At 43.4% G+C, this 69985-nt stretch overlaps 4 protein-coding genes across 11 annotated transcripts; 1 reads left to right on the forward strand and 3 right to left on the reverse strand.

Moving 5' to 3' along the window:
* Positions 1-7481: 7481 nt before the first annotated feature.
* Positions 7482-31154, reverse strand: NFKBIL1 (NFKB inhibitor like 1). Of its 5 annotated transcripts, XM_060239100.1 has the most exons (7): positions 31097-31154; positions 30183-30243; positions 26530-26595; positions 25018-25334; positions 22711-22823; positions 20942-21059; positions 7482-8323 (listed from the first exon to the last, which is right to left on the reverse strand). In XM_060239100.1, exons 4-7 carry the CDS (start codon positions 25304-25306, stop codon positions 7779-7781), a joined length of 1065 nt encoding a protein of 354 aa, XP_060095083.1. In that variant the 5' UTR covers positions 25307-25334; positions 26530-26595; positions 30183-30243; positions 31097-31154; the 3' UTR covers positions 7482-7778. The 5 variants fall into 5 exon arrangements, with proteins under 5 accessions (XP_060095083.1, XP_060095086.1, XP_060095085.1 ...); XM_060239103.1 differs by lacking the exon at positions 26530-26595; XM_060239102.1 differs by lacking the exons at positions 26530-26595; positions 31097-31154 and adding an exon at positions 30972-31043.
* Positions 31155-32150: 996 nt separating this feature from the next.
* On the reverse strand, positions 32151-35777 carry LOC132571429 (uncharacterized). The gene is made up of 2 exons (XM_060238220.1): positions 35628-35777; positions 32151-33664 (listed from the first exon to the last, which is right to left on the reverse strand). Exons 1-2 carry the CDS (start codon positions 35641-35643, stop codon positions 32739-32741), a joined length of 942 nt encoding a protein of 313 aa, XP_060094203.1. The 5' UTR covers positions 35644-35777; the 3' UTR covers positions 32151-32738.
* Positions 35778-40073: 4296 nt separating this feature from the next.
* On the reverse strand, positions 40074-45092 carry GPANK1 (G-patch domain and ankyrin repeats 1). Of its 2 annotated transcripts, none has more exons than XM_060239105.1 (3): positions 45033-45092; positions 42207-42843; positions 40074-41896 (listed from the first exon to the last, which is right to left on the reverse strand). In XM_060239105.1, exons 2-3 carry the CDS (start codon positions 42791-42793, stop codon positions 41434-41436), a joined length of 1050 nt encoding a protein of 349 aa, XP_060095088.1. In that variant the 5' UTR covers positions 42794-42843; positions 45033-45092; the 3' UTR covers positions 40074-41433. The 2 variants fall into 2 exon arrangements, with proteins under 2 accessions (XP_060095088.1, XP_060095087.1); XM_060239104.1 differs by having other exon boundaries at positions 44723-45092.
* A 99-nt stretch (positions 45093-45191) lies between these two features.
* Positions 45192-58580, forward strand: CSNK2B (casein kinase 2 beta). Of its 3 annotated transcripts, none has more exons than XM_060239106.1 (8): positions 45192-45288; positions 46238-46332; positions 50942-51024; positions 51299-51401; positions 55088-55203; positions 56093-56168; positions 56524-56713; positions 58199-58580. In XM_060239106.1, exons 2-8 carry the CDS (start codon positions 46263-46265, stop codon positions 58287-58289), a joined length of 729 nt encoding a protein of 242 aa, XP_060095089.1. In that variant the 5' UTR covers positions 45192-45288; positions 46238-46262; the 3' UTR covers positions 58290-58580. The 3 variants fall into 3 exon arrangements, with proteins under 3 accessions (XP_060095089.1, XP_060095090.1, XP_060095091.1); XM_060239107.1 differs by having other exon boundaries at positions 45234-45584; XM_060239108.1 differs by lacking the exons at positions 45192-45288; positions 46238-46332 and adding an exon at positions 50338-50478.
* The last annotated feature ends 11405 nt before the right edge of the window (positions 58581-69985 follow it).

The raw sequence follows: 69985 nt of genomic DNA on the forward strand, positions 1-69985 counted from the left end.
GGTAACCCTACTCCCTGGTGACTCTAGGCCAGTCAATTTCTGTCAGCCACACTTACCTCACAGGAAAAATGGCGGGCACATATATCACTCTAAGTTCTTTGGAAGAAGGGTGGAATCCACGATACGTAAGGGGTTTTTCACACAGGGCTAGCCATGTGCCATTTCCCTGTTGTTGTGGTTGCCAATGCAGTGCAGAAGCAATGGGGCTTCTACATGGCAAGTTTCTTCATTGTTTCCCTGCCACAGTCCCCTAGCAGTGCCGGTTGCCCTCTCCCCATCAGGACCTTTTTAGTTTTTTTTTTAAAAAAACTGGCAACTGAATATGATTATATTGACATAACATTATAAGAAACTGTGTACAAGGCTCTTTGAATTTTAAAAAGCACTGCCCTGAACTGGATAGCCCAGGCAAGCCTGGTCTCCTCAGATCTCGGAAGCTAAGCAGGGTTGACTCTGGCAAGTACTTGGATGGGAGATCTCCTCGGAATACCAGCAGTCGGGAGGGCAGGGGCAGATTTATTCAGCCACCTCCCTGAATATCTTCCAGGCCCCCAGTAGGAGTCAGTCACCAGAGGTCAACATGACTTCCAGGTGCTTGCACACACACACACACACACACACAGAGAATACAACCCCCCCTCTACCATTATGCAGAAAGTATATCTTTGCAATGAAAGGGGCCAGAGACATAACCTCACCCCCTTGAAAAAACCTGCCATTTCAGATAGATTGCATATTATATTGATATAACAGCATTCCATTTCTAATTAAAAAGAGTCTCCCAGTAGCAGAAGGGAAGGAAATGGCCGGCGAGGGGAAAACAGATATGCTGTGTTGTGTTCTGAGGAAATTGGAAATTTCCCCCCCACACAGCAGTCATCTGGGGCTTTGCTGCGATCTTGTCTTAAACTTTGCAGGAAAGCAGGCTTGGGAAAAATCGGGGAGAAAGGCAGGAATGCCACCCCCCCGGGGGGGTACATAAATGTACCATGAAGCTGTGGGGAAGCAGGGGGAGAAACACTTTTGAACAGCACTGAATCTGTGGTAAACCTGTGTGGAAATTGTCAAAATCTTCCCCCAATGTTGATACTTACGTTGTTAGATGGCTAAGGCCATAACCCATTGTTATGTTTAAAGAACCATATCATATAACATGATCCTATACTATCACTGTGTTTCCTCTGTGATCCCCCTCCAATCAGAATGAAAATAAGATCAAAATGTGGTTGTACAGATGCCTAGCCGTATCCTAGCACACTTTAAAAGTTGTGTAAACCAGGCTTTCTGCATACGTTTTAGCAAACAGACTTAGAGTATGAATGACTTTGGGCCAGTCACACACTCTCGGCCTAGCCTACCTCACAGGGTTGTTGTGGAGATAAAATAGAGGAGAGGAGAATGATCTAAGCTGCTTTGGGTTCCTATTGGGGTGACATGTGGGATATAAATAAAGTTTTTTAAAAATATTTTATTTGCTACTTCCTGCGCTTCTCAGTCCTCAACCTGACCCTAGGACCTGTGTGAGTATTTAGACCATGGGTGTCAAACTCACTTGCTATGAGGGCTCGATCTTGAACTTGTTGGGCCGGGCCATGTGTGTTATAAAATGTAATGCTATGTCAGGGATATATAAATTTTATAAAGGACAGAGGCAAACACACATACTCAGCCTAATCCACCTCACTGGCTTCCTAAGCCTCAGTCAACAGAAGGAAGACGCTTGGCTCCGTAGCTCTGCTGTGCAACTGAGAGAACCTGGCAAAACTAGCTCTCCTTCCCTCACTTCCTCCCTAAGGAGGAGCTTTGCTTTGTTGCTCCTGTGCAATTGAGCAAGCCTGGCAAAGCAAGTTGTGATGCAGAAGGAAGCAAGAGAGGGAGAAAGAAGCAGATGGCAGTGAGTTGCTCGTGGGCCTGATAGGAGCCCTCTGGGGGCCTGATTTGGCTCCCAGGCAGCATGTTTGACACCCCTAATTTAGACCCAGACTGAAAATCCCAAGTCCCCACGCCCAGAAACTGCAGATAGATGCAGGGCTTTTTGGTAGAAAAAGCCCAGCAGGAATTCATTTGCATCTTAGGCCACACCCCATGATGCCACCATTGTTTCACATAGGAATTCATTTGCATATTCCCAGCAGGAATTCATTTGCATATTAGGCCACACCCCCTGGTGCCTAGCCAGCCGGAACTGCATTGCATTCCTGCTCAAAAAAAAAAAAAAGCTCTGGATAGATGACAAATGCTCCAATAGCTTTGTTTCTTGAGCAGGTAGAATTAGGGTTGCCAAGTCCAGGTTGGGGAATTCCCAGAGATTGGGAGATGGAGCCTGGGAAGGATGGGGCTTAGAGAGGACTCCTCATCAGGATATAATGCCATAGAGTCTGCCCTCCAAAGCAGCCCTTTTCTTCTGGGGAAGTGAACTCGATACTGTGGAGATCAAGAGATTTCGAAGCCCCATCTGGATGCTGGCAACTCTAGCTGGAATGTTCACAAGCATTCTTGGGCAATCATACCATCTCAGCCAATTGTCACCAGCAGTGCCATAAAATATACAGTGTAGAACAGGGGTGTTGAACTCATTTGTTAAGAGGGCCGGATCTGACATAAGTGAGACCTTGTTGGGCCGGGCCGTGTTGGGTTGGGTCAAGCCATGCTGGGCTGGGCCATGTGTGTACCTATTTAAGATTAGGCAGCAGAGATATAAAGGACACAGACAAACACAAATATATATATATATTAAAAAAAACTTAAAACATGCTTAAAACATTAGCACTCATTGGTTTTAAAGATGCTTTCTTTATATTTCTCCCATAGGATCCAGGGAACCAGGCAAAGGAAGCTCTGGCTCTTTCCTTCCTTCCCCAGGCGCCGGGGGGCGGGGTAGCCTTAGCCAGTAGAAGGAAGAGAAGCTTGACTCCGTATCTCTGCTGTGCAACTCAAAGAGCCTGGAAAAGCAAGCTATTCCTCCACAAGGGAGGAGCCTCAGCCAATGGAGAAAATAGGTTTTGCACTTTAGCTCCTGTGCCATTGAGGAAGCCTGGCAAAGCAAGTTGTTATGCAGAAGGAACCAAGAGAGAGGGAGAAGAAAGTAGAAGACAGCCAGTTGCTCGGGGGCCTGATTCGGCCCCTGAACTGCATGTTTGACACCCCTGGTGTAGAAGAAAGATGTGCTAGATCAGGGGTGGCCAAACTTGCTTAACATAAGAGTCACACAGAATAAACGTCATGTTTTTGAGCTGCAAAACATGAATGCCAGATTTTTGAGAGCTGCAGGAAGGAAGGAAGGAAGGAAGGAAGGAAGGAAGGAAGGAAGGAAGGAAGGAAGGAAGGAAGGAAGGAAGGAAGGAAGGAAGGAAGGAAGGAAGGAAGGAATGAATAGATGGGGGAGAGAGAAAGGAGAGAGAGGTGGAAAGAAAGCCAGCTGCCTTAACTTGAAGGAGAGATTTAAAGAGAGAAATGCATTCTCCAAACCAGTTGTCAGGGCAGTGGGGGCTTTGAGGCCCACACAATGTGTGTAAAACAGGCTCGCAAGCAACTCACTGTTGTCTGTTCCCTTCTCCCTCTCTTTCTTCCTTTGGCATCACAGCTTGCTTTGCCAGGCTTGCTCAATCAAGCTACAGAGCAAAGTCTCTGTTTTCCCCATTGGCTGACCACCACATGAAGCAACTTATGTACAAAAGCTTGCAATGCCCAGCCATTTCATGTTTCCCCCTGGGTCTTAGGCACAAAGCATTGACTATGAGATTTCTGTAATGAATGTCAGTACATCAAAAGTAGGTTTGGTGTAGTGGTTAAGTGCGCGGACTCTTATCTGGGAGAACCGGGTTTGATTCCCCATTTCTCCACTTGAATCTGCTGGAATGGCCTTGGGTCAGCCATAGCTCTGGCAGAGTTGTCCTTGAAAGAGCCCTCTCAGCACCACTCACCTCAGTGAGTGGGGCTGTCTGTTGTGAGGGAGGAAGATAAAGGAGATTGAGAGCCGCTCTGAGACTCTGAGATTCGGAGTGGAGGGCGGGATATAAATCCAATATCCTTCTTCTTTACATCTGAACAGCATACTCAAGATTGCTACAGCACAGACATTGTCTCCAGATTTTGATGCAAAAGGTATCAGTTATCAGAGACTGTTAAATAAACAAAATATTGCAAGAATGCTAGTCTTTTATGCATGTTTTAAGTTTAAAAAAATCTTTGTGTTTGTCTGTGTCCTTTATAAAGTTTATATATCTACCTGGCATTACATTTTATGACACACTTAGCCCAGCCCTCTTGAGTTCAACACCCCTGCACTAGGTGGATCAATCTGTTGAATTAATAGTCTTAATGAGTAAGGTTGCCAATTTACATGCAGGGCCTGGGGTTCTCCCTGAATTACAACTGATCCCCAACTACAGGGATCAGCTGCTCTAGAGAAAATGGCAGCTTTGGAGGCTGGACTCTGTGACATCAAACCCCTGCTGAGCTCCCTCCTCCAAACTCTGCTCTCCCCCGGCCTTAAATATCCAGGAATTTTAGGGCTGCCAGGTCCCTGCTGTACACCAGAGGGGAGATGGCGGGGTAGGGTTGCCAGATCCAGGTTGGGAAACTCCTGGAGATTTGGGGATGGAACCTCTTAAGGACCTCAGTGGGGTATAACGCCATGGAGCAGCGGTGGCCAAAGTTGCTTGACATAAGAGTCACACAGAATAAATGTCAGATGTTTGTGACCCGCAAGACATGAACGTCAGATGCTTGAAAGTGGAAGGAAGGAAGGAAAATAGATGAGAGGTGGAGAGAAAGCCAGCTGGCTTGGCTTGGAGACGTGATTTAAAGAGAGAAATGCTTTCTCCAAGCTGGCTGACAGGGCAGAGGGGGCTTTGAGAGCCACACAATGTGTGTGAAAGAGCCACATGCGACTCCCGAGACGCAGTTTGGACACCCCTGCCATAGAATGCACCCTCCAAAGCACCCATTTTATCCAGAGGAAATGGAGTTGCTCAGCAGTGGAATCAGCTCCCTAGGGAGTTGGTGAGCTCCCCCTCACTGGCAGTCTTTAAGCAGCAGCTAGACAAACACTTGTCGGAGAGCCAGTTTGGGGTAGTGTTTAAGTGTGTGGACTCTTATCTGGGAGAACCGGGTTTGATTCCCCACTCCTCCACTTGCACCTGCTGGCATGGCCTTGGGTTAGCCATAGCTCTGGCAGAGGTTGTCCTTGAAAGGGCAGCTGCTGTGAGAGCCCTCTCAGCCCCACCCACCTCACAGGGTGTCTGTTGTGGGGGAGGAAGATAAAGGAGATTGCGAGCCCCTCTGAGATGCTGAGATTCGGAGTGGAGGGCAGGATATAAACCCAACATCTTCACCATCTTCTTGTCAGGGATGCTCTAGGCTGATCCTGCACTGAGCAGGGGGTTGGACTCAATGGCCTGGATGGCCCCTGCCAAGTCTATGATCTCTGTAGTCTGGAAATGAGCTGTAATTCTGAGGAATCCCCAGGTCCCAACCAGAGGCTGGCATCCATAGAATTTCCCAACGCAAAGCTGGCAACTCTTATCTCTGCAGCCACCAGGAACAATGCCCCATATCCTCCTTCCGTGGTTTTATGTGACCTCGCGGTTAGCAAAATTGAGACCTCATTAAGGAAGGCCGTGCAAAGAAACAACAGACCCCACCCAAAGGCACAATCCACCAGGAAACCTTCCTACACAGACTTCAGAGGAATGTGCAGCTGTGCAAGAGCACTTCTGGGAAAAGGGATGTGGGTGGGGAGCAGAAACAGAGGTTGGGTGACCACACCTGACAACTTATTTGCAAGGCCACTGGAAAAGCACAACCCAAAAGGTTCACGAAGACAACCATCCCATTCTGTCTTTGAACATCTGCAATCTGAGGGCTCTGTGGCACATGGGAGAGGGCCTCCTCGGTTAGGAAGCCTACAGAAGCCCCCCTGCACATCTGGCGCTTCAAGAATTCTTGAAGGGACTTCTGTTATGCCGGGTTGCTCTGGCTTGCCACCTAGTGGGCCAGAGAGGAAGTACATGCTGACCACTATTTTCATTTAAGCACCCTCTTGCTCCGAAGTGCCGATAAGGTGGGCACTGGCTTTTAGAAAGAACCCTAAATAGAAACTTACATGAACATTGTTTATCAGATGATGTCATTTAGCTTCAGGCAATGAGCACCTTTAACAGCCCATTTCCACAGAGCAAAACTCTATTAAAAAGAAAGGATTCCCCTTCCAGGAAATCCTCAACAGGGTGAGGAGCCATGTTCCCTCTAAGCTGTGGAGACTTGTGAGCAAAAATTCTACTTCATGAGCTATTGGCATTAAAGTTGTAAGTGAGCAATTTGGCTATTGCATAAATTTGTTTGCTCCGGGGCCATCCTTCCTGAGCTGAGACAAAAATGTGTGCGCCAGAGGCTAAAAAAACTGTGAGCTAGCTCACGCTAACTCAGCTTAGAGGGAACACGGATGGGGAGCCATGTTGGTGTGAAGCAGCAAAACAAGGTTTGAGTCCAGTGGCACCTTGAAGAGTTTAATTCCGGGTCTAAGCTTTCCATTGCATGCACACTTCTGCAGAGGCAGATAAACAGTTCTGCCATAAGTCTTTCCATGATAATGCCTCCGTCCCTTTAGGAGTTCTGAAGGAATAATATCCACCTATCTAAAAGAATTTTATCCCATAAGCAGCTCAAGGCAATGTGTATAACCCTCTCCTCCTAAGGAGATCCAGAGAGCTGGCATGACTGAGGAGAGATATGAACCCAGGTCCCACTCTGGTGCTCTTTCACAAAGAGGTGTTAGCAAAATTAGAAATGCAGTGATACAAGTGAGCCGCAAGACATGAGCGTCAGATGCTTGAAAGTGGCAGGAAGGAAGGAAAATAGATGAGGGAGAGGTGGAAAGAAAGCCAGCTGGCTTGGCTTGGAGTGCCACTTGTCAGAGAACCAGTTTGGTGTAGTGGTTAAGTGTGTGGACTCTTATCTGGGAGAACTGGGTTTGATTCCCCATCTCTTTATTATTCCTTATTTTTATATCTTGGGTGTGTATAACAGTTTTTTTTTTTTTAAATCCAACATGTTTCCATATGTTGTCTCTTTTTTTTAAACTTGTTTCTTTCTTGCTAACAACTTGTAAGTATGCTCAGGGCTCTTTTTGTAGAAAAAGAGGTTTTCCTGCAGTTTTAATGTCAAACTGCAGGGGGATTCTCCAAGATCCCAAAGTGCTTTGTTTCCATTTGCTGTCTTTCCATGGTTCCCTCATGCTTTCTCCAACCGCGTGATCCAATTCAAGAGTGCAGGAACAATGGAACAACCACGGAAGAGCAACAAATGGAAAGCCACGTGTGGCAGCCTGAACAAAAACTTCAGTAGTGATCTTGAATGTGGTACATTTGCCTTCTTTTGCTTACGTTGTTTAAATTCTACTGTGTTTGTGTTAAGCGCTGTCAAGCTGCTTCTGACTTATGGCAACCCTAGAAATTAATGACCTCCAAAACGTCCTATTGTTAACGTTATTTAAATACTATCTTTATTTCAAGTTCAGCCAGAACTTCCCCCGGAAAACCCACATGACTGTTTCCTCTTCTTAGCACTGGCTGTCACAGAAGAGATCCTCTTGTGAACCCCTAATCCTGTCAAGTTGTTGCTATTTCCTCTTTCAGTGCTTCTTCGGCAATCCAAAAGCAGCCCCCAGAAAAAGCCATTTTTAACAGCAAACATCAGAAAGTTCTTCCTGCCCCAACAATCCATTTCTCCCTACATTTTTCAGAGACAAAACATTATTAACCCACAACAAAGGGACATCATTTGGCTGCTTCAGCTAGCCTGTTGAAAGCTTGGGATAACGCGGTGACCATGTCCAAGATTCGGCGGCGATCCCGCTCAGCTAAGCGTGCACTGCAGCGCTGAGCAAACTTGTCCGGATGCCACAGAGCTTGCTGGCGCCGTAGGAAGCGCCGGTAAGCCGCTCTGTCTGAGGGATCTGTGCCGTGGAGGGCCACCATGGCCATTTCCTCAGCAGTCCCTCTTGGGCACGGCCAGGGAATGTCTGCATAACTCAGAAGACGGGAACTGTCGGTGGTGAAGACCTGGCTGCAGCCTTCTTCATAACGTGCTCTTTTAGCTGCCTTCAGTTCCTCTTCTTTGGCCCGGGCACGCTTCTCATAGAGCAGACGCTCCTCTTCTATAAGTTGCTGCAGCTTCAGGGCAGACTTCTGGGGCTCAGCTTTTGGCTTACGTTGGTGGCGGTCATCCTCCGCTCGCCTCCGTTTCTGGCTGTATTCGTGGGCTATGCGATCAGCCCAGTCCTCATAGGTCTCTGGGCCTGGACATGTAGTGTAAAAATCCTCTAGAGAATGGTGAAAAGGAAGGGGATCATTAAAAGGGAGCACAGTGTATCACACATAAACTCACGTGCACAAACATGAAACTGCCATACTTGGTCCACCAGGGTCAGTACCGTCTACTCCAGAGGTTCCCAAACTTTTTGAGCCTGTGGGCACATTTGGAATTCTGACACCGCAGTCACAAAATGGCGGCCGCAGGAGGCAGTCGGCCACAAAATGGCCACCGCAGCTTCCCTTCTGTTACAAACTGACAATCACTTTTTAAAAACTGCGCATCCAATCAGGTCTCCAGTGGCCAATCAGATGGACAAAAGACCCACCTGACCCTGCCTACTTTTTTAAAACACTTGGCAGGTGCCAGTAAAGGTGTCAGCGGACCCCTGGCCTAGTCAGATTGGCAGTTGTCCTCCAAGATCTCAGAGAGGTCTTTCCTATCACCTACTGCCTGATCCTTTTTAACTGGAGATGCTGGAGACTGAATGTGAGACCTTCTGCATGCAAAGCAGAAGTTCTTCTACTGAGCTACAGTCCATCCTCATGAGTTTTGATATGACCTATCTTATCCTAGTATCAATACTACATGGCTTCTTTCACTCAAGGGCAGAGAGCCCTGCAGGCAGAAAGATGGCGCTTGAAAGCCAGAAGACTCACAGAGATGGAACCAACTCAAAGGCCTTCCAAGGTCACTACCAAATATGACTGGGGGTGGGAAAAATTCTTCCCTTATTTCGAGGTCACTAACCAATGTGATCGTGGGTGGGGAAAATTCTTCTGCCAAACCTTAAACAAAACTCCATCTGCCAAAACTTAAACAAAACCCACCTTCAGAGTCATCCCTCAGCTGTGTAAAAAAACCCAAAAAAAGACAGTGCGAACTTCACTAGAAGTGAGCGCAACACGGCAAGCTGAGGTATTGACCTTTGAACCAGGAAGTCCTCACTTTGAATCACTCCTAAGAACTCACTAGGCCTCAGGCAAGCTTCACCCTTTATTGCCGTATGAGAACATGAAGTATGTGAAGCGTCAGAAAAAAACTCCATTGTTGCCGCCTGTCAGATCTGATTGGTTAAGCCTCTGGGGGCCGACTCAGTGGACACCTGCCCACCCTCGAGGTCCTTACAATAGGACCAAGCCCTGTTGCCCAACTCCTCTGCCTCTCAACCAGAATCAGATGGGACTGGCCTTTGTTCTGACCAGCTTTAAATAGACCAGCATAAGCTAAACATTTACCGGCCACCACCACATCTCCTCCTTGTTGGGTCCCATTCCTCTGACTCAGAGGCTCTGCTCCAGTGCCTGCACCATTTGTGTACCCCATGCCAAGGGTGGATGAGTTGGTTGAGGCTATTGGGGCAGCAAATTTTATTTCTACCCTAGATCTGACCAAAGGTTATTGGCAAGTGGCCATGGACCCCAGAGATCAACCAAAAACTGCATTTGTGACCAGGGAAGGACTGCTTGAGTTTACAGTCCTTAGTTTTGGTTTAAGAAATGTACCATCAACCTTCCAGAGGTTGATAGACAGGATGTTAGTGGGTTTGTCAAAATTCGCACTTGCTTACATTGATGACATTGCCATCTTTAGCAGCACCTGGAGAGACCACCTGCAACACCTGGCAATTGTGTTCCAGCGGATCAAAGAGAGTGGTTTGACTGTAAAAGCATCAAAGTGTCAGCTAGCCATGACCCAGGTGAAAATTTAGGGCATGTGCTGGGTGGTGGGAAAATAAAGGTGGATTGGAGCAAGGTGCAAACCATCCAGGAGTGGCCCAGACCCACCACCAAGAAGCAGATCAGGGCATTCATATGAGTGGCGGGCTGTTGCAGAAGGTTTATACCAGAGTTCAGTGCCATAGCAGCCCCACTATGTGAGTACACAAAGAAAAAGAACCCTGATCCAGTGAACTGGAATGCAAAGTGTCAGAAAGTTTTTGAGCATCTGAAAGTGGTTCTGATCACTGAACCAGTGTTGAGAGAATCTGACTTTACCAAGGAATTCATTTTGTACACCGATGCATCGAACATTGGTATAGGTGCAATGCTAAGTCAGTGTGGGGAGGATGGTCATCAACATTCCATCCTGTATATAAGTAGAAAACTGGTAGAAAGGGAACAGTACCTCTCTGATTGAAAAGGAGTGCTTGGAGGAAGCCTGAAAGGAGAAGAAAAGGGGCTAAATTTGAACTTTGTAAATTTAAAAGACAGTGCTAAAAGGAGAAAGGAATTTATTGTTTTGTCTATCTGCAGTTGAGGAAGTAGCCCCATCGTCATAGATCTGCAGCACTTACAGTTAACACAGGAAGTACATCAGACATTGCGAGATCTCTCTACCAGCGAAACGAGACTTGGTGGCAAGAAAAGCAGGAAGTACCAGAGGAAGAAGAAGGAAGCAAGAGATAGCGGCTAAATGTAAAAACTGTGTCGTAATAGGTGATTTTAACTACCCGCAGATTGATTGGGTCAATATGTGTTCTGGTCGAGAGAAAGAGATTGAGTTTCTTGATGCTCTCAATGACTGTGCTATGGAGCAGATGGTCTCAGAACCTACCAGGGGTGGGGCGATCCTGGATCTGGTCCTAAGTAATGCCCAAGACTTGGTGAGAGACGTAAAAGTGATTGCGCCGCTTGGGAACAGTGACCATAATGTTATTGATTTCACCATTTGTATAAATAGGGAGTTGCCCAAAAAGACCGCCACAACCACATTTAACTTTAAAAGGGGTAAATTCTCTGAGATGAGGAGGCATGTGAGGAGGAAACTGAAAGGAAATGTAAATACGGTCAAAACCCTTGGGGAAGCTTGGAGACTATTTAAAACTATAATCCTAGAAGCTCAGATAAAATACATACCACAAGTTAGGAAAGGCACAAACAGGTATAAGAAGAGGCCAGCATGGTTAACAAACAAAGTAATGGAAGCTGTAAAAGGTAAGAAGGACTCCTTTAAGCGGTGGAAAACCAGTCCAAGTGAGATTAATAAAAGGGAACACAGGCAGTGGCAAATCAAATGCAAGACTGTGATCAGGCAGGCAAAAAGGGACTATGAGGAGCATATTGCAAAAAACATAAAGACCAACAATAAAAATTTCTTCAAATATATTAGAAGTAGGAAACCAGCCAGGGAAGCAGTGGGGCCCTTGGATGACCATGGGGTAAAAGGATTACTGAAGGAGGATGGGGAAATGGCTGAGAAGCCGAACGCATTTTTTGCCTCCGTCTTCACCATGGAAGATGAGAAGTGTTTGCCCGCCCCAGAACCACTAATATTGGAAGGGGTGTTGAAAGACCTGAGTCAGATTGAGGTGACAAAAGAGGAGGTCCTACAACTGATAGACAAATTAAAAACTAATAAGTCACCGGGTCCGGATGGCATACATCCGAGAGTTCTGAAAGAACTCAAAGTTGAACTTGTGGATCTTCTAACAAAAATCTGTAATCTTTCATTGAAATCTGCCTCCGTTCCTGAGGACTGGAAGGTAGCAAATGTCACCCCCATCTTTAAAAAGGGTTCCAGAGGAGATCCGGGAAATTACAGGCCAGTCAGTCTGACTTCAATACCGGGAAAGTTGGTAGAAACCATTATCAAGGACAGAATGAGTAGGTACATTGATGAACACGGGTTATTGAGGAAGACTCAGCATGGGTTCTGCAAGGGAAGATCTTGCCTCACTAACCTGTTACATTTCTTTGAGGGGGTGAACAAACATGTGGACAAAGGAGACCCGATAGATGTTGTTTACCTTGACTTCCAGAAAGCTTTTGATAAAGTTCCTCATCAAAGGCTCCTTAGAAAGCTTGAGAGTCATGGAGTAAAAGGACAGGTCCTCTTGTGGATCAAAAACTGGCTGAGTAATAGGAAGCAGAGAGTGAGTATAAATGGGCAGTCTTCGCAGTGGAGGACGGTAAGCAGTGGGGTGCCGCAGGGCTCGGTACTGGGTCCCATCCTCTTTAACTTGTTCATAAATGATTTAGAGTTGGGAGTGAGCAGTGAAGTGGCCAAATTTGCGGATGACACTAAATTGTTCAGGGTGGTGAGAACCAGAGAGGATTGTGAGGAACTCCAAAGGGATCTGTTGAGGCTGGGTGAGTGGGCGTCAACGTGGCAGATGCGGTTCAATGTGGCCAAGTGCAAAGTAATGCACATTGGGGCCAAGAATCCCAGCTACAAATACAAGTTGATGGGGTGTGAACTGGCAGAGACAGACCAAGAGAGAGATCTTGGGGTCATGGTAGATAATTCACTGAAAATGTCAAGACAGTGTGCGTTTGCAATAAAAAAGGCCAACGCCATGCTGGGAATTATTAGGAAGGGAATTGAAAACAAATCAGCCAGTATCATAATGCCTCTGTATAAATCGATGGTGCGGTCTCATTTGGAGTACTGTGTGCAGTTCTGGTCGCCGCACCTCAAAAAGGATATTATAGCATTGGAGAAAGTTCAGAAAAGGGCAACTAAAATGATTAAAGGGCTGGAACACCTTCCCTATGAAGAAAGGTTGAAACGCTTAGGGCTCTTTAGCTTGGAGAAACGTCGACTGAGGGGTGACATGATAGAAGTTTACAAGATAATGCATGGGATGGAGAAAGTAGAGAAAGAAGTACTTTTCTCCCTTTCTCACAATACAAGAACTCGTGGGCATTCGATGAAATTGCTGAGCAGACAGGTTAAAACGGATAAAAGGAAGTACTTCTTCACCCAAAGGGTGATTAACATGTGGAATTCACTGCCACAGGAGGTGGTGGCGTCCACAAGCATAGCCACCTTCAAGAAGGGGTTAGATAAAAATATGGTGCAGAGGTCCATCAGTGGCTATTAGCCACAGTGTGTGTGTGTGTGTGTGTGTGTGTGTGTGTGTGTGTGTGTATATATATATATATATATATATATATATATATATATATATATATATTTGGCCGCTGTGTGACACAGAATGTTGGACTGGATGGGCCATTGGCCTGATCTAACATGGCTTCTCTTATGTTCTCTTATGTTAAGTAAACAGCCTACTCTAGGGTTATAATATCAGAGAAACATCGGCGGCCATTGTTGGGAGGACAAAGTTTTAACAACGTTTTTAAAGTGACTGGGACGTTAAAAATTGGTGGAGTTAATTGAGTCGGTAATTTTAAAATAAGAACTGTTGGACAGTGTTGAAGAAGATCTGAATTGGATTAAGGGAAAAGAAGGAAAATTTTTAAAGTGAAGCAAAAGTCGCGTCCGTCATTTTGGGGAAAATAAAATCTTTAAACATTAATATCTGAGCTTGGGAGGCTCAGAGGACGGCGAAATTGGGTTCATTGGAAAGGGCAAGCTTCACTTTATTAAACCTGATGATCCAAATTTAATTTGGTGAGATAAAAAATCTCAATCTTTTTTACATGTCAGATCTGAAACAAATTCGTACTAGGTCTGCAAGCCCAATTAGATGCAATGGAAGCCAGGATAATGAAGGGGTGAAAGAAACTGCCTCTAAAAAAGAAATAAGAAAAGATATTGAGGACTCAAAAAAAGAATTAAAAAAAGAGATAGAGAATCTCAGAAATGAGACTGTAGAAATAACAAAAAAAGTACAGGAGGTGGAAGAGAGAGTGAAAACACATGATTCCACCTTATTAAAATTACAAGAAAAGGTGATAATACATGACTGCAAGTTGATGGAGATACAGATTCGTCTGAGAGGTGTACCAGAAGATGAAGAATCTGACTTGAAAGAATACATAATAAAAATAATTGCAGAATTTTTGGAGGAAGATCCTGAAGAGAATAGAAATATGTATGATTATATGTATGGAGTGAATTCACTCTATGCAAAAAAGAACAATCTGCCAAGAGATGTGGTCATAAGATTTATGACAAAAGAAATGGTGGGAAAAATTTTGAAAAAACATTGATAGTGGGAGGTAGTAGGATAAGAATTATGAAAGAGTTACCAAGACAAGTGTTAAATGACAGGAATGCATATAAAAAACTGACAGAAAAACTACGTGACAACGGAATGAGATACAGATGAATAATACCTGAAGGTCTGAGCTTTGAACTTCAAGGGAAAAAGATTACAATTACCAACACACAGGAACTGCGTAGACTTTATAGAGAAAATAAAGAATTTGCACCATGATGGATTACAAATTAATACCTTGGAATGTAAATGGACCACAAAAAAGAAGGGCAACATTTCATTGGATAAAAAAACAAAATTGTAATATAGTTTGTTTACAAGAAGTGCATATTAGACAAAAGAATTATAAATGTTTATGGAATAAGCAATTGGGACTAGAATTTTATACATTGGCTGAACAGAAGAAGAGAGGAGTAATTTTTTATATTAAAAAAGAATTAGATCCGAAATTGGTTTTTAATGATAAAGATGGAAGGTACATCGCAGTGGAAATTTTATTGAATGCTAAAAAAACTTTGTTGGTGGGACTTTATGCTCCAAATAGTGCAAAGGACTTTTTAAAAAAAATATATTACGCAACATCTTGATGAAGTGACTTATGAGCAAAGTTTGTTGATGGGGGACTTTAATGGAACAATCCAGAACACAATAGATAGATCTGGGGAAAAAAAAACTGATAAAAAAGGGAAATTGCCAAAATCTTTTTTTGAACTGGTTAAACAAAAGAGTTTGGAGGATATATGGAGGCAGTTCAATCATGAAGTACGAGACTACACCTTTTTTTCAGCCAGACATAATTCTTTTTCTAGAATTGACATGTTGTGGGGTACCAAAGATCTGGGACTTATAACAAAGAAGATAGAGATCTTACCCAAAATAGGAGCTGATCATAACCCAATAATGTGGATTACAAAATTGTCTAAAAAGTCGAGGAGATGGAGAATAAATGAAGATTTACTACAGAATAAAAAAATAGTGACATCTCTAGAAAATGAACTAAAGCTTACTTCCAAGTTAATGATAGAGAAGATATAGAATTTCAGATGGTATGGGATGCCTATAAGGCAGTAATGAGAGGAATATTAATAACTTTGAATAATAAAGATAAGAGAGCAAAAGATAAACAGATCTTGGACATTCAAAATGAAATTAAGAAAAAAGGTGAATTAAGAAAAAGGCCAGGGAAAAAGAAAATTATAATGGAGATTACAATATTGCAAACACAAATGAGACATTTGTTAAATAAGGAAATGGAATGGAATTTGAAAAAATTACAACAGAAATCTTTTGAGGGAACAAACAAGCCTGGGAAGTACTTGGCTTGGCAACTGAAGAAAAAGAGAGAAAGTAAAATTATTAACAAAATTGTGGCTGATGGGAAAGAAACGGTGGACCAAGAAGGAATAAAGAGAGAATTTTTTAAGTATTATGCTAATTTATTTAAGGGTGTTAAAGTAAAGAAAGAAAGGATTGAAACGTATTTGCAAAAAATTAAAATAGCACCCTTAACTGAATATATGGAAAAAATTTTGAATGATCCAATTGAAAAAATAGAAATTGAAGCAGCAATTAATGCAATGAAATCTGGAAAGGCACCTGGACCAGATGGCTATACGGCAAATTTTTTTAAAATGCTTTAAGAAAAATTAGTACCGAAACTTCAAAAATTGATGAATGCGATAAGATCAAATGGGAAAATACCTAATACATGCAAAGAAGCTGTAATTTTGCTGATTCCAAAGGAAGATAGAGCTGTCACGAATGTAAAGAATTATAGACCAATTTCATTGTTAAATAATGACTATAAAATATACACAAGAACGGCTTAAACAATATTTAATAAATTTTATAAAGGAAGATCAGGCGGGTTTTCTTCCCAAAAGGCAAATAAGAGACAATATTAAAACTGTTGTAAATATTGTAGAATATTATGAAAGACATCCAGAGAAAGTTGCGTTATTTTTTGTGGATGCAGAGAAAGCTTCTGATAATCTGAACTGGGACTTTATGTTTGCAGTAATGGAGAAAATAAAGTTGGGGGAAAACTTTATAAGAATGATAAAGGCAATATATACTGAACAACATGCAAGGTTATGTATAAATGCAGATCTCACAGATGAAATGAAAATTAGCAAAGGTACAAGACAAGGTTGTCCGCTTTTGCCATTGTTGTTTATAATGACTCTTGAAATTTTAATGATGCAAATACAAGATGATGAAGAAATAGAAGGAATGAGAATTAAAGGTTTTGCCTATAAATATAGAGCATTTACAGATGATATAATGTTTATAAATGAAAATCCTACATAAGTAACTCCTTTGTTGTTAGGTAAAATACAAAATTTTGGAGAATTGGCGGGACTTTATGTTAAGGAAAAAAATCAAATTTTTTATGTAAAAATATGCAAGTAAATAAACAAAAGGAATTGTTTATTGTAAATAAAAGGAATTGCTAACGGGAAGTTAGGTTACCTCTAAAGTAAAATATGTGGGTGTGAAAATAACAATGAAGAACATTGATTTGTTTAAAAATGATTATGAAAAGTTATGATGTAAAATGGATGAAGATATGATAAAATGGAACAAGTTTAATTTGTCATTGCTTGGGAGAATAGCTGCAATTAAGATGAACATTTTGCCGAGAATATTGTATTTATTCCAAACTATCCCGATTGTGAAAGACAGCAAACAATTTAATAAATGGTAAAGAAAGATTTCAGAATTTGTATGGGCTGGAAAGAAACCAAGGATTAAAATGAAAGTTTTAACAGACGCTAAAGAAAGAGGAGGATTCCAATTACCAGATTTAAGACTATATCATGAAGCAGTTTGTTTGGTGTGGATAAAAGATTGGGTTATTGAATAAAAAACTTTTAACGCTAGAAGGTCATGGAAATAAATTCGGCTGGCATGCTTATATGGCAGATGGATGGTTTTTTCTCTCACCATTACATAAGAAGTAATTTGCTAAATATCTGGATGAAGTATAAGAAATGTGGCGATGAGAGAAAACCACTATGGATAGTGCCTGCAGAAGTAATTAAAATAACAGCTGAGCTAGGAGAAAGAAAATGGATGTCATGCAATCAATTATTAAAAATACAAAGCGGTAAAATAGAGTTGAAAACTGCTGAGGAGCTGAATTATAAGTATGATTGGTTCCAAATGCAACAAATAAAGAGTTTGGTGGAAAGTGATATTAAAACTGAAGGAATAAGACGAGAACAAACGGAAATGGAAAAAGTTCTGCTTGGAGATAATGAAAAATTAATTTCGAAAATCTATAAGTTACTCTTAAAATGGTCTATGGAAGATGAAGTAGTGAAATCTCAAATGATTAAGTGGGCAATTAATGTAAATAAAGAAATACAGATGGATACATGGGAATATTTGTGGAAGAACACTATGAAACTCTCAACATGTCAGAGTATTAAAGAAAAATGTTTTAAGATGATGTATAGATGCTATATGACTCCTAAAAAGTTGGCAAAGATGAATAACAAGATGCCGGACAGGTGTTGGAAATATAGAAAACATGAAGGTTCTTTCTACCATATGTGGTGGACTTGGGAAACAGCGAAAATGTATTGGCAGATGATTCAACAACAGATTTCTAAGATCTTGGGTTACGAATTTAACAAAGTTGTAGAGACTTTTCTGTTGGGATTACAAATGGAAAAATTTCCAAAGGAAGATACGACTTTAATCTGGTACTTGCCCTCAGCTGCTAGGACATTGTATGCGCAGTTGTGGAAGCAAGAAAGAATACCAGAGAATGGGATTGGATTGTAAAAGTTATGACATGGAGTGAAATGGACAAGTTAACAAGAACCTTAACAGACTATGATTTAGAAGTATTTAAGATGGAGTGGAAGAAGTTCAGAAGATACGTAGAAAAAAAGTGGAAAATAAAAGGACATTGGACAATTTTTGACAATGACTAAGTATAAGAGGGAGAAGGATATGAATTTTGGTTCTTATTAATTAAGGGTACCTTTAATAATAATGTTTTAAGTATAGTACACCGGTGGGGGTCAAGTAACGGGGGGAGGGGTGGGTAGAAAGTAATATATGGGATAGAGGAAAAAAGTAGTTATTAATGATGTAAGAAATTGAATATATTACCATATGTTACTAATAAAATTGTTTGAAAAGGGGAAAAAAAAGAGTGCTTGGCAATTGTGTGGACCATAGGTAAATTAAAACCGTACCTATGGGGAAGGAATTTCACACTGTGCACAGATCATTCACCATTCAAGTGGTTGAATCAGATAAAGAGCACAAACAGCAAGCTAGTGAGGTGAAATTTGCAACTCCAGGACTACAACTTTGATATACAGCACATTCAAGGTAAAGAAAACGTAATAGCTGATGCATTATCCAGAATGCAATAGTAACCATATGCTTGCATGAGAAAGCCTGAAAACTTTGTATATAGTGTTTGGTAAGTCTGATTTTTATGAGGTTTTAATGCAATGTGTTTATATGGTGTTATGGATATTTTTGGAGTGTTTGAAATCCTGAAAAAGAATTTGGTTTATTGCAATGAATGTACTCATTGTTTTGGGAAAAGTCTGTTTACTTTACCCATGCACAATGTCCTTAAAGGGTGGGACATGTGACGGACTCAGGAACTTAGCCTGAGAGCTGGGGAACAGGCTTGCATTGACTGGCTGGAACGTTGCCCGAGCAACGAAAAAGTATCCATATGAGGCTTGCTTAGCAGCAAAAACACCTCAGTTGGCGAGTCTTAGCCAGGGAGTCTTGGAGAGAAGTCTTCAGAGAGGGAATCTGAAGTGAAGACAGTAGGCTTAGATCAGTCAGTTGTAAAGACAACTGGATGAGGGGCCGAGAGCAGCCAGAGAGGCTGGGCTCCGTATGGGAGACAGAGCCGTGGAGTCTCTGTCTGGAAGAGAGAGTTTTAAGGCAGTTTGAAACTCTGAGGGAGATTTTGCCAGCACATCAGGCAATCTCCGTGTACAAACTAGATCACACAAATACACACTGAAGGGAGAAATGGATTCTGGTAGTCAGCAGGGTTACCCAAGACTCAGACCAGAAGACTAGCTGTGGGGCTGAGACGCATCACTATTGAGGGGTGCGAGTCCTGGAAGTTAGCTAGTGTGAGGGTCTGTGAGGAAGAATATACTGGCACCAGTCAGGAGTTCTCTATGTGTGTGTGGCAAGAGTGATTGTAGTTTGTTATTTTTATGATTTGGCATTGCCGAAGCTAGGGCTAAACATCTGAAGTAACAGCATTCTGAGTGCCCAGAAGGCACAGCCTGCCTGAAGTAGACTCTAGTAGGGTTCTGAAACCTGCCTGGGTTATTGTTATTTTAAAGATCTTTTGCCAAAGTATTTGTTATAATTTACCTCAGCCTGATAAATCTCTACTCTCAGTAACTGATTCATTCTGCCAACCATCTGCCAACTGATTTGCCTTCTGAATACTGAACAGTTATAATCAATATTATTTTATCCCTCTTCCTTGCCTTTTGTTATCTAATAAATATTTTTGTGGTTTTTGACTTTAAAACCGTCTGGTGCCAATTTTTGAGAAGTCTGACAGGATTTCTGTGAGTGTGACTGAGGGAAGGTGACAGGGAAGAAATGTAAAGTAAGCTCTGATTTGATCCTTCACACAGGCAATTGCAAATGTCTCGTCTTAAAAAAAACACATCTAGCTTACCATCTAGTGGTGTGTAACACTAAAAGAGCTACAACTTCCGGCTGCCAGGCAATCTTAGGATCTCCTGGCTATTCGCCACAATATGATAATTAATTAGGATTGGCCCTGGTCAGTATTTGGATAGGAGACCACCATGGAAGTCCAGGGTCACTAGGGAGAGGGAGGCAACGGCAAACCTCTGAACATCTCTATAAAGTCATCCTCAGTCAGCTGCGACTTGGCAGTACTTTCCATCACCATCTTAAAATGGGAGGCCACTAAGAAGTCCAAGGTCATTATGCAGAGGCAGGCAATGGTGACCCACCTCTGAGTGCCTCTTGGCTTCAAAACCCAAAGGGGCTGCCATAAGTCAGCTGCGACTTGACGAGAAAGACTTGGTCTGGAAAGAAATGAAAGCAAAAGCTTCTTCTGGTGAATCTTTGTGTGTCGGACTGCTGTTGGCTTAGGAAAACACACACACACTGGTAATTCTACATATTTGCACATCCCATGGTGACCAGCTGTACCTCCTCCAGGAAGCCCAGACTACCCTGTGGCTCTGTTAAGACATTAATGTCAAACCGGAAGTGTTGTTATGAGAATGAGCCCTGGAGTTGCTTAGAACGCTCATTCTTCTGATCATCCAGGCTGGTGAGTGGAAGACTTCCAGGTTTGCCACAAACTGTGGTTTGCTGTTACATCTGAACCACTAACTACAGTTTGTTTCGGGTCTAGGAATGAGGACTCAAAACCAGCACTGAGCATATCATCCTGAGGACTTTCAAGGCTCCTTCCCACCCTGGCTGGGGAGGTTCTGGGGCTCAGCAACACAGCATCTAGTCTGCACGCCAAAGGTCCCCGGTTCAATCCCCATCATATCCAGTTAAAAGGACTACTAGCAGGTGAAAGACCTCTAACATGAGGCCCTAGAGAGCAGCTGCCAGTCAGAACAGGCAACACCACCTGAGTCTAAGGTAGCTTGATGTGTTTGTTGCTACAGCTGAATGCTGTCTCTGGGAATCTCAAATATAGGAGACAACTCTCTTCTTCACCTTCGTACCGCCAGCAGGTCTCCTGATACTCGTCTTCAAATTCGCCAAGGAGTTTGCGATTCCACTCCCTGTCGGCTTCACATTCCATATCACTGTTTTCCAACATCTCTGGAGGGCACTGTGGAAAAGGACAGAATTTTCAAGTTTTGGGAAGACCACCTACTTTTTCATTCTTTTCCTACCAAGCCATATTCTTTTTTTTTTTAAATTTAAACAAATCCTTTATTTAACAGTTCCATATACAAAAGAAAACTATACATAAACATAAACAAACCACCACCCATCCCTCCAAACCAAGGAGCTTAAGGGGCTTCACCATAACACAGTTCTGACTTCCTCATAGTAATTCCCATGCTTTTTATCCATACATATAAATAGTCCCATGTCTTCCTACAGTCTTGTAGATTTCCTCCTCTTAATCTTACAGTTAATGTGTCCATCTCAGCTGCTTCAAATAGTTTTTGTAAAAACTCATTCCTGTCTGGTAATTTACTTTCCGGTATTTCGCATACAGGATTCTCGCGACAGTTATTATATACAACAACAATTTTTTTTCTTGTCTGGATAAACTCCCTTTACACATGTTCAACAAGTATAATTCCGGAGTATGTTGCAGCCTTATTCTTAATATTTTTTGTGCCCAGAAATTAATCTGGGCCCAATATTTTTTTGCATATTCACACTGCCACCAAATATGATAGAGGGACCCCTTTACTTTCCTGCATTTCCAACATTTGTTTGAGTACTTAGGGTATATTTTACTCAATCTTTCAGGTGTTAAGTACCATCGATACATCATCTTATATATATTTTCTTTAAACACTGCTGATTTGGTTAACTTTAAGTTTTGATTCCAAATTTTTTCCCATTCCTCCATCTCAATACTATATCCAAAATCCTTCAACCACTTTATCCAGCTTTCTTTAACGACTTCGTTTTGCATTTTGTTTTGTAAGAGCCAATTATATATTTTAGAAATAAGTTTCTGATTGTTACGGATTATCATATCAAATTCGTTTGGTTTTTTAACAAATCCTATTTCCTTACCTGATTGATATTTAGATTTAACTTGGCTCTTCAGCCACCAATCCAATTTCACATTGTCGTCCAGTTTTAAGTTATTCTCTTTGTCCAATAAAAATCCATAATTGTAATTATTTCCCCAACAATATAAATTGGGTTGGCTAGAGGCTTCTACTGGTGATAGCCAAGAAGGTATATATGTATAGATCATATTTTTAACTTCATTCCATACTTTATATAACGATTTTCTTATTTCATGTCTGAGGAAAATATTATTCCTTGTTGGAGGCTGATACCACATATAAGAATGCCAGCCTCTAACCAAACCTATACCTTCTAAAACCAATAGCCTTTTATTTTCCAGTGCAAACCAGTCTGTTAACCATACTAAACAGCACGCCTTATAATATGTATTCCAATCAGGCAACGCTAGCCCTCCTCTTGATTTGCTATCTTGCAAAACCTTTAATTTGATTCTGGGTTTTTTGTTTTGCCAAATAAATATGGTGATCAGTTTATTTAGTTGATGAAAAAAACGTTTGGGACAAAATGATTGGTATCGTCTGGAATAAGTACAAGATTCTTGGTAATATGTTCATCTTGATTGATGCAATTCTCCCCAATAAGGAAATTTTTCTACTTTTCAAATGATCTAAAAACATTACAAAGAGATAATTATGACAAGATCCTAAAAGAAATTCAATCAGATTTGCACAAATGGAGAGACCTGCAAGCCATAGTCATACCCATTTGTCTTCTGTTTGCCCCAAAAGGTCCCCTGGCGTCTTTCCGTCTCTGTTTCTGATGCTCATGGCAGCAGGGCACTGATTTCGCAAAGGAACGAAGAGGTCTTCGTACACTACGCAGGAAAAAATAAATGAGATTAATGATGCCACTTAGTGGCCACTGTGCTACCTACAGGTAGCTTTCTTAACTCTTGGGTTTTTTTAAAACGGCAACATTTTAATGGAGTAGAGGCTAGTTTTTGCTAGCCACCCTAATTCCTGACAGATTTCTGGGAACAAAAAAAAACAAAAAAGGAGCTTGTGTTACTTTAAAGTCTAACAGATTTTTGTTGTTGTTGTTGTTGTTCAGTTATACAGTCGAGTCCGACTCTTTGCGACCCCATGGACAAAGTCACGCCAGGCAGATTTACTGAAACATAAACCTTGGACAAACATATGGAGCAGAGACCCATCAGTAGTTATTAGCCACAGCGAATTGTTGGAACTCTGTCTGGGGCAGTGATGCTCTGTATTCTTGGTGCTTGGGAGAGGCAACAGTGGGAGGGCTTCTAGCATCCTGGCCCCACTGATGGACCTCCTGATGGCACCTGGCTTTTTGGCCACTGTGTGACACAGTGTTGGACTGGATGGGCCATTGGTCTGATCCATCATGGCTTCTCTTATGTTCTTAGCAAGTTGTAGTTCCTCATTACTATGTATGATTGTGAAAGCTGGGCAATGAAGAAATTGGACAGGCAGAAAATTGATTCATTTGGAATGCCGTGCTGGAGGAGAGTTTTACAGATACCATGGACTTCCCAAAAGGCAAATAAGTGGGTTCTAGATCAAATCAAGCCTGAACAGTCTCTAGCAGCTAAAGTGACCAAACTGAGGCTATTGTACTTTGGTCACATTATGAGAAGACAAGTGTCACTGGAAAAGACAAAAATGCTAGAAAAAAATGAAGGCAGCAGGAATAGTGGAAAACCCAACATGAGATGGATTGCCTCAAACAAGGAAGCCAAAGCCCTTAGTCTGCAAGACTTGAGCAAGGCTGTTAACGACAGGAAGTTCTGGAGAACGTTAATTCATGGGGTCACCATAAGTCAGAGGCCACTTGATGGGACTTAAAACATACACAGAAACTTTTGCAAGGCAGAGCCCACTTCAGCCATCTAGTAGGATTTCTGGAAAGAGTGAACCTCTTCCCTCTCTCATCATCCATTACATATAACAACCTAAGCCATTTAGGTCCTTAACACAAAGAATCACCCCTGATTTTTGACTACCAGGCCTCTTTGCTCAGCTCCTCCCCCTTCCCCCCATCCTGTTCTGTAATTTTCTGGATAAATATGAGGAAGATTATTTTCTGTTTTTCCATTGCATCTGAAGAAGCGAGCTCTAACTCACAAGAGCTCATACTGGGATAAATGTTAGTCTTTAAGGACCCACTAGGTTTCTGTTCTGTCTTTCTACAACAGACCAGCAGCTATCCCTCTGGAGATTGTGAAATCCTGGAAAAAAGTTAGAAAGTGGGCTGGAAAAATGAACGAGGAAAATTGAGATATATGCAATACATTCATAGTTTGGACCTGGACTGCAGTTTAGCAGTTTCCCTCAATTCATGTCCTGCAATCAAATGTATTCCTAATGGTTATATTGGGAAACTCCATGTATAGATCTGAGAAAGGTCCAGAACTAATATACAGTCTGAAGTCTCATTGTGCTTTAATATCTTTCTGCACATGATATCCACCAAGCAAGGTCAGGCCTGGTTAGTACTTGGATGGGAGACCACCAAGCAAGCCCCTGATTGCTATGTAGAGGCAAGCCACTAGCAAGCCATCTCTGTTCATCTCTTGCCTCAAAAACCCTATGGGGTCACCTGAAACTAGATGGCCGCTTCTGCCACCATGATTCCTGTGGCCACTTTCTCCCTGGAGGGCTAAGGAAGAAGAACCATGCAACCAGAACTCCATTCAGACCAGGGTGTAAAGGTTTGCAGCAGCCAAACTAATGAACGCCTTCCCACCCTACTGAAGGCAAATTGTATTTGTCCAGGAAGCCATCTTTACGTGAGGGACATACTACCAGGGACATACTACCAGGACATACGTGAGGGACATACTACTAGGACATACTAAGCCACCCTGAGCCTGCCTCGGTGGGGAGGGAGAGGTATAAATTTAATAAAACCTAAACCAAAACAGGAACTGATAGGAAAGAAAGAGAACCTCTTTTCTACCTCCCAGTGCAAATGACTGAGATCCCCACTTGCAGGTGAAGCTGAGATGTCAGTTGAGACGCTATTCAAGGGCCATGCCTCACCAGTGCCTCCTTTGCGCACAACTTGCCGGGCAGCCACATGTAGGGCCGTGTCTCCACGCTGATCCAGAAGTAAGGGGTCTGCTCCATACTTCATCAAGAGGAGGGAAGTTTTGTAGTCCTGCCGGGCACAGGATCGGTGCAGGGGGGTCCGGCTCTTGTGCCCCACGGCTTCACTCAGATCCAATGCTTGCCTGTGACGCCTCAGCAGCCTGCGCAGTTTGCGGTGGCGACCCACATCTACATAGCGCCACAGGCGATGCTGGTAGCCCGATGCCATGAGGACAGGCATTTAGTCCAAAAGGCTGGATTTTGACAAGCTGTGGGGAAGAGACAGGTTTAGTACCAATTACTAAAGATAAGGGCAGATCTCCATACCACAAGATTCCGGCATCTACGTTTGTGACCTCTGGGTTGGGAAAGTCCTGGAGATTCCAGTGTGAGGCAGGATTTGGGGAGGGACCATGGCAAGGTATAATCCCATAGAGTCCATTCTGGGAGATGACAAGGTGCCCCAGTTTGCTCACCCTTCTATCAACTCCTTTCCTCATCATTACAGTTCCCCAGTCTGCCTAACCTCATTCGATTTGTGCTCAAGATCTCCCTCCACCCCGCCTACTACCTACTACCACAATCCTCCACAATCCTTTGTTCCCTCTTGTTCCTCGGCCATCCACTAGACTAGGGGTGGCCAAACTTGGTTAATGCAAGAGCCACATAGAATAAACATCAGATGTTTGAGAGCAGGCAGGCAGGAAGGAAAATAGATGGGAAGGGAGGAAGGACAGAGAGATGGAAAGAAAAGAACTTTATATGCATTCTCCAAGCTGCCAGCTAGCTAGGTTTGGAGAAGTGATTTAAAGTGACAAATGCCAGCTGATGGGGCAGTGAGGGCTTCGAGAGCCACACAATATGTGTGAAAGTTTGGCCACCCCTGCACTAGACCCTCCTCCTCAAAACTATCTCCATCTATCCCTTTGGAAGCATGTTCCGATTTCTCTTTTCTCTTCTTCTCAGACTCAGCTCGTCCTCTTGTCCCATATAACCCAACCCGTCAGACTAGAATCTGGGAGACCCAGGTTCAAATCCCATCCTGTCAAGAAGTTTAGATAGATCCGGGGGGCCAGCCGTGTTGGTCTGAAGCAGCAGAACAAAGCAAGAGTCAAGGAGCACCTTTAAGACCAACAAAATTTTATTCAGAATGTAAGCTTCCGTGTGCCAGAAGCACAATAAAACTTTGTTAGTCTTAAAGGTGCCCCATGACTCTTGCTTTGTCAAGCAGTTTATTTATCACTTTGGGCCCGTCACTCTTTCTCTGCCTAATCTACTTTATCGGCTTGTCGGAAGGATAAAATGGAGGAGGGAAGAACCAAGTACAGCGCTTTGAGCTCTTCGGAAGGTGGGACTTAAAAAAATACTCAGTAATAATAAAATAGTAACCTCTTCCTTCCCTCCTTCTGTAGCTGACTTCTTCAACAGCCTCCGACTCCCCAAACCCCTCTTAATCGTTATTACCTCTTATGAAGCCCCCACGAAGAACAGCACACATCGACGTTCGCCGATGAGATTTTCATAGGGGGACTGGAAAACAGAACACCCAGAAATGAGGGCGGATGTGACTTCATTTAACTAGCTAAAGCAGATCCAAATTTTTTGCCCATACTTGGTGCTCACTGTTTTAGGCCTCGAGTGGGAAATCTGAGCCAGAACCGGAAAGGTAATCATTTCCTAGGACGGACAGAAAGACAGCCCCCGCTCGTCCTTACTTTTGTACCCAACTTAGCTGGGGCGTTGCAACGATGACTGAGGTTTTGTATGTAAAGCGCTTGAAGGAGCTGTCTTTCTAACAACTTTTAATACCTGCAGGCAGAAGAGGGCGCTTCCTAAAGAGTCCGTTTTCATAGGAGAAAGCATAAACCAAGGCACAAAATAAGGGCGGATGCTGCTTCAGGGCCCTTTCTTACAGGCTAGTTCCTTCTTTCTTGCCAGTATTGGGGGTGCTAAGCGTTTTAAGGTCTAAGTCAGCGAACAGAGCATAAGAACATAAGAGAAGCCATGTTGGATCAGGCCAATAAACCATCAAGTCCAACACTCTGTGTCACACAGTGGCCAATATGTGTGTGTGTGTGTATATATATACACACACACACACACACACACACACATACACACACACATATATTAGGGTTGCCAATCCCCAGGCGGGGGCAGGGGATCCCCCAGTTTGGAGACCCTCCCCCTGCTTCAGGGTCGTCAGAAAGCGGGGGGAGGGGAGGGAAATGTCTGCTGGGAACTCTATTATTCCCTATGGAGATTTATTCCCATAGGAAATAATGGAGAATTGATCTGCGGGTATCTGGGGCTCTGGGGGGGCTGTTTTTGGGGTAAAGGCACCAAATTTTCAGCATAGCATCTAATGCCTCTCCCCAAAATACCCCCCAAGTTTCAAAAAGATTGGACCAGGGGGTCCAATTCTATGAGCCCCAAAAGAAGGTGCCCCTATCCTTCATTATTTCCTATGGAAGGAAGGAATTGAAAAGGTGTGCCGTCGCTTTAAATGTGATGGCCAGAACTCCCTTTGGAGTTCAATTATGCTTGTCACAGCCTTGATCTTGGCTCCACCCCTAATGTCTCCTGGCTCCACCCCCAAAGTCTCCTGGCTCCACCCCCAAAGTCCCCAGATATTTCTTGAATTGGACTTGGCAACCCTAACACATATACATACATACACACACACACACATAAACACAGTGTGGCTAATACCCACTGATGGACCTCTGTTCCATAATATTAATTCAGCACCATTGTTGGTGTTCAGCACCCTTGGTTTTCCAGATTCGGCAGGGAGGTGGAGGGATGAGAAGGGGGGTGGGGGACTGTAGAGGACATTTTTTAAAAAGTTGCCTTTCAGTGAATTGGTTTCACTGAATAACAGCTCTCTTCAGCACCTGAAGTCTTTCTTAGTAGAGTGCAGGGCTTTTTTTTAAGCAGGAACACTGTTTCAGCTGGCTTGGTGCCAGGGGTGTGGCCTAATATGGAAATAAGTCCCTGCTGGGCTTTTTCTATTTAAAAAAGCCCTGTGTGAAACAATGGTGCTGTCAGGGGGTGTGGCCTGATATGCAAATGAATTCTTGCTGGGCTTTTTCTACAAAAAAGTCCTGGTAGAGAGCAAGTCTGGGGACTTGCTTCTGAGTAAACATGATATCAGCTAAGGATTGTCCTGCACATCTGGAGTTACGAATGAGCTCCTATCCTTTTGGGGGGATAGGGACCCATCAAGTTAGTATTTGAACTCCGGCCGGAATGGTTCTGTGCCAAACTGCTAGGTGACGGTATCCAGCCCAGAAAAGAAGCTGTCCCACCTACATTTTCAAAGAAAAAAAATGAATAAAGCAATCAATACAAGCCTAGGCATATTGGCTGGGGTGTAAGTTTCATAAAGTTTAAATAGGGGTGGGCACAGGTCCCACTGACTGGAGGGAGCAGACATCATGTTGCCTTTGGTAGGTGGTGAAGATGAAGAAATAGGCAGTCAGTGTTCCCTCTAAGCTGAGTTAGTGTGAGCTAGCTTGCAGTTTTTTTAGCCTCTGACTCACCCATTTTAGTCTTAGCTCAGGAAAAATGGCCCCTGAGCAAACCAATTGATGCAGCAGCTCACAACTTTAATGCCAGTAGCTCGTGAAGCAAAGTTTTTGCTCACCAGACTCCACAGCTTAGAGGGAGTATTGGGCACAGGGTGCAGATAACAAAGAAAAGGAAATAATGTACTCAGGGAAGTTTATTTTTTCACTCCGTAGAGTCGCCCTGAGAAAGCCATAACAAATGCCAATGAACAGGGTTATTCTGACAGGGAATGTTACTTGGCCAGAAATAATCTCTCCAGCCTGCTGTGTCACCCCATCCATTTTGTCTTGCTTTCTTCTGAGAGGTACTGAATGGTGGAACTAGAAAATTATAGCCTTTATTAAAAGAAAGCTTTTGGTGCCCACCTGTTGGAGCCTGAGGAGGGTGGGGTTTGGGGAGGGACTTCAGTGGGGTATAAAGCCATAGAATGCACCTTCCAAAGTGACCATTTCCCCCAGGAAAACTGGTCTCTCCCGTCAGTTGCAATCCCAGAAGTTTTCCAGCTACCACTTGGAGAGCAGCAACCCTTGAAACAGGAAGGGAATCAGCTTTGCCTGGACCTTATGCAGCTGGCACAGATGCTCTCCCAAAATTACCAAGTCTGCTGGTTGTACAGTGCAATAGCTTGTATCCATATTCCAACTGAATTTCATGGAGCTGAACTAGGATTTAGCAATCCTGATGTTAAATTTTCATTTGACTCTATTTTCTTTTGCTCTCAGGCAGGGTTTTCCATTCTCAAATCTGACTTGATCTCTCAGCTTCAGTAAAGACAGCCATGGATTTTGGACCAGCCGGTCTTGGAGGGAAACGGTGCTCCCTCAGATTACGATTTAGGTGAGGCAGTAGCAAGAAAAACAGCTTGCTGCAAGGAAATTGACAACGCCTAGATTTACACAGGAACCCAACTTTAAATAATCAGTCAATTAATTTATGGAAGACTGGTCCCTATAAAAAGAGATACAAGCAATAAAAGAGGTGCAAGCAATAAAAGTGTGTTACAAGCAATAAAATGAACTGATATTGCAATTGCAGCCTAATAGTTCCGTCTATGAACTATAGCAGCCTAATAGTTCCGGAGCTGAGGCTCCGTGTAACGTCGGGAGAAGGAGGCTGACGAAGTGATCAAAACCATGAGGAGTCCTTTCATAAGCAGTTCCTTCCTTACTCTCTCCGCATCATTAGGAGTCGGGCACTGAGGAAAAAAGCGTTCACCCACAACTGAATTTACTCGAAGGAATCCGATTTACAGGGCTACTGAAAGACTGTGTGGGAAAATTCATATGTTGAAAGCTCAGTGTTCCTTAGTTTTGTTTTTTTTAAGTTTCATTTAAGCTTGCACTAAAACGTATTTATACACGTTCCCATGTAAATTTCATTGCTTCTGGTGGTTTTTCTGTTATTTCCATTAATAGTTCTGTCTAGCCCGATCCCATCAGATCTCAAGCTACGCAGAGTCAGCCCTGGTTAGTACTTGGATGGGAGACCAAGAAAGCCCAGAGTTACCATGCAGAGGTAGGCCGTGGTAAACTACTTCAGCTTACCTCTTGTCTTGAAAACCATGTGATCCTGAGGTCACTGGGTGTCAAGTTGTGACTTGGTGCTCTACAATTATTAACAATTAAATAAATAAACAGTCAGAATGAGGGTAGGATTATAAATAAGTTATCAAAATATGTAGGGTTATCAAAGGGAGTGTAGGGTTATAAATGGCCCAAAATGTTTTTGTGAGATTATATTCCATCTGTTCCATATGTGTGAAGTAGGGTTGCCAAGTGCAATTCAAGAAATATCTGGGGACTTTGGGGGTGGAGCCGGGAGACTTTGAGGCAGAGCCAGGAGCAAGGGTGTGACAGGCATAACTGAACTTCAAGGGAGTTCTGGCCATCACACTTAAAGGGACCACACATCTTTTAAATCCCTTCCCTCCATAGGAAATAATGAAGGATAGGGGCACCTTCTTTTGGGGCTCACAGAATTGGACCGCCTGGTCCAATCTTTTTGAAACTTGGGGGGTATTTTGGGGAGAGGTACTGGATGCTATGCTGCAAATCTGGTGCCTTAACCTCAAAAAACAGCCCCCCCCCCAGAGTCCCAGATACCCGCGGATCAATTTTCCATTATTTCCTGAGAATAAGTCTCCATAGGGAATAAGAGTTCCCTCCCCTCCCCCCATTTTCTCTCTCTCACTCACACACATGCTTAACTGTCTCTGGTGCAAGTGGGCAGCTGTGTTGGTCTGAAGCAGTAGAACAAAGCAGGAGTCTCTGGTGCCTCCACAACCAGGTCTGGAAAGTACAGGGGCTACGCTGCTCTTTTACACACACACTCACTTGTCCGAAAGGAAAGCAAAACAAACAGAGGAGCTGCACTCTCAAGAGGTCTGCTGTTGCTAACCCTTCCCCATGAAGTACTTCCTGCTCCAATTTAAAGGCACACATACATTTTAAAACTGTACCTGTTTGCAGGTGCTGCCCAGCTGGCTGGGGAAAACCTGTAAAACCTGGGAATCCCCCGCTGGGACCTGGGGATTGGGAAGCCTAAGGGGAAGGGAGGGGGCAAAGAAAAGCTGCTGCGATGGGGCTGGGTGGGAGGGGAAGAAAAGGAGCGAGGAGACGCTGCTGCAATGGGGCTGGGTGGGAAGGGGTGGGGTGGGGCGAGGAGAAGCTGCTGTGATGGGGCTGGGTAGGAAGGGAAGGGGTGAGGAGATGCTGCTGCAATGGGGCTGGGTGGGAAGGGGTGGGGTGGGGCGAGGAGAAGCTGCTGCGATCGGGGCTGGGTGGGAAGGGAAGGGCCGCCATTTTCCCCCCCTTCCAAATTTTTGGTGAGAGGGAGAGGAGGCTCCAAATCGGGGGGGGGGGGGTCCCCCGCCAGGGGCAGGGGATTGGGAAGCCTAGTGTGAAGTGCTGGTAAGTCGCAGCAGACTCATGGTGATGAACAGAGGCAGGTTGGCTATTGCTTACCTCTGCACCGCAACCTTGGACTTCCTTGGTGGTCTCCCACCAAATACTCACCAAGACTGGCTCCGCTTAGCTTCTGAGATCTGACAAGATCAGGCTAGCTTGGGTCATCCACACAAGGACATTCTACCTAGGACTAAAATTGATAGCCTCTGATAGAGGTGGCCAAACTTGCTTAACGGAAGAACCACATAAAATAAATGCCAGATGTTCGAGAGCCACAAGACATGAATGTCAGATGTTTGAGAGCAGGCAGGAAGAAAGGAAATAGATGGGGAAGGGGGGAGAGAGAGAGAGGTGGAAAGAAAGCAACTTGAAGTTTAAATGCATTTTCCAAGCTGCCAGCTGGCTTGGTTTGGAGAAAGGATTTAAATAGACAAACGCCTTCTCCAAGCCAGCTGACAGGGTGGTGGGGGCTTCGAGAGCCACACAATATGATATATGTTAAAAAGCCACATGTGGCTCCTGAGCCACAGCTTGGCCTCCCCTGGCCTGTGATATAGCCCCCCCCCCAGGTTGGGGAGTAGCAACACACAAATGAAAAGCACAAGGTTTTCTTTCTGAAGGTGGTTTTTTTTTTAATGCATCAAGAAGGCAGAGAGAGAACAAGTTTGATGCAAGGCTTTGGTAGAAAGCGCTGTCTTCTGAAGTCCCTTTTGGAAGAGGCTAATGCGGCATCATGCGAGAGTCCATCTCAACCCATAATGAGCTGACAATTCAAGACTGAGCCCTGTGTTAAGCTAAAGGTTACACACTTTATGATAAGCAAAGCCTAGAATGTTGGTAATTGTGACAGCTAACCTGAATTACAGCCTGAGGCCCAGGAGGTGAAGGCATAGACCTTGATTCTGTGGGGAAATGGGAAGGGGGAACCCGCTTTTCAACAAAAACAATTCATCTGCAAAAGGTCCAAGTGTCCTTTTGCCATTCTGCGGCTCAGGGCTTTTTTTGTAGCAGGAGCCCCTTTGCATATTAGGCCACACACCCCTGATGTAGCCAATCCTCCAGGAGCTCACAAGGCTCTTCTTACAGGGCCTGCTGTAAGCTCCAGGAGGACTGGCTACATAAGAGGGGTGTGGCCTAATATGCAAAGGAGTTCCTGTTACGAAAAAGCCCTGTTGCTGCTGTGTGTGCTTCAATTCAGCCTTCCTTCCTGTTCAGGCTCCTGGCTATGAGCTCCCACCACCCCCTTGTGGATACCCGGCACTGGATTCCATCCTCGGAGCTGAATACTGTGATCTGATTCTCTCCTTTCCCAGAGATCAGTTCAATTGTTTCCCCATTGGCCACCACCACCAGCTTGGCGTTCTCCGTGATGCAGGCGGGTTCTCTGACGAAGGCTAATAAGGCCACATCGAAGCAGTGCCTGAGGTCTTCCTTCCAGCTTCCGAGCCGATCCTTCACCATCTTGATGTTCTCCAGGTTCAGCGGCACGATCCCCGCTCGGAGACGCTCTAGGAACACGTGCCAGTTCTTTGTTTGGATATCGTATTTGGGGACGTCGTCTGCTGAGAGGAAGACGGAGATCTCGCAAGAGCCTTGGCCAGAGACGAATTCCACCACCTGCCCTTCACACTCCACCAGCATCCGGGCATCTTGCTTTACTGCGTTGGGTTCCATTGAGAAGCATTTCACAGCTTGGTCAAAGCAGGCCAAAGACAGGTTCGTGCCGGACGAACTCCACAAACGCAGCTTGCTCCGGGTTGTGAGTAGGTTGCCCAGGGTCAAGGGGTAGGACTGGGAGCAGAGGCGGGAGAGGTACTGCTCCCACTCTGTTGTGTAGACATAATAGCGGGGTTTGTCTTGACTGTGGAAGATCACGATCTCGCAGTCGCCCTTTCCCGAGTTCCACTCTAGCAGGGATTGGTTGGCAGCAATGGTGAGCCGGGCATTGTTTCTTATGCAGGGTGGCTCCAGGCTCAGTTTTTCCAAGGCAAGGTTCAGGCAGGAGAACAGCTCTCTGCTAGGATCCACCTTCTTCCGAATGGACAGCAAGCTGGAGATGCTGAGTTCTCCCATTTGGGAGGCCATTGCTTCCCCTTCTGGTTCGGCAGCGTGGGTTTCACCTGCACGAGGAGAGGGCAGGAGGGGGACAGAGAGGAAGGGAAATAATTTTAGGGCACTGCTTGCATACTGGGCTCCCCAGAATCATTGTTCTCTTCTTTCCTGTGAGCTGCTGAGGCTTCATCTCTTTGCAAAGGAACGTATGTGATTTTGCAGAAGCCCGTCACAGAGTGCTGTCATCTCAGAGGGGCCAGGGAAGGGATTATTTAAGAAGAAGAAGATATTGGATTTATATCCCGCCCTCCACTCCAAAGAGTCTCAGAGCGGCTCACAATCTCCTTTACCTTCCTCCCCCACAACAGACACCCTGTGAGGTGGGTGGGGCTGGAGAGGGCTCACAGCAGCTGCCCTTTCAAGGACAACCTCTGCCAGAGCTATGGCTGACCCAAGGCCATTCCAGCAGGTGCAAGTGGAGGAGTGGGGAATCAAACCGGGTTCTCCCAGATAAGAGTCCACACACTTAACCACTACACCAAACTGGCTAAGTAGGAAGGCCAAAGCTGTTAAGATGATGATACTGGATTTATACCTCGCCCACCACTCTGAATCTCAGAGTTTCAAAGCAGCTCACAATCTCCTTTACCTTCCTCCCCGACAACAGACACCCTGTGAGGTGGGTAGGGTGGAGAGATCTCTTACAGCAGCTGCCCTTTCAAAGACAGCTCTGCAAGAGCTGTGGCTAACCCATTTGAAAAGCTGCAAGTGGAGAAGTGGGGAATCAAACCTGGTTCTCCCAGATAAGAATCCATGCGCAAACCACTAAAACCATCTCCTTGAATCGTGTCTCGAATCATACAAGAAGCTACAGGACAAAACAGGATGTCTTCTGATCCCCAAAATGACTTGTGCTGAGTCATCAACATGTCTAAAACAATCATAATGCTTTCATGAGAAATGAAGTGCCAGCTCCGTGGAGCAGCAGGAGGAAAAAGGTGTGTGTGTGTGGAGGGGTACACACTGGTGTAATACTGTGTCATCACTCCCAGTTAAGCGGGTGGAAGTGATGTCATAGGTTCCATGAAATTCAAGGAATTTCCCAAATTTTTATGGCATTCACTGTAGAGATTAGGGAAATGCCTAAAGCTTTATTGACACAGTGGGTGTGATCACACAAGGAATCTGGCCCGGCAGTACCCCGGCTTTCAAGAAGCCAATATTCTTTGATGCGTGCCAGGGCATTCACGCAGTCCCTGCCCTGCTGCCGGGAGAGGCACGAGCGAACATGCTAATAATAATAATAAGACTGCAGATTTATACCCCGCCCTTCTCTCTGAATCGGAGACTCAGAGCAGTTTACAATCTCCTATATCTTCTCCCCCCACAACAGACACCCTGTGAGGTGGGTGGGGCTGAGAGGCCTCTCACAGCAGCCCTCTCAAGGACAACTCTGCGAGAGCTATGGCTAACCCAAACCATTCCAGCAGGTGCAAGTGGAGGAGTGGGGAATCAAACCCGGTTCTCCCAGATAAGAGTCCACACACTTAACCACTACACCAAACTGGCTCTCCAGGAGCATTCAGACTGCTCATGAACATGTGGGGCACCTGCAGCATGCCCCTGGCCGTTCAGACAGCCAGGAAACATGATCTATATTACGATTTAGCAATTTGCTACTGGGAAGTACCAAGCAGCTATTCAATCTGGTCCCAGCCTGTTCTAAGGCAAGGTAAGGACAGGTGGGACTCAGGAGGCAGATGTGTGCATGTGATCATGCACATTAGATCCGGATGGGAGGTGTGGCTAGGTCGGGCCAAATCTCTCGTGTGATCGCACCCAGTGATTTCACTTCTACCAGTGAATTGTGACATCCCCAAAACTCAGGATGCACCCCTGAATTGCTTCCCAAGACAGAGAGCAGGTAGTGTTAATATTTTTAAAAGGCAGGCAAGCTTTAGGGGAAAGTTGCAAGGGATAAGGGAGCAGAGGCAAAGTAACCTGATGTTACATTTCCTTGGGTTTACTCACGTGTCGTTGCTTGCATGTGAAGACCCCCTGGAGAAAGGCAGACATTACATATTCATTAGTCCCATGCAAGATGATCATGAATCAGCACTTAATGTATCTGTGGCTTGAAAAGAATAATAACCTGCACATCATCCCATGATACCCTGCTGCTTAGAGCATGCTCCGTTCCTTTCTGTTGTACTCACCGATGACCACAAGGTGGCATTACTTTAGGCTAGCACAGATCTGTGGAACTGAGAATAGTAAATGTGGGTTTCTTAAGGCAGACAAAACACATGTGGTGGATATGCAAATGGGCAACAGATTATTGGAAACAAGTGGTGGAAATGATATCAGGTGGACTGGAGAGAGAGAAATTCCTATAAGATAGAGCTGTTACTGCTACATTTTGTAGGTGATATGCCTAAAAATCTTAAAGCAGCCGTTTTACATAGGGTTACCACAGCTACATTAGTCTTTCTTTGCTATGAAGCAGAAGCCTAGATTTCATGACTGGATGGTGAAAGAGACCTATACCTTGGTGAAACTAAAAGACTACCAATAAAACAGAGATACTTCCAAATAAGACTAGGTATGGTTAAAGGAAGAATAGAACTCGCAACAAAGTGAGATCGACTTCTGAATTTCAAAAGTGTTTTTATGATTGTATAGACATGTTGGGTTTTGTACCTATTGTGTAAATATCCTTTTATAACTTAATATTCATATGTTTGCTGTGTTGGCTAGTATGCATGCAGTTGCATATGAGGGAGTAGCATATTATGGTGTAGATCAGAGAAAAGGTGACTTGTATTATCTAGAAAATGTCTACTACACGTGTGTGTACTAGGTGGCAGGAGAGTTGAGGGACTGGGATATGGGGGCGGGGGGCAAGTGACATAGGCAACGTTGCTGATGTCACTTCATTATTTTTGAGTACGCTGGAAATCACAATCAATAACTCCCCCTGAGCTTTGGAGTCTTGTGAGCAAAATTTCTACTTTGTGAGCTACTGGCATTAAAGTTGGGAGCTACTTCTACACAAAAGAGGAAAAGGAAAGGTCCCCTGTGCAAGCACCAGTCGTTTCCGACTCTGGGGTGACATTGCTTTCACGGCAGACTTTTTACATATCATTACAGCAGCTAGGATTTTACTTGCACAGAAATGGAAATGTCAGGAAATTCCTGAGGGTGGATTTGACTGAGAAAATATTGGAGATGGCAGAGATGGACTACTAATCGCAGCTGCTTGCTGGGAAATCCAAGGAAGAAGGCAGAAAACATTGGGAGAAGTTCTATATGTGGTTAGATACTTAAGATTTACCGATGTGAACTTTTATTTTAACTTTTTTGTTATATATACTATGTAAATTAGAAAATAATTTGAAAAACAGATGGTTTAAATGACTTACAATCTATACATTACGGTGACAGAAACATCTTGTATTATTGACTTATCGATATGCAGAATGGTTTATAACTGTATTACTAGCTGTATCAATGTTTTTTATTCCCACTTACCTTGTTCCCCTTGCTTCTGTTTAAAATTAATAAAACTTTTAAATCTAAAGTTGGGAGCTACTGCAATAAATAGTTTGCTCTGGGGCCATTTTTCCTGAGCTAAGACAAAAATGTGTGAGCTGGAGGCTAAAAAACTGTGAGCTAGCTCACCCTAACTCAGAGGGAACATTAGTGACTCACAATAGGTAGCTCTAGGAATTGCTGGAAACTCGGTGGTGATTCCTACCCACTTTCACTTCTGGGTTTTACCTGGAGGTCATATACCAACACAGAGTCTTATGGTAGCTTTTCTTTTTTCTCCCACTCAGAGTGGCAGCAAGCATGAGGAAAATCAGCAAGAGTCAACTAAGCCTAACTGCACAGCTGTTTTTCCACACAGCTCTGGATCTCTGACATTGTTTAGCCAGTTTATTGTTAAGTTTGTTCACACAGCATTTCCAGGGGAGGGGGAGCAGAATATGCCCAGGGCCACCAAGCAGCATTTAAAATAGCAATTTAATTTCAACAGGAGATATGTCCCTCTGAGGTTGCCAGCCTGGGTTTCTCCAAGAATTACTAATCCAGGTGTTTTTCTTTCACTTTTGGTCAGCTCTATTGTTCTTTACTGTTTTTATGCTATCTTAAATTTTTAATTTCCAACAGTTGTAATTATTGTGTTTTGTTGTTGTATATTTGTTGTAAATTGCCCAGAGAGCTTTGGCTATGAGCATTATAGAAATGAAATAACTGCTAATAATAATAATTCCATGTCCCTGAAGAAAGTAGCAGCTTTGAAGGGCAGAATCTGTGGCATCACATTCCTGCAGATCTCCCTCTCTTCCCCAAACACTGTCCAAACCTCCAGCAATTTCCCCAGCCTCCATCAGCCAAATATTATGACCCAAATTTACTCCACCGACAATAAACCAAAAGTGCACTGCCCCACCTCATGGTTTGCATTGAGAATTGTAAGGAGTCAAAAGGCCTCAAAGAGCTGTGCATTACAGTCACTGCTGCCTAAGATCCAATGGGAGGACATGGGGCTACAAATTTTGAGGAACTTGAGCAAAGCTGGACACAGGAAGGAAGAACAGAGCTTGAAAACATACAAGAATGATGAAGGTTCCCAAAGAGGAAACCAGGGAGAATGTTACGTGTAGTAAGAATGTTCAGGTGGACTTTCCTGTTTTGAAGTGTTCAGAAATATCTCAGAGAGTAGTGGGAAGAGAACTGTAAACTCAATCCACAGAGAAAAGAGCAAGGGGCAGGGTGTATGTAAAACAGGAAAGTAGACTGAGAATTATGCAGAACTTCACAACAATGTAAGAACAGCTGGGTTTTATACCTGTTTTTTTTTCTACCTTGTTGTTAAGTCGCAGTCAATTCCAATTCTTTGCAATCACATGGACAAAGTCATGCCAGGCCCTCCTGTCTTCCACCATCCTCTGAAGTCTGCTCAAATACATGTTTGTTACATCAGTAATGCTGTCCAGTCATCTCATCTTTTGCCATCCCCTTCTCCTTTTGCCTTCAGTGTTTCCTAGCATCACAATCTTCTCCAGGAAGTGCTCCCTTCTCATTTGGTGGCCAAAGTATTTGAGCTTCAGCTTCAGCATCTGACTTTCCAGGGAACAGTCTGGGTTGATTTCCCTTAAGACTGACTGATTGGATCTTCTTGCAGTCCAAGGAACTCTCAAGAGTCTTCTCCAGCACATCTCAAAAGCATCTATTCTTCTGTGCTCTGTCTTCTGCCTTAAGGAGTCTCAAAGTGGCTTACAGTTGCCTTTCCCTTCCTTTCCCCACAACAGGTACCTTGCGAGGCAGGTGGGGCTGAGTGTTCTGAGGGAATTGTGACTGACTCATGGTCACCCAGCTGGCTTCATGTGGAGTTGGGGAGCAACCTTCCCCCGCCCCCGTTCTCCAGATTACAGTCTGCCACCCTTAACTACTACAGCATGCTGGCTCTCAAGAAGTAGAATAGGTTTTTATGCCTCACTTTTCTCTACCTGGAGTCAAAATGGCTTACAATCTCCTTCCCCGCAACAGGCAGCTTGTGAAGTAGGTGGGGCTGAGAGAGTTCTGAAAGGACTGTGACTGGCCTCAGGTCACTCAATAGGCTTCATGTAGAGGAGTGGAGAATCAACCCTGATTCTCCAGATTAGAGTCTACACCATTAAACAGGCTTCCTTTGGAAGCTATGGCATCTCCTCTTTCCTTCAAAGGTTAGTCAAGTGGTTATAAAGGTTAGTCAAGTGGTTGCTGGAAGTGCTTTAGCTTGGAAACATGTATTTAAACCAGATTAGATAGTCTGTTGCATCCCAAACTTTTGGCTGTATAACTTCATACCCAGTGAGCCCACCTATCTGCAAATTTAAGACAGAAATGTCCAGCCTTTTACAAGCAACTCCCACCCAACCTCCCTGCCCATTTGCCTCAAAGCTCTCCTTCCCACCTTACTGTTGTGTGGGTTTTTACACAATCCTATGTGATGTGAGGCAGGCTCACAGGGAATAACTCACCAGTTAGAGCTCGCCTTGAAATTTTCCTCAGCACTCTCTCCACACTTTGTAGAACTGGCCAAAGAAGTCACACCCTAATCCCTTCGTTTTTTATGTTGACTCTTCAATGTATTATTACCCCTTCAGCTTCCTTGTAGCCAAGCGCAGGGCCACTGCAGCTGCACAGTCTCCAGAGATGTTGCTACTTGGAAAGGACTAGGCCTTCCCTCCCTTTGGGAACTAGCATAACAAACATGTTTGTTCAGAACTTGATGGTGCACTGCTAACAGTGCAATTCAAAGCGGAGTCATGCCCTTCTTATGCCCGTGGACTTAGGACAGTTTGGTTGAGGACAGAGATGGTTCTGCCTTGGCACTCCCATTTCTCCCACCCACCCCCTACCCCCCATGAGATAGCAGCGCTGTTAAGATATTAGCCCCATCTGAAGACAACGAAGACAAGTAGTTAATTGGATTATGAGTTTTTTATTGTCTTATTTAAATTTCATTGACGTCTTATGTGACTGTGTTGTACGCCACCCTGAGCCTGGTTCCACCAGAAGGGCAGTTGTTAGAATAAATAGATAAGAGCACAACCCTGCTTAGGACAGCACCGTAAGTCTCCCCAGGGCCTGGGAATATTTCCCTACAACCAGAAATTTCATTTTTCATTGCTTGCATCTGCCCTCCCTTCCTTCCAGCAGCTCACGGTAGTACAAATGCACTCGCCTATTTCCCCCTTCAAATCTGCCCTGCAAGGCAGGTCACAACCAAGCTGGCCCAGCATCATCAGACAAATTTGAGAGCAGAGATTTCAGACTCATGATCTGAGATCTTGTGTGGAGAGGGCCTGGGGTGTCTGTGAATCAATGCAGTACTGAAATACAAGTAGCAAACATGTGCAAACGGTTATTTAATGGACTCAAAGGTTAAATAAATCTGAGAAACTGGAACCCAGAGCTCCTAATTCCCAAGTTTAATGTGGCAAGCTTTCTGCACTTGGGCTTTGGCGAGAAGTAGAAATTAACCATGGGAAGAGGTTTCAGTGGATATAGAAGGAAGATGTCAAGTGAAGGGGATGCTTCTCCATTCTCTGCCTCAACAGAACCAGTGTATCCTGAGTGGCCCAATGAGATGGGGTCGATGGACTGCAACTCCACAGTAGTGCTGAAAAAAGTTACCGCATGCAGAAACCAGTGTCTTGAGAATCTCACCTGTATTTGTTTCTGCAAGCTGGTTTCTAGGCCTCAGAGCTCAAATGACAGCCTGAAAGCATGTAAATGTTGATCAAAATCTGAGAAGCCAAAGGGGTGAGAAGATAAAGTTGCCCAGGGTATGACTGATGGTTCTTTGCAAAAGCAGAATCCTGCAAAGCAGTGAGAATACCCTCATCAGGAAAGTCACTTAATTTAAAAATAATCAGCGTCTTATATTTGGGCCACAGAATCCAGCTCACAATGGTAGAGAATTTTTAATTATTCGGAGTCCTAGGTCAACTATCGGCAAGCATGACGGAGGGGAGCCTCAAGATGGAATTCCTGGACAAGGGAGAAATGTTTGAGCACTATCTCAAGACTCCTACTAATGCTGACTAACCCATTATTTATTGATCCACTTTTAAAGCTGAGCACAGAAGTCCACCCTACTTCAAAGGCATGGAGGGCAATTACCACTGTTGCACCCCTCTGTGGCTGCCAAAGGAAAGCAGTTCCTGCCTTCCTTCCCTTCCAGATCTCTCTTTCACACAGTCCAATCCCCAGCCTCTAAATGAGGCAGAGGAAGGCAGAGATGGTTATGCACACAGCATGACGCTCTGCTGCCAGCCAGCGTTCAAAGGTCAAGGTTCATGTACGTGCGGAGGTTGCGTTCCCAAGTTTTTGCTTTGGCCTCTCGGCGCCGAGCCTCCCGTTTCCCCACCGTGGCAGCCCTTTCTGTCCTGGGTCGCTGGCTTCTTGGCTGCTCCACGGCGCTACGGTCGTGGGCATTGAAGTGGGTGACCTTGGGCTTGAGGTCGCTGTGGAAACCCAGGCCCTTCTGATCTCGCTTGAGGATGGTCTGGATGGGGAACTTGCGGCCGGCACCCTCTGGTCCCAGGCCAGCTTCCTGGTCCCAGCCTCCCTTGACCATCAGCTGGAATCCCACATTGTTCTCAGGGATGTGGTACCGTGTCGGGGGTAGCGGACTGCGTCGATTGAAAAGGTGGGCGGTGGAGCGCTCGTGGAGGGCCACCGTGTCCTCACTGTACTCAGTCTGGCACACAGCACAGTATTTTCTCTCAGGCGGTGTTTGTGAACTGCAGAAAAGGAAGAAAAATTGATTGAGGAAAAGAGGGCCATGGGCTGGTTGGAGGCAGTCTTCCCTCTAAAAAGCTGAGTTAGCCTGAACTAGCTCACAGTTTTTTTAGCCTCCGGTTCACACATTTTGTCTCTACCTTTCAAGGACAACTCCTATGAGGGCTGTGACTGACCCAAGGCCATTCCAGCAGGTGCAAGTGGAGGAGTGGGGAATCAACCCTGGTTCTCCCAGGTAAGAGTCCACACACTTAATCACTACACTAAACTGAGACGACAACAGCTCAAATTTACAAAACCAAGAAAACCCACCTGGAGGGTTCCTCCTTCACCCAAGGCCTTTCGCTTTCCTGGAGGACTGCCACCACTTCCTGATGCCCCGCTTCTTCTGCCAAATCCACAGCATCCCGGCCTTGAGTCTCGCACACCCCCACCCAGGCAGCACCGTGCCTCAGGAGGTACCTTACAGCCTCTGCCTGCCCGGCATAAGCAGCACACATGGTGGCCGTCCAATAATAATCATCCCTATAGTTCACGTCACATCTGTCCTTCTCCACCAATGCCTGCAGGGCCTTCAGGTTCCCATCTTGGGCAGCTTTCAAGAGCTGGTTTCCCTTTCGGGTGTCTGTCTGGGCAGGGTGGTTCTGGGTGTGACCAGCCTCCTTTGCTGGCTGGTGTCCAGACGGCACCTTGCGTTTCCTCTGTGAGGTTTTCCCAGGAGCACTTGAGAGTAATAGGCTCTCATAGAAGCTACGCGCTGTTTCTCCATCTGTGATCCCTTCCCCCTGGCCAGCGACAGGCGTGCTTTGGTGACTTTTCTTCTGAATGTGCCCATCTCGCCAGAGATCTGATTCCTCCCGGGCACGAGTGAAAGCAATCAGTTGCGGGCCATGGTTCATGGCAATGCAGAATAGGGCTTGCTATGAACTGTAAATGTGGGCTTTTTAGCCTGTTAAAAGGAGGGGAGAGAGAGAGAGAGAGTCAGGAACACTGACAAAGATTGACACCTGTGAACAGGACTGTTAATATGCAACCGGTTGCAAAATTCAGCTTCCTAAAAACCTCAACTTTCATTTATAAAGAAACACAACTTCCTACTTATTACGACTGCAACGATGGGGTTTAAAGAATGAGGGCAACAGTTGCTGAAATCTCAGGTGCTAGAGAGATGACTGAATTTGATATTTCCATGGTTGTGGCTTCAGGACCATACATTGTTTCATGCCATTCCCCATGACTGGCAAAAGCAGAATGATATAAAATAAAAGGTACTGTGAAACAGACAATGGTACAGATGGGCATTCCCATTCACCCTCCTTTTTTCTTGGTGCATAAAATTTATGGTCCTGTGATTAAAAAAAAAGCAAACCTCTTTCTTGTGTGAGATGCCAATGCAAACCTAATTTGCACATGATTTATTCTATTCGTGGAAAGAAGCAAAGCGTTATACAGAGCACCGAAACCCCATTTCTGCCCCATTTTGGCTTCTGATAATTTTGCCAGGTGTATTTGCATATCCGGAAGCTTCAAAACCACAAGGGTTAGAAACTTGGTTATTTTTTTTAAAATGATAAGTCCAAGCTGACGACCTTCAGAAAAACATGTCACATTCTGTGTCAGGTGGTCCACCTGGGAAAGTATACACATTCTCAGCCATGGATGAGGGAGTTGCTCCCCCCCCGTTATGCTACAACAAGGACAACACAAAAAGGAGCTGAGGAATGAGTGAGTGCTACTAAACCATTTAAGCCATATCTGATGCAGGTCATATAACCGCAGTCCATTAAACAAATAAATAAACCCATATTAATTGTTTGGAGGCAGAAAACACACCCCCCCCCTTTCCCCCGGAATGGTTCCCAGTCACACATGGAGGGGAAACAGAGAGACATGATTTTGGAAGAGGTAAATGGTAGGAAATAGAAGCTGGAAGCAAGTCAGAACAGTTTTAAAAAAACAAGGAGTGAAGAAGAAAGAATAAGAACATAAGAGAAGCCATGTTGGTTTTTCCTGTAAGGTAGGGTAGCCAGAGAAAGAGAGTCTGTCTAGCCCAGGAGTGGTCAAACTTGCCTAATGTAAGAGCCACATTGAACATATGTGAGATGTTTGAAAGCCACAAGACATGAATATCAGATGTTCGAGGAAGGAAGGAAGGAAAATAGATGGGGGAGGGAGAAGTAGAAAGAAAGCAACTTTAATTTTAAATGCATTCTCTGGCTGGCTTGGAGAAATTATTTAAAGAGACAGATGCCTTCTGCAAGTTGGCTAACGGGGTGATGGGAGCTTCAAGAGCCGCACAATGTGTGTGAAAGAGCTACACGTGGCTCCTGAGCCAGTTTGGTCTAGCCTAGAGACGGCCAAACTTGCTTAAGCTAAGAGCCACATAGAATAAACATCAAATATTTGAGAGCCGCAATACATGAACGTCAGATATTTGAGAGCAGGAAGGAAGGAATATAAAGGGCAGAAAGAAAGGAACTTTAAATGCATTCTCCAAGCTGCTGGCTGGCTTGGCGAAATTATTTAAAGAGAGAAATGCCTTCTCCAAGCCAGCCAGTGGGGTGGTGGGGGCTGCGAGAGCCACACAATATCTGTGAAAGGGCCACATGTGGCTCCCGAGACAGTTTGGCCACCCCTGGTCTAGCCCATCCCAAGTGGTGATTTGAACCCAAATCTCTCCTGCACTCCCATTCACCCTCCTTTTTTCTTGGTGCATATAAGACCCGCACTCAGTCTCTGGCCTAATACAAGTTCAAGTGCTAAGCAAAGCCTTGATCACTCAGGAGTGCCCCTCCCGAATCCCGAGACACCCCCAAGTTCCAAAATACCACAGAAAGCCGGGCACCGACGATTCCAGAGCGACGACGAAAACAACCAAACAACCGCCATCAGGAATTCCGCTTACGCAATTTCCATAGAAGGAGATAGAGACAAGAATTGTTCTCAATACCACTTCCGGTTTTAAAACAACGAGGGTTTCGGTCCAACAGTCCTGACTGCTCACTGCACCCTATTTCATTGGCTGATGAAGTGTGCATGCAAACGAAAGTTTACATTCTGAATAAAACTTTGTTGGTCTTAAAGGTGCTATTGGATTCCAACTTCGTTCTATTGCTTCAGATCAACACGGCTGCCCACTTGGATCTAGTCCTGACCCAAAGACGACACGGCGATCATTGTTAACCGGAAGTTTAGATTGTATATCTTGTCTTCCTCTCTGTCTTCCACCCTAAGGCTTTAAAACGTCACAGCGATGACCGAGAGGATTCTTCTACGCGTGCGCTGGGAGTGTTGCCTGGTTACAGATGCTACGCATGCGCAACGACCATATCTTTCCAAGATGGGGTTGGGCGCTGTGTAGTCTTGCCCTAATTGTCGCACAGCTACTTCCCGAGTAAGTTAAAGTCGTGCCCTCACTTGCTATAAGAGGTGCGAATGTAAAAAAAAAAAATGTATTTATGAGTCATTCGTGCTTCAGACGTGGGGAGGCGACGGGGAGACTTCACGAAAGAACAGATGCCAGGATTTGGTACAAGCACCTCGGACGTTAGCGATGCTACACCGTAGGGAAAAGCGTTGGTGGAGAGGGGCAGGCAGGAGGCGCATGCGCATTTAAGAATCCGAGGCGGCGAGGGTTTTGATGTTGCCTCGTGCTCTTTCCCGCGTTTTCCAGCGGGCGCCGTTCTCGCTGTAAGCGTTTTCTCTGTGACCGTTAATCTGATTTGTATACCACCGTTCACAGTTCCCTCACAGTCCCACTATTCTCTCTGAAGTGTAGACTATTCAGTGGGGTGCCTTAATTAAAAACAACGCCTGGCTTGGCAAACAAATCAAAACAACACTATGCCCCACAATCGTAAAATAATTTTTCCAACGGATCCAAATTATTAGGGTTTTTAAAATATATATATTTTCAGGATATGGTAGATGAATGAACTCTTCTACCTGCCCCATTGTACAAACATCAGAATAAGGAAAATCATCCTTTAGAATTGCTTTAAAAAAAAAAAAACAAGTACATTTTGTGAGCTTAATATGAAGTTGCTAACAAATCTCATATGTTACTATAAATATAAAACAAAAAATCCACGCCAGAGAAGAAACAGAATAATTAACAGCAGATTTTTAATTAGAAAAGTTAAGTAAGAGACAAAAAAAACCTAACAAACGTTTTCTTTAAAAATACAAAAAAATAAGTAGGAACAGTATTCTATACTTAGTGGCATTTGCTAAAAACTATAAATAAAATATTCAAAAATTCATAAGGTTCTGCATGACTTTAGTTACATGATTTGTGTGCTGTATTAATTGTTCATCTTTATTTTACCTATTTCTCTTCACAGGCATGGGTAATTAACAGAGGCATCTATGACAGCCATGCTGAGGACCAGCACTACAGAAAGAATGAGCCGGCGAAGCAGTACCAGCATCAGGGATGGTAACTCACTGGGAATAGGAATCTAGATATGTCTCCAGATTACCCCAAAACAGGGCTGCCAACCTCTAGGTGGGGCCTGGAGATTCCCAAGAATTACAGCTGGTCTTCAGACATGAGATTGGTTTTCTTGGAAAAAATCACTGCTTTAGAAAATAGATTGTGTAACATTACACACTATTGAGGTCCCTCCCCTCCCCAAATCTTACCCTTCCCAGGCTTCACCCCCAAATCTCCAGGAATTTCCTAACTTAGAGCTGGCAATCCTATTGCAAAAGTATATAACTACTGTGCTGTGCCTTTTAGTAGGACCAACCATATTGACACAAAAATACGGTGCAAGCTTGCCAGAACTCTATCAGATGCGATGTAACAAAATGTTAAAAGACAGAGGGATAGAAGGCAGACTTCCTGGTTTTGATATTGAGGCCTAACCTTACATGCATCCTCTGTGAGATGCAAGCAGGTCCAACTTTATTGTTGGGGTGCTGAATTACAGCATGGGTTGGTCCTAATAAAAGGTGTTACATGGATTTTGTTTTGGAACTTTGTGTGGACTCCTATGGCTGTACTGCTTTTTTATTTCAAGAAATACAAAAGCCATGTTCATTCCTTCTCCATGGCCTGATTTAAAGGTTTCACCTGTGAAGTTTCTCACAGTCCCAAAGTCTTGTTTAACCTACAGAGGAGCACTCATGTTAAGTCAGTTGCAGCAAAAATAAACAGGAGTCTTGTAGTGTCTTAAAGACTAACAAGTTTTTCTTCAAGTGTAAGCTTTTGTGGATTTAGAGCACAGATCTGAAAAGGGTGGTCACAAAGTTCACCCTAGAATAAAAACTTTGTTAGTACCAGTAAGCCAGCATTGCACATGTAGCAGTGCAGTTAAAATGGGATAGCAGGCATGTATAAGATTATGTTGTGGGGCCTGAGTGAAGTAAGCTCCTGCTGCTATCCACACAGCAGTGTCAGGAATGGAAATGACTGTTCTTGCTCTTAGAAGCAATATTAGCCAGACTTTTACTGAGGAGTGATTAAGAAGAGAAGTGTGGAATAGACTGTTAGAATGATGGTTGTGGTGTGGGCCTCCTCTTAGAAAAGGCTTGTCTCCTTTTTGTCAATACATCTTCTGGGAGGCGGTGCAGAAAGCATTTGAGAGAGGAGAGGAAGATATGCTGTTTTCCCTCTTTTTCTCACCCTCTACACCTTTTCATCTTCAGGTGTGGTAGCAGACACTGATCCTTTTTAAATTCTACTCTATGTTCCATTAGTTGTGATAAGTCAAATGCATTCCTTTTCCCATCAATTTACATTCTTTTTTTTTCTTTTTTAAGAGTACTAAATTGTATGTGACCATTGTTTGGAAAGACAAAATCCCTGCAAAATCAAGTCACTTTCTCATTGTTTAGTGGGACAGTTAAGCCAGCTGTGCCTGCTGCACTTAAATTGCTATTCCATCTTATCTACTTGGAGCCAGGAGACAGGTGCACTACTGCACTCCATTGCTGTTTTTGTGCATATCCATCAGGCACTGCCATTTATTACATTTCTATCCCGCCTGTCTTCTGTTATGGAGTTCAAGGAGCAGTACACAAAGGGCTTCCCAGAGGTTTCCATCCAAGTGCTGAGGGACCCAGACCTGCTTCACTTCATCCTCTGCCCTTTAATCCTCCCATGAGCCTAGCAGGGCAGCAGCTGTTCCAGACGCTAGCAGGTACTCCATGGCACTCCAGAGAGCAGGTACTCAGAAGGCTGAGTATAACAAACTTGAAAATAGCAAAGTGTTTATTACACAGTGTAACAATTGACAATTAAAAGCAAGAGAGATACATAGAGATGCTAAAATCCAACCTAGAGAAATTGCATATCAACTGAACATGGCTTTTTAGGATATATTGTGTTATATGGTTCATGTTCAGTTGATGTGCAATTTCTAAAGGTTGGATTTTAGCATCTCTGTATTTATCTGCTTTTTAATTGTTATACTGTGTAGTAAACACTTTGTTATTTTTAAGTTTGTGATACTCAGCCTTCTGAGTTAACCACACTGCTTCCATGGTTGGGATTCTTCCCCCTTTGTTTCTTCTTTTGCGCTCAAGAGCACCAGAAGCATTTGCTGCAGAGTGTTTCCCCAGCAATCAAAGAGGGCACTGCCGGCTTGGAGGAGGAAGTTTAGCTCTTGGAATGACATGCTTTTACCAGAAGTCCCCCAGAGCTGATCCAGGGATGGGCTTATTCAATGGCGCCCTGTCTCCACTATCTGCACATCATCCGTGTGGGACTCCTCCGCCTGCAGGACAGGCACAGCAAATCACAGGCTCACACCAGTGACCCAGGCAATGAGATGCTGTTGTTATGGAACCCCCTTCCCCATCTCTGTCTTGCATATTAGGATTCAATAGGTGCACAAGAGTTAGACAATGACCCCTCTCTGAACAATAGAGGGGAGAGCACCAAGGAGAGGCTTCCAGAGAAATGAGGTCAGGATGAGAGGGGTGTGTGTGTATCCATAGCCTAAGCGTCATAATTGTGTAAGCACCCTGAACATAACAAGGAGGACAAAAACCTGGTCTCAGTCAGGAAAGGAGGGGGAGATATCTTTTCAGAGGCTCCCTTAAAAATTGGCTTTGTGCAAGTGTCTCGTTAGTTTTCCCCTTTAATTTCTTGCCACCTCACAGATCACTCACACCATCCCCCCTTTTGGGCCCCTACCATTTTCTGAACTCATCTGTTCCTTCTAGAAGACGTTATCTTTCTTCCTCGTTTGTCTCCCCCATGTTTGTAATCATCCTTTGCTGGCCATATTAAATACATTCCTTTTTCTCTGCCTGCTCCCCAGTAGTCCCCATTTGACTGCCGCTGCCTTATAAAAGAACACCCAAGACCAAGGCAGACTGGAATTGTTTCCTCCTACCCCTTCTTTTGCCCTTGTTTATGATGGTAATTACAAATCTCTGTACAATTTTCATCCTGCTGGGACCCTTAAAAATTTAACCCAAGTTACACCATAAGACTATAAATATCTCATCCTCCACCAGTAATTTTGTCCCGAGATCCATTTTTCATCCATTAATCTAACAAAGGCTGAACAAACTGGAGCTTGGGCCGCAATGCCTGAACTAGGGCCCAGTTGCTTCTTTGCTAGGATTGTGAAGTCCAATTCAAGAAATATCTGGAGACTTTGGGGGGCAGCCAGGAGCAAGGCTGTGGCAAGCATAATTGAACTCCAAAGGGAGTTCTGCCCATCACATTTAAAGGGACTGCATATCTTTGAAATGCCTTCCCCCCATTGGAAATAATGAAGGATAGGGGCACCTTCGTTTGGAGCTTATAGAATTGGACCTCCTGGTCCAAGGTTTTTGAAATTTGGAGAGTGTTTTGAGAAGTATTGGATGCTATGCTGAAAATGTGGTGCCTCTATCTCAAAACGTAGCCCCACCCTCCGAGCCCCATGGACTCCATAGGGAATAACGGAGTGCCCAGCAGACATTTCTCCCCCCCCCCCGCTTTCTGATGACCTTGAAGCAGAGGAGGGCCTCCAAACGAGGGGATCCCCTGCCCCCACTTGGGGATTGACAACCCTATTTGCTCTTAGATGGTATTCGTGACAGGCACCTTATTTTACCTTCTTCGCAGGCTTATTACATTTATGGGAGTACCGAGTTAGCCTCAGAATAGGACTTCGGTCCTACGTTCATATATAGTTCTCTGAAAGCCCGACTGCTCGTCCCTCCTCCATCCAAATGACATTTTGAACCCGCTTACTATGAAACTGGTTTCTCATCGGGAGAGCACAGCAGAGTGAATGACGTTTGTGTGTCAGTGGATAGGATGTTGTCACTGAAGAGCCCTTTCGCTTTGCCTGGGATTTGTAGTTTTGCCGCAGTTCTAGTCGCAGAGGCTTTAAAATAGGTCGGACTATAAGTCCCAGCGTGCTCCGCAGCACAATGCCCTCTTGCAATTTCCCTTCCCATTGCATTATAGGATTGGTAGTTCTTTTCTTGTTTGCCCACTCTTTCTCCTGAAGCGCCGTGGTGCCCTTTTCGTTACGGGAGATAAGCGCGTGCGCGATTGAAACCGGCGGAGGCCTTAGCGGTCCCAAGCTTGTTTGCATCCCGTGTTCCTCTCCTTGAGGCGATTGAGCCCCCTGGGGTGAGTTATTGGGGTACAAATCTAAAGAGCCGGTCTGCAGAAAGTGGGAGGATTTCTCGGCAATGGCGCTTCCGCGACAAGGTTGTAGGAGGGCTGTGGGGGCCTGCTTCAGTGCGTAGAAGTACGAAAGGGAGAGTGGTGTCCCCACACGTTTGTGTAGGGAGACAGGATATGGATACTATTATGCAAATTATCTTGGTACTAACGGACTGGGAGAATGCCATTCGAGTATAGCGGACAGAGTATAGCGTTTGCTTCTACTATCTACATGTACAAACGCGGTGGGGTGGATTTGTTTCTCTTTAATCACTGGAAGAGCACGGGAGCGAAACAGCTGACAATCGCTATACCAATAGGAGTACTTCAAAATAATGCAGAATACTTCCTGGTTATATTGGAAGAAAAGGCGTGATGGGGTGGGGGTGCAAATTGCATGGATGCTGATTCTTCTCTCTGTCTCTAGAGGACGGGAAGATGAGTAGCTCTGAGGAAGTATCCTGGATTTCCTGGTTTTGTGGCTTGCGTGGCAACGAATTCTTCTGTGAGGTGAGTTGGGCAGAAGGGCTACCTTGAAAGTGGAAAAGTGTGTTTTCTGAATGATGAAGTTTCCTAGATTATGTGGTGTGGGTGGGCCACCAAGGGGTGGGTATCTGAATGGTTTCATAGGTTAGTGAGAGGACAGTTAAGCACTGTTGATGTTTTTAGGAAGTTAGCAATCTAATAGAACTTTTTGGGAGGCACATGGGTTGAGCACATTTGACAACTGAGTAGGGCTAACTTGGTTGGTTGTGGATTCCTATATCTTATATCTCTGCTCTAGGTGGATGAAGATTACATTCAAGACAAATTCAATCTAACTGGTCTCAATGAGCAAGTTCCTCATTATCGCCAGGCCTTGGATATGATACTGGATTTGGAACCAGGTGAGAGACAGTGTTATGTAATGTTCTGAAAGTCTGACAAGTTCCTTGATACCAAGGGAGCTTGGAGCTAACCAAAGGGTTTGGAGTATATGACATGCATAATCAGTAACAAAAAGTTTGTTATGGACCCTGTTTGTTAATAGAACAAAGCAGGCATTTGATCATTCCTGCAAACATAACTGTATTTTTTTTACTGTTTAATCAGTGTTCTCACCTTGAGAAAGATGACTATAAATGAATTACTTTGTGTCAAGAACTAAAATCTAAGAATGAACATATCATGTAATGCCTTCAAGGGGATAAATCAAATGGTTTTTAATACAGTTCACATATATAAGGTAGACATACTCCAAATACCCCTGGATGTCTCAGATATGGGTTGTGTCAGATTATCTAACTTTTCTGAAAATGCCTTGGTGAGAATATTAGAACTTATTTTTCATCTTTTAAATTTAAGATAGGTAGGGGAAGGGATGACATGTATGTTTTTCTGTTTCTAATATCATTGACATATGAACAAATTTTGAGTCCAGTGGCACATTTAAGACCAACAAAAGTTTATTCAAGGTCTGAGCTTTCGTGTGCAGGCACACTTCCCCGTTTCTGACATATGACAGTGTTTTTGAATCATTCTGATTCTTTTATATTTAATCATTTCAAGAGTAATTTTAAAGAAAAATTGTACTGAGCTGAGTTAGCGTAAGCTATCTCACAGATTTTTACCCTCCAGCTCACACATTTTTGTCTTAGCTCAAAAAGGATGACCCCAGAGCACAATCATTTATGCAATAGCTCACAACTTTAATGCCCGTAGCTCACAAAGTAGAATTTTTGCTCACAAGACTCTGCAGCTTAGAGGGAACATTGGTACTGAGTGATCTTTGGTTGAGAATACAATGTTTTCGCTTGACATATGACTTGTCTTCAGTTAGAGGGCTGATTCACTATGAGAAATATGTTATAGGGCAGAATAATCATCTTAATACAGCCGCGTTTAGGTTTAATGCATTGCTTTGGAACAGACAAAGAGACTCATAGTTTCCATGTGCTAGGTGTCTGTTTTAGAAGGAATGCTGCCCCCACAACATGTCAGCATGGCCAGTGGCTGTAGAGCAGTTCTTGTGGGGGACTTTTACCAACTCACAGTGCTGGAGTGAGTCTGAGATACCTTGAAAAGGCTCATCTTTAGATGTCCTATTTATGGCATGGGTAGTGCACTAATTTCAAGTGCTGGTTCTGATAATTTACTGCTTATGCATGTGGAATTAGAAGGGAATTTTAGGAGCAATAAGCTAGAGACCTGAAAGCAGTTTGAAAACCCTCGAGGGCATCCAATACAACTGATGAAGCAGTAGGTTCAGAACAGACAAGAGGAAATGCTGCTTTACACAGAGAGTAATTAAAATATGGAATTGGCTGCCAGAGGATGTAGTGATGGCCATGGGAATAAGCAGCTTTAAAAAGGGATTAGATAGGCTTAACCTCCACGAATCTATCAATGGCTACTAGCTATGGTAACTGTGGGGAACCTCCAAATTCAGAGACACTAAGCCTCTGAATCCCAGAGCCAGGAGGCAACGTCAGGGGAAGGCCTTGGCCTCTATGCCTTGTCATTGGCCCTGCAAAGGAACTTGTTGGCCATTGTGTGAGACAGAATGCTGAACTAGGTGGACATTTGGTCTGATCCATCAATGCTCTTCTGATGTTCTTATGTTCATACTTCTAAGATTCTGTGATGCTTACTAGCTTTCTCCCACCTGCCCTTTTTTTGTTCCTTTAAATTATTCTCAGTTGTTTTCATTGCTCTTCCTTTGAGAGCACTTTTGGTTAGAGAATCCTATTTTTCTGAATACCCATGAAGTTTCCATTAATAGTTACCTACCTTATCTGTGAATAGTTTGGGTTTGCCAGTTTGCTATTAGATATTATTTATTTAATGATTTAGTTCCATTTATATTCTGCTCTCCCCATTGAAGCAAGCTCAGGGCAGTGAACAAGGCCCAACAGGCATAACTAAAACATTAAAACCATTTAAGAACAACCATTACAATAAACATTAAAAGCGCTGTATTGATGACAGCAATGCAACAGATCTTCATAACTTAAAACATTCACATCCTTTCGATGCTGATCGGATCTAAGGTCCAGGCTGCATGATGACCAGTTCGATTTGGTCCAGAAAGTAATTTCTAGAATTAACAGTCAAAGGCTTTGTGGAAGAGCTCTGTCTTACAGGCCCTGTGGAATTGTAGGAGATCCAGCAGGGCCCTAATGTCCTCAGGGAGCTCACTCCACCAACACAGGGCTGCAACCGAGAAGGTTTTTGTTTGAGTTGCAGCCAGCCTGGCATCTCTGGGGCCAGAGATTGAAAGAAGGTTTTGAAACTCTGACTGTAGTACCTTCTGGGGAGCATGTGGGAAAAGGCAGTCCTGTAGGAAATGATGATAGTTGATAATTTACAAAAATGTTGGAATTATGTATATTATTATGAATTTGGAACACTTCATGTTGGAAACTGTACATGAAGTTGGAAACTGTTCATGTTGGAAGCTGCACAGTTTTTTGTTGCTAAGAGTCAGTGTATGTAAGATAGAGATGTATAGACTTTGGTGTTCTGATAGTTTCTCAGGAGTTCCATAAACCTTTAAAATTGGTGAATACTTTTTGTCACTGATGTATTTTTTTTTAGTATAACAATATTTATTAGGTTTCAAAGAAAAAACAGTACAAACACAGGGAGAAGTTTGTAGTTTATCTTTTGCATATCTGGATTCAAATTGTAGTCTCAGCCACCAATCCATATTTATATTTTCTTTGCAGTTGCTCAGATGATTTCAGGGTGCCATCACTCCCAAGTAGTTCTCCATATCTAATTATAGTATTGGCTTCAATTAAGTTCGTTTGTGTGAATGCTTCAAGAGGAGAGACCCAGTTAGGAATCTTACTGTATATCTGGTGTTTTATTTTTTCCCCAAGTTGTTATCAGCGATTTCCTTATAAGATGGTTCTTAAAGTTATTATGGGTAGCTGCTTTTTGATATCAAAGGAATGCATGCCTCCCCAATTTAAGGTCATGCCCCCCTAGTTTTAAAAGTCTTTTATTTTCAATTGTTGTTCATTCTTTTATCCACAGCAACATGCAGGCTTTGTAATAAGATCTCCAATCTGGTAGTGCAAAACTGTCCCTTTATTTAGTAGGCTTATATTCTGTCCTTTCCCGTAAACAGGCTCAGGGCCAATCACAACATAGAGTAATATTTGAAGTCCTGTAAAGCTTTGATTCTAGGCCTCTTACCTTGTCTTATGTACTTTATAGTCATTTTATTTAAATGTTGAAAAAAGGTTTGTTTCTGTAAATTGGGATAGTTTGAAAGAGAAAGATATGCCTCAGCAGGATATTCATTTTGTTTGTAGCAGTTCTAACCATCAGCCTTTTTGTCACTGATATTTTAAAGAATGCAGTTAAAATTTGGAGAGCTAAGAAGGCAGCGCACGATAGGACTACTGTTAACTTTAGACTTGTACAGTATCTTTGAGGTATAATTTAGTCTTGTTAATGTCATTATTGTTTCAGCGGTGGCTTGAGGAATGATGTGGGGACCCTTTATTCTTCTCTTGTCATTGTATCTGTAGCTTCCTTCTATCCATGTATGGTTCCACCTTCCTTGATTTTCTTCCTCTTGCAGATGAGGAGCTCGAGGACAATCCTAACCAGAGTGACTTGATTGAACAGGCAGCTGAGATGCTGTATGGGCTCATTCATGCCCGCTATATCCTCACAAACCGCGGCATTGCCCAGATGGTATACATATTTATTTCTTAAAACATTTACACCCTGCCTTTCATTTGTGGCTTAAGATGACTTACATGTCAACATTTAAAAATATTCTAGCTTGGATGTGGTACCTTGTTGTGTATGCACTTATCTCTGGGTGCTGTGGAGGCAGCCCTCTGTCATAGAGCGTGATTCCTCTGACACTGGGTCCTTTCATTTACCAAAAATTATCAAGGTGCCTATTGCAAGGGGACCTCCCACACAGCACCTGGAAAGAAATGCATGCAGAACAAAGGAATAGGATCCAAGCTTCTAAATGTACCCCCATCAAATATCCACCCCAAATGCTTGCAGCTTATTCCCCAGTAATAGCCCTAGTGAATGAAATGGCCATGCAATACCTCCTTAAACACCTCTGGAGCTGGCACCTCATTCCATAGGGTGGGAACTACTATAGGAAAAACATAGGCTATACACAGTGCCAAGCATACGATCTTAAGTGGGGGTAGTAGTCTCTAGGTGACAACTAAGTGGTGTGTGGGGTTATATGGGGAGAGATGGTATTTTATGCTGCCTAGGGCTTCTTAGAAGAGGAGCGAGATAAAAGGAAATTAGTATTTGTGGTGTCAGTGATGAGTCTTTATAGTTTGTGTAATAGTTACCGTATAACTTGATGGTCTCAGTGGCAGCCACTCAAAGATCAGAGCCAATGAGGCTGAGAAGTGAAAAACCCCTTATCCTATATTATGACATGAAATTAATAACTGACTTAGATGGCTAATGGTAGCTTAATTCTGGCACTCCTTGAATGTTTTCTTGGTGATCAGTTGAATTAACCAATCCTAGGTTGTGGTTGATATCTCCTGAAGTGGAGAGCCCCTCCATCGCTGACGTCCTTTTTTTCTTTTATTTCTAGCTTGAGAAATACCAGCAAGGAGACTTTGGCTACTGTCCTCGAGTTTATTGTGAGAACCAGCCCATGTTGCCTATTGGTAAGTATATACCTATTGAAGAGGTAAGGACTGGGGACCTGGAGTGGAGCTGGAGGGACTACATATTAGAATTTGTGAACTCCTCAAGAAGGACTGAATGAGCTACAGAGGATCTAGGGGGAGGAATGGTAGGGGTCTGAAGATACTTAGGTAGAAGAGTAAAATGTGGAGCTGTGAAAATGGTCTCTTGAGTTCTCTAGGGATGAGCTATTTCAGGATTATACGTTGGAATTCTGTTATTTATAAAGGAGATTGGTGCTAGAAACCAGATTAATAGTGTTCACCTTCTATGGCACTTTCTTTGTTGGCTCTGAACAGCCTAATTTTTGAACTTTGCCTTCTCTTTCATGCTTAGGCTTGTCTGATATTCCTGGGGAGGCCATGGTCAAACTGTACTGCCCAAAGTGCATGGATGTCTACACCCCGAAATCTTCCCGCCACCATCATACGGATGGGGCCTATTTTGGGACTGGCTTCCCCCATATGCTGTTCATGGTGCACCCCGAGTACCGGCCGAAACGGCCAGCCAACCAGTTTGTGCCCAGGTAAGATGGCTTTGATCTAAGGCAGTATGTGCAAACTTTGGTTAAAAGAAGAAGCTGGAATTGGACTCCATAACCTCACTGAATGGAAAAGAAGCTGAATTGAGCCTTTGTAGCCACCTCTTCCTGCTTCATCTCTAGAATGGAATTGACTCGTTGAAGACCTGTCTGTATCTACCCCCCTCCCACCCCAACAGCCAGCAGCTTAGAGGTAACCAGGCCCAGAAGCTATACATGACTACTTTAGGTTGGTCTGTGATACTTCCCAAGAGCTTGGTCAAGAAATGTCACAGACTGGGCTGTGAAAGCTAATATAGTGTAGTGGTTGCTGTGTTGGACTAGGACCTTAAAATCCCCACTCTTCCATAAAGCACTCTGGGTGACCTCAGACCAGTCTGGCTTTCTCTGCCTTAATCCACGTGATTGGGGTGTTGTGAGAATAAAATTAAGAAATGGGATCCACATAGTCTGCCATGTACTTGAAGGAAGGGGTGTGGGAGAATTGTATACATAGATGCAGCGGGTCTTACTTTCATGCTGCTTATAAGCTGTGTTGCTCTTCAGCATTTGCAGTTCTGGAAAGGCCAAGGGGCAGGAAACCTGTCAGTGCAGGAGCAGGTGTGTAATTTATGTGCGTTATGCTGGGTTTGGACTGTGCAAGCCCTTAGAAGCAGCATGACTCAGTCTGCACACTCAGAGTTGGAAGATGGTTTGAGCTCTGGAGTCTAGCTGCGAGTTCTCTCTTCTTTTTTCATGTCGAGAGGAGGGCAATGAGATTGGACAAGCTGAATTTGCTTAAGCATTGGGAATTAGATCTATTGGATTAGGGTTTTTTTATTTCCATCTTTGATGGCCTTTAAATGAGGAATACATCAATTCACAGATTTTTCTTTCTGCTTCTTGAACCCATAATCTGGAAGCAGCACGGAGCTAATGATTTTTAAAAATTATTCTTTGCTGTCCTTGAAGCTCTGCAGCCAAGATCTTCCTCATCCGCCTTGTAGCTGCAGGCCTTCTGCCACTTCTCATGGTCATGTCAGTGGCCTTTTAAATAATTGAGACACTTCACCCTTCTTGATGCTCCACTATAGTGAGCATCTTCTTTTATGGACTAACCCACTCAACCCTAGCCATAGGTATGGTATATTTATTTATTTAATTCAATTTATATCCCGCCCTCCCTGCCAAGGCAGGCTCAGGGCGGCTCACAACAACAAACAATTAAAATTTCACAACATTAATACATCCTAATTTAAAATTCAACAGTTAAAAACAATCTGGTGCTAGTATCATTTAGTGTTGTTTCACTTCTGATGGCTTCAGTATTTCTTAAATTTTCTCTTACAATAACAATGACTCAGAATTAGTTAAAGGCTAACCGGAAAAATGTGGTCTTACTCTTTGCTGGAATATATGGAGGCTGTTGTGAGCAAGGCTTTCTTCTCTTTCACTTATCTCCAGTTTAACCTGCTTTACTTTCTGTTTCAGGCTTTATGGCTTCAAGATCCATCCCATGGCTTACCAGTTGCAACTTCAGGCTGCCAGTAATTTCAAGAGCCCAGTCAAAACTATCCGTTGATCTTCTCTGTCCAGGTGCCCAGGGCCTTTCCCTGTCAACTCCCTTTATCCCCAGTCAGGGCTGCTCATACTTTAATTTTGGTGATGTCCGCTGAGGACTGTTCTTTCAGTCACCTTCCAGCCTGATTTTTAGTCTTACTCTGGTGTGTGGTTTAAATTAATAATAATCAATTTCTGTTAATTCCCAGAAATACAGACTGTGACAGACAGATTCAGTAACCACCTTGAATGTCATGATTTTGTGGGGCGTTTTTGTTTTCTTTTTAAAAAATAAAATGAAATTAAAAAGCAACAAGGATGAGAAGCAAATCTTTTTTTCTTCTTGTTCTGTTAGGGATGACTAGTTGAAGGAAAAATAGAGGTGGGAAATAGGTTGTAAGAAGTTTTAAAAGATGGTAGGGAAAAACATCTCTGAGGATCCCACTGGAAATACACTGCATGCTAAAGTCTTTGAATCTAGTAGATACCAAACCAAATGTGATTGATAATATTACATCTGTAATGCTTCTCAGCTCTGTATTGTGGGTAGACCTTCAAACAGCCCCATAGCAGTAATTTAAAAGATTTTTTTTTAATTTCTTTAATTATAGTCCACCCTTCTCACTGAGACTCAAGGCATCTGACACAATAAAACTGTGTACTAAACAGTATAATATATACAAGCAGTGCATAAAAGTCTGGTTTAGAGAAACACAAAAACCAAAGCTATGAAGACAGTTACATATACTAAATAATATAATGACAATTGTCTAAAAATGTCCACACACTAAACTATAATCCTTTTAATTTTAAAAAATCTGAAAAAAATTCTGTTTTACACATTTAGTGGCATGGTAGACTTATGGTGGATTTCAAACAATATGATGTTTGAAGAAACCCTTCCTGTACCCCTAGTGTTTTGCTTACTCTTGTTCTTGTTGACAGCCAGTTTGATATAGTAGCTAAGAGCGTGGACTCTAATCTGGGAGAACTGGGCTGGAGTTCCACACTCCTCTAAATGCAATTGCTGGTGTGACCTTAAGTCAGTCACAAGTTCTTCCAGAGCTGTTCTCTGAAGAACAGTTCTTGAAAGAGCTCTCAGCTCCCCTTACCTTACAGGGTGTCTGTTGAAGGGGAAGGAGCTTGTAAACCATTCTGGGTGAAGGGCGAGGTTTAAATCCAGCCTCTTCATTTTCTTCTCCTCCTCAGTATCTAGAGTCTGACCAGAGCTGTTTTAAGATGGAAATTTTATATAATATCTGCCTTGAATCCAAAATCTCTTACTAGTTGTAGAAGTAGAAATAGCTTTAAAATAACAATAACACCATGGAACAAAATACTCTTTGTAAACTGGAGAATATTCTGTAATTCATTTTCTTCTCCAGAGACAGCAAGAAAACTGAAAATAAAGTGTCTGAATAGGAAGTTGAAAAGAATAAATATATATAGAGAATAATTGCTAATAGACCGGGGAAACGGAGGAAGGAAGGGGAAGAGAGAGGGGTGGGGTGGCATTGGATGAGGTGAGGAGATGGGGAAGGGCATGAATGAAGGGAACTGGATATAATCTGACCATGTGAGAAGGATTTGGTTTTCAAACAATTTTATTAGTAACATATGGTAATATATTCAATTTCTTACATCATTAATAACTACTTTTTTCCTCTATCCCATATATTACTTTCTACCCACCCCTCCCCCCGTTACTTGACCCCCACCGGTGTACTATACTCAAAACATTATTATTAAAGGTACCCTTAAATAATAAAAACCAAAATCCATATCCTCCTCCCTCTTATATTTAGTCATTATCAAAAATTGTCCAATGTCTTTTCCCCCCCCCCACTCTTTTTCTACGTATCTTCTGAACTTCTTCCACTCCATCTTAAATACTTCTAGATCATAGTCTTTTAAGGTTCTTGTTAACTTGTCCATTTCACTCCATGCCATAACTTTTACAATCCAATCCCATTTCTCTGGTATTTTTTCTTGCTTCCACAACTGCGCATACAATGTCCTAGCAGCTGAGAGCAAGTACCAGATTAAAGTTCTATCTTCTTTTGGAAATTTTTCCATTTGTAATTCCAACAGAAAAGTCTCCTCAACTTTGTTAAATTCGTATCCCAAGATCTTAGAAATCTCGTTGAATCATCTGCCAATACTTTTTTGCTCTTTCACAAGTCCACCACATATGGTAGAAAGAACCTTCATGTTTTTTACATTTCCAACATCTATTTGGCATCTTATTGTTCATCTTTGCCAACTTTTAAAAAGTCATATACCATCTGTACATCATCTTAAAACAATTTTCTTTGATACTCTGACATGTTGAGAGTTTCATAGAGTTCTTCCACAAATATTCCCATGTATCCATCTGTATTTCTTTATTTACATTAATTGCCCACTTAATCATTTGAGATTTCACTACTTCATCTTCCGTAGACCATTTTAAGAGTAACATAGATTTTCGAAATTAATTTTTCATTATCTCCAGGCAGAACTTTTTCCATTTCTGTTTGTTCTTGTCTTATTCCTTCAGTTTTAATATCACTTTCCACCAAACTCTTTATTTGTTGCATTTGAAACCAATCATACTTATAATTCAGCTCCTCAGCAGTTTTCAACTCTATTTTACTGCTTTATATTTTTAATAATTGATTGTATGACATCCATTTTCTTTCTCCTAGCTCAGCTGTTATTTTAATTACTTCTGCAGGCACTATCCATAGTGGTTTTCCCTCATCGCCATATTTCTTATGCTTCATCCAGATATTTAGCGAATTACTACTTATGTAATGGTGAGAGAAACAACCATCCATCTTTTTCTTCCCATAGTACATATAAGCGTGCCAGCCGAATTTATTTCCATGACCTTCTAGCATTAAAAGTTTTTTATTCAATAATGTCACCCAATCTTTTATCCACACCAAACAAACTGCTTCATGATATAGTCTTAAATCTGGTAATTGGAATCCTCCTCTTTCTTTAGCGTCTGTTCAAAACTTTCATTTTAATCCTTGGTTTCTTTGCAGCCCATACAAATTCTGAAATCTTTCTTTGCCATTTATTAAATTGTTTGCTGTCTTTCACAATCGGGATAGTTTGGAATAAATACAGTATTCTTGGCAAAATGGTCATCTTAATTGCAGCTATTCTCCCAAGCAATGACAAATTAAGCTTGTTCCATTTTATCATATCTTCATCCATTTTATGCCATAATTTTTCATAATTATTTTTAAACAAATGTTCTTCATTGTTATTTCCACACCCAAATATTTTACTTTGGAGGTAACTTCACATCCCGTTAACCTCTGCAATTCCTATTGTTTAGTTACTTGCATATTTTTACATAAAAGTTTTGAGTTTTCCTTATTAACATAAAGTCCCGCCAATTCTCTAAAATTTTGTATTTTAGCTAACAACATAGGAGTTACTTGTGTAGGATTTTCATTTATAAACATTATATCATCTGCAAATGCTCTATATTTATGTTAAAACCTTTAATTCTCATACCTATTTTTTCATCCTCTTGTATTTGCATCAATAAAATTTCAAGAGTCATTATAAACAACAATGGCGAAAGCAGACAACCTTGTCTTGTACCATTGCTAATTTTCATTTCAACTGTGAGATCTGCATTTATACATAACCTTGCACATTGTTCAGTATATATTGCCTTTATCATTCTTATAAAGTTTCCCCCCAACTTTATTTTCTCCATTACTGCAAACATAAAGTCCCAGTTCAGATTATCAAAAGCTTTCTCTGCATCCACAAAAAATAATGCAACTTCTTTCTCTGGATGTCTTTGTAAACTAGAGAATATTCTGTAATTTATTTTCTTCTCCAGAAACAGCAAGAAAACTGAAAATAAAGAGTCTGAATAGGAAGTTGAAAAGAATAAATATATATGGAGAATAATTGCTAAAAGACCGGGGAAACGGAGGAAGGAAAGGGAAGAGAGAGGGGTGGGGTGGCGTTGGATGAGGTGAGGTGAGGGGATGGGGAAGGGCATGAATGAAGGGAACTGGATATAATCTGACCAGATGAGAAGGATTTGGGACCTCATTGGCTTTTCTTTCAAAACAGCTGTCTGAAAAACCCAAGAAGTCCCAAGAAAGAAAAAGACTTCCATCCACTGGGCTTGTTATTCTTATGCTGTGCCCATTCATCTCCCATGTGCCCCTCCATCAGTAAATAACAAGGTCCAGCAGGGGCTCCTCTACACAGTTACAGAAAAATCAGAAGAGGCTTACAACATGTTTAAAGACTTGTTTAATGTCTTTAATGTTTAAAGATTTGTTAAGACATATGCACCTTAAAAGTTTATATTCTCGTTGTGCCTGTGACAGACTGCAAGCCTATGTGTGAGTGAAAGACAGTGCATATGATGTGATTCTCGGTGAGTGACAGGGCACGGAACTCAGTGTGATTGGGCAACTGCTTCTAACGGTCAAACAGTGGCAGTTGGGAGTCAGAGAAGCAGTTGGAGAGAGTGGTTCGGTTGAAAAGGCTCTGCAGGAGAGAGCAGGGACTCTTGTGAAGCTCTGAAATGTGTGACAGTGTGTCACAGAAGCAGAGCCAGTTTCAGGGTGAATGTGGTGTAGCTCTGAATACTGAAAACTCAGGTGAGGAGTCTGATCGCAGAAATTAAGGGCAGTCTTTGATTGTGTTCCAAAAAAGACACACACATTGAAGGGGGGGGGTAAGGTTCCTGTATTTAGCTTATTATCTGGCAGAGTAGGACTTGGTAAAGGATTTTGAGGTGTCAAGAGAAAGGCCCTCAAAGGTACCAAAAGCCAGAGTTATTGCTCTTATTGAGAAGAGAATAACTAGTTTGCCAGAGGAAAAAAGTGTCTAGTGAGAGACCTGAGTCTATTAACTCAAGGGACAAGTCAGATACCCTCAAGTTTGTGTGACTAGAAAGAGGGAAAGTTCCTCAGAGATCTAGAATAATTATAAAATTATAAACCTTTAACATCAAGATTAATTTTAGTGGGCGTTGAGCCATCTGAGGGAAACACTGTATCTTTGGAAATAAATTGCCTGTGAAGGAGTTATTCCATTTTTTTTCTGTCTGTCCACAGATTCTAAATCCCAAAAACCTACAAATTCCATCCCTTACCTGCCAATCTGTTTTAAATAAACCAGATCTTGTTTTGAAATGCTACCAGTGCCTAATGTGTCACATTTCTGATGGGTAAAATTTTGACACCTGAGGTAAAAGCAAAAGCGATTGTTTTGGGGTGATAGGAAAAAGTGGTCGCCTTGCCTCGCAGTCTCGTTAACAGTGCCATACAAGGTTTTCTAGTCATTTGCAGCATCTGGGCTGTAGCCCTCCAAAGCTTATGGTATAATTCTGTTAGACTTTATGCCTAGCATCCAGCCTGGCTCCCACAGACATCTCTCCAAAAGCGAAGCAAATTTAAATGCTCGGTTTTTTAGTAGACAAACCCAGGCTGTTCCCCATCCAAAACATCTATGAGTCAGCACCAATGGACCATCCAGCAGAGATGCAAACCAGGATGATGGTAATAAACCTCATCCCCAAGGTGAGCCTCTCCAGAGGGCCCCAAAACAGTCCCTGCACCATGAAGTTCATATTCATTTGCATATCATTTTTTAAAAATCCAGACCTGCATCTTGAGGCAGATGCAAGTGCCCCTGAAACAATGCTATCCTAATCTGCCCAGCCAGTTGAATCTCCAGTGGCCAATTGAAAACCGTACTGGCCCAGTGCTCCATCCAGTTCCTAAAAACACTTGATGCACACTGTGTTGGGGACCACTCTAACCAGTATCACACAATGGCTGTCCACCACAAACTCACTGGATAGATATTTCAACTTTTTTATTTTTTCCAAGGAAACAAGGGTACAGAAGGGGTGGGAGGGAAGGGGACAGACACTGGCTCTCTGTTGACCGCTTGCTTTGAATTTTGATGTAGTTTGGTTGTAGTTAATTGTAAAAGACTGCTGACTCAAGATACAGTGTGATTACAAGAACATAAGAGAATATAAGAGAAGCCGTGTTGGATCAGGTCAGTTGCCCATCCAGTCCAACACTATGTCACGCAGTGGTAAAAAAACCCAAAAATCCAGATGCCATCAGGAGATCCACCAGTGGGGCCAGGACACTAAGAGCCCTCCCACTGTTGCCCTCCCCTAGCACCAAGAATACAGAACATCACTGCCCAGTCAGAGAGTTCCATCTATACCCTGTGGCTAATAACCACTGATGGACCTGTGATGGACTGAAAGCAGGTTGCCTGAGTGTTAAAAAGCTCACTCTTAATTGGCTGAGCTGCTTCCATGGATACAAATGTATGAAGGAGGCTAGCAGGGGTGGGGTGGAGGATCTCTTCACAGTTTAGTTCAGTTGGAGATCAACTGAGGAAGGAGCTAAGAGCAGTGTCAGCTCAGTTCCTTGAGACAACCGGTTTGGTAGTTTCAGTCTGAGAGAGTTAATTTGTGAGAAGAGGCAAATCAAAGGCTCTTTGGAAAAACTCTCAAAATTATGGCACACCATGTCACTAAAGCAGAGGAAAACTTGAAGGCTGTGCTGAGGAGTCCCTGTCAGGGCTATAGGACTGGCTCCTGGTTCAAACAAAGCACACACACACACTGGGAGAGATGGGAGAGTATTTGTGGCTGTGAAGAAATCCCAGAAGTCAGGTAGGGATACTAGCTGTGTGGGACTGAACACGGGATTGAGGTACTGGTGTGATAGCACTCAAGGGTGTTAATCCTTAGGTATTACTCTTAACGTCTGGAGTGTACCTGTGTGCTAGTGGAGAGTGTGTGGGGATATTTCTGGCACAAATTCAGACAGTCCTTGAGTGAATGACAGCGTGTAGATTTTATATTTAGAAACTATTTTATGTATCTTTCTCTGAATTAGAGTGTTTTCTAGAGTTAAGGAAACACTACCTGCGTGTTATATTTTATATTACTTCAGCCTACCAACATCTTTAGTGTTCAGAGATCATTCACTAATTGAATTCCTGCTTGGCAACTGATTTAATACCATCCAATAGTTATTATTTCCTCCCTCCTTGCCTTCTATAATTTAATAAACATCCTATTTGTTTTTTGAATTTAAAAACATCTTGGTGATTCAATATTTCTGACAAGGTTTTATTTTTAGTTCTCTGAGGTACTGGGTAAAGGTGACAGAAATTCATAGTGGTCACTTTTACCACACTGACCCTGACCGTTCATCATAGAACCTCTGCTCCATGTTTATCCAGTCCCCTCTTGAAACTGTGTCTGTGCATGTAGCTGCCACTGCCACCTGTGGCAGTGAATTCCATGTGTTAATCATCCTTTGGGTGAAGAAGTACTTCCTTTTATCTGTTCTAACCTGACTGCTCAGCATTTCATTGAGGGTCCACAAGTTCTTGTACTTTGAGAAAGGGAGAAAAGTACTTCTCTAACCTATGCATAATCTTGTAAACCTCTATCATGCCATCCCTCAATCAATGTTTCTCCAAGCTAAAGAGCCAAGTGCTTTAATCTTTCTTTACAGGGAAAGTGTTCCAACCCTTTAGTCATTCTAGTTGCCCTTTTCTGCACTTTTTCCAATGCTATAGTATCTTTTTTGAGGAGTGGTGACCAGAAGTGTACACAGTACTCCAAATGAAGCTGCACCATCGATTTATACAGGAGCATCATGATACTGGCTAATTTGTTTTCCATTCCCTTCCTAATCCCCAGGTGAACCTCTTTTAGATGGAGGCCTCAGAAGGTCTGCCATATGTACAGGGATCTTCTTAGGCATGAACCAGATTTAAAGTGGCTTAAAGTCACAGGGTTTGCTTTCCTTTCCTTCCTTACCTCCCCCAAATGTAACAGAATTCACTTAAAGTTGGGTGACCTGTGGTTGGTATCCAGTTCTGGGTGGCCTGACAAGTGTTTCTGCAGACATTAAGGACTTCTGCTCAAGGAGCATGATTTTCCCTCTTCACCCTGCCATGGGATCCCCAACCCCCAGTTCTTTTCTTGAGGTCCCCTGTCTCCTAGGAATGGCATTTCAGGGGGTGTTTGGGGCTACTGTGAAAAGGGTAGGTGGGAAAACCCTCCTCCACAAGCAGAAGTCCTTCAGCTCACAGAAACCACGGGTCTGGATGCAAGCCCTCCTCTTGCTCAGAGGGCAGGCCTCTTTTGGGTGGGCATGGGCCTATCCTCTGGAATGTCTGGTTTCTGCTTCTGAAGTGGTTACGGAGGCATGAATGCTGAACAGTCTCAGGGTACCCAGATCTGCCTGTGGTTGGAAGAGAGGCTGCTACAGCCAGCCTATTGGTTTCGCTAGGGTAAATCAAAGACGATAGAGGAGTTCCGTGGCACAGAGTGGTAAGCTGCAGCACTGCAGTCCATGCTCTGCTCACGATCTGAGTTCGATCCCAGCGGAAGCTGGTTCAGGTAGCCAACTCAAGGATGACTCAGCCTTCCATCCTTCCAAGGTCAGTAAAATGAATACCCAGCTTGCTGGGGGTAAAGTGTAGGTAACTGGGGAAGGCAATGGCAAACCACCCCGTAAAAAGTATGCCATGAAAATGTCATGATGTGACGTCACCTCAGAGTTGGAAACAACTGGTGCTTGCACAGGGGATTACCTTTACCTTTTACCTTTTTAAAGACGATGTGCCCTAGAAAGGGAGAGCCATAATCCTGCAAAAATTCTGCATGAACAACCGGCATGCAGAGTTCAGTCTAGGGTGAGCTGCAATTCTCCCTCTGAGGCATAGTACATCTTGTGGGTGATTCCCAGTCCATCAGTAGGGAGGCAGGACTAAATTTTCAACTTCCTGTTTCCATTGGGAGTTACTCTCAACTCAGTTATTTTCCTGCCTCTGTAGGGAGAGCATCGAATATAGGATAATCTGCTACTATTATTCTCTTCAAACTTTCTCTGACAAACTTTCAATATTTTCTTTCCCTGGCCGGGAGTCGCCTAAGGGCATCCCAATTGCCGTTTTGTGCCCAGTACTTACTTCTAACGGGCCTTGAGGTCGTGGGCTCCCGTGAATGAGGCACTCTGAGGATGACGGCTTCCTCTCCTTCAGAGAGTGCAAGCCCTTGAGCGAACAGAGGGTTAGTGGAGCTGACAAGACCCAAGAGAGGTTTGTGCGGATCTTCCCGTTGTTGCTGCATTCATGCGGCGCCTCAAAAAAGCACGCTAAAACGGGCCGCAAAGAGAAAGACGCCCCGGTGAAAGGCAGAATGGAGGCCTCAGGCCGTCTAGATCCTTCCCAGTCCAGCAGAGATGGTGAGGCATGTGAACAGGGCTGTTTAACGGTCAGTAGAGCGCTAATTTCAGGGCCCTGATCCACAGCCTAGTCTAGCGCAGCCTTTACACATTACTCTCGAGTAGACCAACTAGAGGTTACTCCAGGTACTGCACAAGAGGATTTGGTTCCTGTGCTGCTCCCTAGCGATTTCTTCTCTGTACTTAGACCAAAGGTGGGCTCTAGTTTTCATAAGGCTCAAGAGATCTACTTACCCTGATTTTGTCCACATCCGGTACATCCCAAAGAGAAGTTGTGCTTTATTGAGAGAACCAAGGGCTGCCACAAAACAGATTCTCTGTTCATAAATATATCTCCACCACATACAGGCAAAATAATGTCTAATGCTGCCATTAGCAAATCACTACATTTATGTATTACTGAGGCCTATAAAGCTCAAAAAGTTCTGCCGTCACAAGGTTTGACAGCTCACTTGGTGAGAAGAGCAGCAGCAAATGCAGCCTTATCTAACAGGACATCTGTAGAGGAAATTTGCCGAGAGGCTACTGTGAGGAAAAGCCCCCTACTTTTCATGCATATGGACATCGTGATCACCAGTATGGTTGCCAGGGTGCCTGGAGTTTTGACTCTCACACATCTGCTCTAAGAAGTGGACTTTGCCCACGGTTTCTAAGGCTTATGTGGATACTATAAGCCTCAGCTTTGCAGCAGCATTCTGCTCCTTGTGTGTCCAGTCTTGGCCACTGCAGTAAAGGAAGCCATGCCACCATGAACTGTACAAGCAAACAGTTTCCAGCTGCCTCCATGAACCAAAGGCTAACACCAGGATCCATCTTGCTTTCCTGATCTAAGCATACCCTGCCAGGCTGGACTTCATTCCTTCTTAGTGGGAAGATCACGTACACACCCTGTGTCACCCTTGGCCTGCAAGCAACCCATTTGCCTCATGAATGGATTAATAGCCCAACTGTTAGTCCTGATTGTTTAGCAGAACCTTAAACAGTGTTTCCTGCCCATAAGATGATGGGATAAGAAGAAGAACATCTGTCATTGTCAACTCTTTTGTCTACACCGGGGATACCTAGGCCAATATCTGATTCCCTATTGTCACCTTCCCAAATAATCCCATTTAACCTTAAGTATCCAGCCATTCCCATTCTTACCCCAGTCTAACTCCTTGGAGCCGCCTCAGGCCATGTTGCAACTTGGAAATTTCCAGGTTCACAGGACTAAGGTGAAGTTCATTGGTTAAAGCTGACACCCAATTGGATGTCACCAAAGAACTCACCATTGGCTCTGCTAATGTCCAGCCTCCTTGGTCATCACAGAGCCTCCCCCTGCTGCTCCCCAAGACCTCCCAGCACCTAAGGGGTCTGAGAGAGTCTATTTAACCTCTGACCCAACTCCACTCATGTGTGCTTCTATTCAGCAACCCATTTCCCGCTGTATAGATCCATCCCCGATTCCTGATCAGTTTCGGGTCCTCTCCCATTCCCTCACTTGTCGCCATCGGAGTCTTCCTTGGAGTCTGTGAGAGGTAATTATTGCCCTGTCTGTTTATCCATATATGTTCCCCTATCGATCTATCTGTATTTCCTTAGACCTGTGTGAATGTGTGATTGTTTTGTATTTTATCCTTGTGTGAAAGAACTATTATTCTGAATAAATTACAATTGATTTTACTAAATTAGAGTCCATTTTATTGAGCATTTACTATCTGGATGGTTGAGCCTGGTATACATTTGGTAAAAAGATTCCTATTAAGCCGGGTGTCCACCTAACTAATTCCCCAACCTCGTTTTGAGGGCATTTCGGCTTACACTACGTGGTCATCAATCTCAACCTATATCAGGCATTACAAAATTAATGCTTATGATTCTGCTCATGCAGCATTTGGAAGAAAAGTGCTGCAACATATTCTGAGGGATGCCGATGGTGAGATCCCTCCCACTATCTAGGGACACTGCTTTTAAGATATCCCACAAGGTGTACTACGCCTCAGTGGAGAACGACCATTGGGTACTTACCGTGAGGGGTGCTTCTCCTCTGAGGATAGTAGGACACCTTGGCCCTACCCTTTAATTCTCGCCATCAATGTGCATCAGATATCTAAAAATATTTATATGAAGCAGAAGCGGAGAGAAAAACTCAAGTTATAGGTTCTCAAGAAAGTGTAAATACTCCCGTTACCTTGTTTTTTCAACTATGCTATCTATTTCTGTCCTGTTTTCGTTGCCTTATTCTAGTTTTAATGATTATATCAGTTATATTTTTTGAGTTAGAAGGAAGGTTCCTACTGCTTGCAGGAGTTACCAAACTGAGTTGAGGGTGACTCCCAACAGAAACAGGAAGGTGACAATTTAGTCCTTCCTCCCTACTGATGGGTTGGGAATCACCCACAAGGTGTCCTGCTATCCTCAGAGGAGAAGGACCCCTCACAGTAAGTACCCAGTGGTCATTCTATCTTCCCTC

Source organism: Heteronotia binoei, chromosome 5 (assembly GCF_032191835.1).
Source record: "Heteronotia binoei isolate CCM8104 ecotype False Entrance Well chromosome 5, APGP_CSIRO_Hbin_v1, whole genome shotgun sequence".
Lineage (NCBI taxonomy): Eukaryota > Metazoa > Chordata > Lepidosauria > Squamata > Gekkonidae > Heteronotia > Heteronotia binoei.

What these genes read in the sequence shown, in the direction of transcription:
- NFKBIL1 (XM_060239103.1), bottom strand. Translation starts at nt 25,306, where the DNA reads ATGCCTGTCCTCATGGCATCGGGCTACCAGCATCGCCTGTGGCGCTAT. An exon ending in GGCAAACAGAAGACAAATGG is followed by an intron (nt 21,060 to 22,710) that starts GTATGACTATGG and finishes CCTTTTCCACAG; the next exon opens with TGCCCTCCAGAGATGTTGGA. An exon ending in GACCTGCTGGCGGTACGAAG is followed by an intron (nt 8,324 to 20,941) that starts GTGAAGAAGAGA and finishes ACCATTCTCTAG; the next exon opens with AGGATTTTTACACTACATGT.
- GPANK1 (XM_060239105.1), bottom strand. Translation starts at nt 42,793, where the DNA reads ATGAACCATGGCCCGCAACTGATTGCTTTCACTCGTGCCCGGGAGGAA. An exon ending in GTGAAGGAGGAACCCTCCAG is followed by an intron (nt 41,897 to 42,206) that starts GTGGGTTTTCTT and finishes CCTTTTCTGCAG; the next exon opens with TTCACAAACACCGCCTGAGA.
- CSNK2B (XM_060239106.1), top strand. Translation starts at nt 46,263, where the DNA reads ATGACAGCCATGCTGAGGACCAGCACTACAGAAAGAATGAGCCGGCGA. An exon ending in CAGTACCAGCATCAGGGATG is followed by an intron (nt 46,333 to 50,941) that starts GTAACTCACTGG and finishes CTCTGTCTCTAG; the next exon opens with AGGACGGGAAGATGAGTAGC. An exon ending in GCCAACCAGTTTGTGCCCAG is followed by an intron (nt 56,714 to 58,198) that starts GTAAGATGGCTT and finishes TTTCTGTTTCAG; the next exon opens with GCTTTATGGCTTCAAGATCC.